The 72,089-nt window shown below is 48.9% G+C and overlaps 2 protein-coding genes across 7 annotated transcripts in view; both read right to left on the bottom strand.

The window, feature by feature from the left end:
* Positions 1-11,411: 11,411 nt before the first annotated feature.
* LOC142497977 (uncharacterized) lies at positions 11,412-37,190 on the bottom strand. Its single transcript, XM_075606470.1, has 2 exons — positions 36,711-37,190; positions 11,412-13,003 (listed from the first exon to the last, which is right to left on the bottom strand). The coding sequence occupies exon 2, from the start codon at positions 12,894-12,896 to the stop codon at positions 11,556-11,558; it is 1,341 nt and encodes a 446-aa protein (XP_075462585.1). The 5' UTR covers positions 12,897-13,003; positions 36,711-37,190; the 3' UTR covers positions 11,412-11,555.
* A 22,462-nt stretch (positions 37,191-59,652) lies between these two features.
* The window catches only part of LOC142497974 (uncharacterized), a 364,739-nt gene continuing 352,302 nt past the window's right edge, over positions 59,653-72,089 (bottom strand). For 5 of the 6 annotated variants that reach the window (XM_075606462.1, XM_075606461.1, XM_075606463.1 and 2 more), the window contains one exon: positions 59,653-61,913. In XM_075606462.1, coding sequence (XP_075462577.1) covers positions 59,878-61,521 — 1,644 coding nt within the window. In that variant the 5' untranslated portion in view covers positions 61,522-61,913 and the 3' untranslated portion in view covers positions 59,653-59,877. The remainder of the gene's footprint in view (positions 61,914-72,089) is intronic. The other variant, XM_075606464.1, reaches the window with a different exon arrangement.

The following is a 72,089-nucleotide window of genomic DNA, read 5'->3' on the forward strand; positions in this document are numbered from 1 at the left end:
CCTGGACGCGCGTGCAGGGGGCGCACGCTCCCGAAGACGCGTGACCGCGCGTCTATGACGCGCGGCACGCCGAGGGGCGGCCACTAGCAAGCCAGGAAATCTCCCGGCTTGCGGTACCGGCCACACTTTAATAAAGTGTGTCGGTAGTGTAATCATTCAATGTGTCTGGAGCGATGACCTAACTCTTTTACATGTTTGTTCACTGATATACCCACTATCCCCTGTCCTCCGATCAAATTATCAGAAATCTGTTGTTTACATTCAGGACGCTCCGTTCTTACAGACCTACGATTGGTCGGACGGGCCGTCGCGTCATCAAGGGGAGGATACAATACCTCCCCCGCAATCACAGAGTGAAATACAGCTGGTTTTCTCCAAGGCTTATGTGCCTCAGACCAGCTAGAGGGGAGTGACGCCTCCTATGCTTCCGATTGGCTGTTATTACACAGCGTCATGGGACAGGACAGGGAATTGTGGGTATTTAAGCATACGATCTCTTTGAGTGATTCTTCTCTTTGATAAAGCGTGGGATACCACGTGAAATGCGTTAGAGTGTCCTTTTGGCTGTTTTTACTATGCCCTAAATAAATTTTTGCACCTAGGAATTGTAGTTTGCAGTTTGTGGTTTTAAAAATCTTCTACAGCAGCAGCAGATGCACCGCCGTTTTTCCTGCATTTCGCACTTGTAACAGGACAGCTCCCTCGGAGGAGTGCAGCGATTGTACGGAGGCGAGTTCCGTCCAGCGTACTTCGGTCGTTCGGGCCCGGGTTTATCCGGGAGGTCTTCCTTTTTCTCATTACCTCCTTTACTCTTGGGGCTGGTGGGTACTTTAGCTTTCTGTGGAGAATGAAGCATTAGATGCGCCTCATGTTCCTTGACTTGTTGTAACAGCTTGGTGAATGAGGGGGGGCCCCCTCGAGTGAGGTTATCGCGAATCATGTTTGCAATAGGGTGGTTAGGGCTGGATCCCCGCAGGTATTGCTTACGAAGGTATTCATCCATTTGCGAGGCCATCACATACTTATGGTGAAGCAAGGGTACTAACGCTATTTGCACCCGGTGAATGTAGGCAGACAAGTCTTCTCCATCCTTTCGGTTGATGGCGTAATATTTGGCCCACAGGGCTCCATCATCCTCGGTTACACCATAGGCCTCTGTTAAGAATTCGACCATCATCCGAGAGGTCAGGTCAGGATACTGTTCTCGATGAATACTTTCCAGAGTGGATGCTGGGGGTCACAAGCATTCCATGATGCGTTGACGTTTCACTGCGTCTGTACATGACCATTCTTCCATCACACATCGGGTGTGCTCCTTCCATGGGTCTATCCCATCTTCCCCCGTCGGGACAGGGAGGGTCCCGGAGAAGGCCTTTAACTTCCGGTAATTTTGAGCGTGAGTGGCCAGAGTGAGGGCTTCTACTAACGGTGGTAAACTGGGTGGTGCGGTTAGCTGGCCTACTTTGTCATTGAGCTTCTGAAGCATCTCCCTACATAGTCCAGCTTCTTTGGATATGCTGGACCCTTGATAACTGAATTCCGATTGACAGCTACCCGCTTCACTAGCCGAATAGGGAGCGGAAGTGGGAATAGGGCAGTCATCACCAAGTCCCTCCAGAGGGGGGTCTCGAAGTGGGTAGACAAAGGGGCTTCCCCCGGGTGGGGTGTTGGGAAGCTGCAGGTATGGGGGGAACGGTGGGCTCGAGGACCACCAAATCTTGGCAACAATCAACTAGCAAGGTGTTCCACTTAGAGTCTTGGTCTATGAGAACGTCTACCAGACGGGCTTTGGCAAAACCGGGTAGTTGTCGTAAGGCTGTTTGCAATGTTTCTAAGGGTAAGGCCATAGGAACTTGGCTCACGGCCACCACGCGGCGGGCGGGCGTTTGCATTTGTCACGCCCAATCGCGCACTCTCTGACGCAAAGGGAGAGCCATGGTAGGCATGGTGTGGTGTGTGTGTTAATGGGCACCCCAGGTCTAAGCTCTCAGCAGCGCCTCCAAATGTAACCCATGTTCCCCCCCACTGGTCGCAGATCGGACCCCTAGGGTGTAGTGAGGGCTGGTTACATGCATGTTGGTGGTGCATACCTATGAGGAACAGGAGGGCCTGAGTCTCCCACGTTGGTATTAGGGATAAAAGGGACAGGCTTCTGGGGTATATGCCTCCATCTTCTCTAGCAACGGTGCAGCGCCTCCATCTCTGGTGAGCCCTATAGGGGTAGGATGAAATCCTCCCAGAGAAGCCTCGGTTTCAGGGCGAGAGATTTCAGTCTCACACAAGTCTCTTTGGTAAAAACAGCAATGTCTCTTTATTGTCCAAGCTCACAGCAGATCAGTAGCAGCACACAGCACACAGCAGATCACTTCAGTAGTGTATAGGGCTTTCCTCCTCTCTCTCCTTTCCCTCCAGAAATGCACCCTCAGGATGGGCTGTCTGGAGCCCCAGTACTCCAAACCTCCACCCCAAGGTATAGGCCCTCAGGGTGAGGCTGACTCTCCCCTCATCCCCTGTAGGGTGAGGGTCATTGGTCCACTGCACTATAGTGCTATTAGCTCTACTCAATATGGCTGAGTATCTCCTTTCCTGTCTCCTTCAAACTCCCAGACCATACTCTCTCTGCTCCAGCACTAGACTAACTTTAACACACAGGAGCAGCCCACTAAATAGAGACAGCCCTGCCCATCATGATGTCAGCAGGCCCCTCCCCTGTGTCTCTGCCTTCCACACAGTCAGGGTGTCTACCTCCATCCATCAGGCCAGGGCTTGAAGCGGGGGAAACCCATGATAACTACTGGCGGCCTGCCCTTAGCAGGACTTACAACAGTAGGAGAAAGATATATAGCCCCAAAATCTTACCAGGGCTACATATGTCTCAGGCAATCACAGGCTGTAACACACAACAAATATACAGGGTCCAGGACAACATCACAGGCAGACTCACACAAGCACACAATCACACACTCACACAATGACAGGACAACATCACAGGCAGACACACACACTCACACAGGCACAGGACATCAGGACAACATCACAGACAGACTCACACAAGCACACAAGCACACAGGCACAGGACAACATCACAGACAGACACACACAATCACACAATCACACAGGCACAGGACAACATCACAGGACAACATCACAGGCAGACTCACACAATCACATAGGCATAGGGCACCAGGACAATATGACAGACAGGCCCGCCGCACACACAATCACACACAGGAGGCACAGGGCAGGTGCACAATGTATCCCAGGCAGAGAGGAGCTGGTGCTGCTGCCTGGATAATGAATGGAGGATCCATCTGCCTCCTCCCTGCAGCCCTTCACTTCCACATCAGCCTCTGTGTGAGCAGCTGCAGCAGCGGGGGGCCGACTGCATGGAGCTCAGCCACGCAGGGGACAAGGGGAACTGCAGCTTTAAATACCCCCGTCCGTCCCCGCTGCACCCTCCCCCTCCCCCGGTCCAAAAGTTAATTTTTCCCCACTTCCACCCGCACGCCGTATAGACGCGATCACTGCCTTTAGGCAGTCTGATTGCTCAGCGTGCGGACGCGTCTGCGCAGTCGTCCATATCATGGACGCAGCCATATAGTGCGCATGCGGGCATTTCATTTGTATAGGGCAAGCGGTGGCGCTCGTGGCTAGGGGGCGTGGCTATGATGTCACAGATTAGGTCGCGCTGTGATTTGTTCATAGCGACACGTGGCGCGGCAACAGCGCGAAAATACAATTTTCTTGTATTTTCTCTGGTCTGACGCGTCACCGCTCACAGCCGCGCACGCATCTCAAGTATACAAACATCTGGCTTACACGGAAGCGCACGCACTATATTTCAGCCCTAACATGCACCCAATGAATGCAGAGAGTACTATAATTGTCAATACTGAAATAGTCCAGCATTCCCTAAATGGAAAAATTGAAATCACTAGTATGCAACCAATAAGTAAATTTTAATGAAAACACAAATGAATCAAAAAACATGCAACGTCACAAATATAGAACATGAACATATGGGTATAATCACATATAACGTTTGTGAAGGAAGGAAATACAAGGGAGACAAATTGTAAAAAAATGGGGATTGTGTATGTGTCGGGGTGGGGGCAAAACAGCACAAAAAAGGGGGGTAAGTGGGTATGTAGGGGGAGTGCAGGGGGGCAATGTTTCGGGAATTAACCCTTTGTCAGGCCCGTTCCCCTATGTCCCAGAAGGACAAAGGGTACTTCCCTAGCCCCTAAACCCACAAGCACCTGTAAATGCCCAAAGTACTATAATTGTGCTGTGTAATGACATGTTAGGTCGTGCCTATAGTGCCGTCGTTGGCGACGGCGACACAGCGAAAGTTATGTTTTGCCGGGCGGCCGGGTGCGGGATTCCGGCAGTTTGATTTGTTCAAGGGCCGTCACGTGACGCGACGGCCCTTGAAAAATCACATTTTGCTGGCTTCAGGTTTTCGCGACGGGGACGTCGCTCGTCGCGTGCACTTCAAGCGCACGCAGCGGCAGCAATGTATTTGTTTTCGGGCGACGTCGCGTGGCCATCACTATAAGCGCGGCCTAATGACTATATCTGTAACAGTAAATGCATGTTTTTATATATTTTAATATACTTTGCATATTTTTTATTTAGTTTTGTATATAGTTATATATTTTTTATTTAGTTGTAGTTAATATCACTGTCCCCCCACTTCTCTCCCTCATCCACCTTCACTCCCCCATCTCCCCTCCATCCACCTATCCCCTCCACTCCCCCCACTTCTCTCCCCATCCGCCCCTCCATCCATCTATCCTCCATCCACCCACTTCCCCCCTTTTACTCCCTTCACCCTCTTCTCCCTCCCTAACCTCTCTCTTCTACCTCCCTAACCTCTCTCTTCTACCTCTCTCTTCTCCCTTCCTAACCTCTCTCTCTTCCCCCCCTCACCTCTCTTCTCCCTCCCTAACCTCTCTCTTCTCCCTCCCTAACCTCTCTCTCTTCTCCCTCCCTAACCCCTCTCTCTTCTCCCTCCCTAACCTCTCTCTTCTACCTTCCTAACCTCTCTCTCTTCTACCTCCCTAACCTCTCTCTTCTCCCTCCCTAACCTCTCTCTCTTCTCCCTCCCTAACCTCTCTCTCTCCCTCCTAACCTCTCTCTTCCCCCTCCCTCACCTCTCTCTCTCTTCTCCCTCCCTAACCTCTCTCTCTTCTCACTCCCTAACCTCTCTCTGTTCTCCCTCCCTTACCTCTCTTCTCCCTCCCTAACCTCTCACTTCCCCCTCCTCACCTCTCTCTCTTCTCCCCCTCATCTCTCTCTCTTCTCCCCCTCATCTCTCTCTTCTCCCCCTCATCTCTCCCTCTTCTCCTTTCCCTCTCTCTCTTCTCCCCCTCACCTCTCTCTCTTATCCCCCTCACCTCTCTCTCTTATCCCCCTCACTTCTCTCTTATCCCCCCTCACCTCTCTCTTCCCCCTCACCCCTCTCTTCCTCCCTCACCTCTCTCTCTTCCCACCCCCACCTCTCTCTCTTCCACCTCCTCACCTCTCTCTTCCCCCCCTCACCTCTCTCTCTCCCCCTTCACCTCTCTCTTCCTCCCTCACCTCTCTCTTCCCCCCTCACCTCTCTCTTCCCCCCTCACCTCTCTCTCCCCCCTCACCTCTCTCACCCCCCTCACCTCTCTCTCTTCCCCCTCACCTCTCTCTTCCCCCCTCACCTATCCCTCTTCCCCCCCTCACCTATCCCTCTTCCCCCCTCACCTCTCTCTCTTCCCCCCCTCACCTCTCTCTCTCTTCCCCCCTACCTCTCTCTTCCCCCCCTACCTCTCTCTCTCTTCCCCCTGACCTCTCTCTCTATTCCCCCTCACCTCTCTTTCCCCCCCTCATCTTCCTCTCCCCCCCTCACCTCTCTCTCTCTTCCCCCTCACCTCTCTCTTCCCCCCTCACCTCTCTCTCCCTCCCCCCCCTCACCTCTCTCTCTCTCTTCCCACCCCTCAACTCTCTCTCTCTTCCCCCCCTCACCTCTCTCTTTCTCTTCCACCCCCCTCACCTCTCTTTCTCTCTTCCCCCACCTCACCTCTCTCTCTCTTCCCCCCACCTCACCTCTCTCTCTTCCCCCCACCTCACCTCTCTCTCTCTCTCTTTCCCCCCCTCAACCTCACCTCTCTCTCTTCCCCCTCCCCCTCACCTCTCTCTTCCTTCCACCCCCCTCACCTCTCTCTCTTCCCCCACCTCACCTCTCTCTTCCCCCCACCTCACCTCTCTCTCTCTCTTTCCCCCCCTCAACTCTCTCTCTTTCCCCCCCACCTCTCTCCCCCCCTCACCTCTCTCTCTTCCCCCTCACCTCTCTCACCTCTCCCCCCCCACCTCTCTCCCCCTTCTCTCTCCCCCCCCTCACCTCCCTTCCCCCCTCACCTACGTCTCTTCCCCCCCTCACCACTCTCTCTTCCCCCCCCTACCTCTCTCTCCCACCCTACCTCTCTCTCCCCCCCTCACCTCTCTCTTTCCCCCCCTCACCTCTCTCTCTCCCCCCCTCACCTCTCTCTCCCCCCCCCTTACCTCTCTTCCCCCCTACCTCTCTCTTCCCCCCTCACCTCTCTCTTCCCCCCCTCACCTCTCTCTCTCTTTCCCCCCTCACCTCTCTCTCTTCCCCCCCCTCACCTCTCTCTTCCCCCCCTCACCTCTCTCTCAACCCCCCTCACCTCTCTCTCTTCCCCCCCTCACCTCTCTCTTCCCCCCCTCACCTCTCTTCCCCCTCACCTCTCTCTCTTCCCCCCTACCTCTCTCTTCCCCCTCACCTCTTTCTTCCCCCCTCACCTCTCTCTCTTCTCCCCCCCCTCACCTCTCTCTTCCCCCGTAACCTCTCTCTTCCCCCCCTCACCTCTCTCTCTCTTCCCCCCCTCACCCTCTCTCTTCTTCCCACCCCACCTCTCTCTCACCCCCCTCACATCTCTCTCTCTTCCCCCCACCTCACCTCTCTCTTCTCCCTTCCTAACCTCTCTCTCTTCCCCCCCTCACCTCTTCTCCCTCCCAACCTCTCTCTTCTCCCTCCCTAACCTCTCTCTTCTACCTTCCTAACCTCTCTCTCTTCAACCTCCCTAACCCTCTCTCTCTCCCTCCCTAACCTCTCTCTCTTCTCCCTCCCTAACCCTCTCTACTCCCTCCCTAACCTCTCTCTTCTCCCTCCCTAACCTCTCTCTTCTCCCTCCTAACATCTCTTTTCCCCCTCCCTCACCTCTCTCTCTCTTCTCCCTCCTTAACCTCTCTCTCTCTTCTCACTCCCTAACCTCTCTCTCTTCTCCCTCCCTAACCTCTCTCTTCCCCCTCCTCACCTCTCTCTCTTCTCCCCCCTCATCTCTCTCTTCTCCACCTCATCTCTCTCTCTTCTCCCCCTCATTTCTCTCTTCTCCCCCTCATCTCTCTCTCTCTCCCTTCCCTCTCCTCTTATCCCCCTCACCCTCTCTCTCTATCCCCCTCACCTCTCTCTCTTCCACCTCCTCACCTCTCTCTCTTCCCCCTCCCCTCTCTCTCCTCCCCCCTCACCCTCTCTCTTCCCCCTCTCACCTCTCTCTTCCCCCTCACCTGTCTCTTCCCCCCTCACCTCTCCCTCTCCTCCCCCCCTCACCTATCCCTCTTCCCCCCTCACCTCTCTCTTCCCCCCTACCTCTCTCTCGTCCCCCTCACCTCTCTTTTGTCCCCTCATCTCTCTCTCCCCCCCTCACCTCTCTCTCTCCCCCCCCTCACCACTCTCTCTTCCCCCCCTCACCTCTCTCTCTCTTCCCCCCCCCACCTCTCTCTCTTCCCACCCCTTCACCTCTCTCTCTCTCTCTTCCCCCCCTCAACTCTCTCTCTTCCCCCCCCTCACCTCTCTCTTTCTCTTCCATCCCCTCACCTCTCTCTCTCTCTTCCCCCACCTCACCTCTCTCTCTTCCCCCCACCTCACCTCTCTCTCTCTTCCCCCCCCTCAACTCTCTCTCTTTCCCCCTCCCCTCACCTCTCTCACCTCTCTCCCCCCCCTCACCTCTCTCTCTTCCCCCCCTCACCTCTCTCCCCCCCTCACCTCTCCCCCCCTCTCTATCCCCCTCCCCTCTCTCTCTTCCCCCTCACCTGTCTCTTCCCCCCCTCACCACTCTCTCTCCCCCCCTACCTCTCTCTCCCCCCCCACCTCTCTCTCCCCCCTAACTCTCTCTCTCCCCCCTACCTCTCTCTTCCCCCCCTCACCTCTCTCTCTCCCCCCTTACCTCTCTTCCCCCCCTACCTCTCTCTCTTTCCCCCCTCACCTCTCTCTCTTCCCCCACTCACCTCTCTCTCTTCCCCCTCACCTCTCTCTTCCCCCCCCTCACCTCTCTCTCTTCCCCCCCTCACCTCTCTTCCCCCACCTCTCTCTCTCTTTCCCCCCCTCATCTCTCTCTCTTCCCCCCCTACCTCTCTCTCCCCCTCACCTCCCCCCCACCTCTCACCTCTCTCTTCCCCCCTCACCTATATCTCTTCCCCCCCTCACCACTCTCTCTTCCCCCCTACCTCTCCCTCTCCCCCCTCCCTACCTCTCTTCCCCCCTCACCTCTCTCCCCCCCCTTATCTCTCTTCCACCCCTACCTCTCTTCCCCCCCTACCTCTCTCTCCCCCTCACCTCCCCTCCACCTCTCACCTCTCTCTTCCCCCCTCACCTATGTCTCTTCCCCCCCTCACCACTCTCTCTTCCCCCCCTACCTCTCCCTCTCCCCCCCTCCCTACCTCTCTTCCCCCCTCACCTCTCTCCCCCCCCTTATCTCTCTTCCACCCCTACCTCTCTTCCCCCCCCTACCTCTCTCTTCCCCTCACCTCTCTCTCCCCCCCTCACCTCTCTCTCTTCCCCCCTTCACCTCTCTCTTCCCCCCCCTCATCTCTCTCTTCCCCCTCACCTCTCTCTCTTCCCCCCTCACCTCTCTCTTCCCCCCCTCTCCTCTCTCTTCCCCCTCACCCTCTTTCTTCCCCCCCTCACCTCTCTCTTCTCCCCCCCTCACCTCTCTCTTCCCCCCCTAACCTCTCTCTTCCCCCCCCTCACCTCTTTCCCCCCTCACCTCTCTTCCCCCCCTTACCTCTCTCTCTCTTCCCCCCCTCACCTCTCTCTTCCCCCCTCACTTCTCTTCTTCCCCACCCTCAACTCTCTCTTCTCCCCCCCCTCACCTCTCTTCCCACCCCCACCTCTCTTCCCCCCTTCCTCTCTCTCTCTCTCCCCCCTCCTCACCTCCCTCTCTTCCCCCCCTCATAGCTGGTGACGTTCATTCACCCTGTCACATTCCTCCCCTGTTAGTGTGTGGCTGGACTTGGCAAAAGGAACTCGACTAAGCTGTCTTCTCTGCCCCACGGACTTGGCAAACGGAAAACTACTACACAGCTCTCTCTACCCAAAGACCTTTGGCTTACGGACACAACTACTCTTGATTCTACTACCCGGGACCCGGCAAGTACCCTACTAACCTTCTTCTTTGGCCCATACAGTACCCCGGCTTTGCTGAAATACCACACTCCGGGCACACCTCCGCTGCTGTGGGTGTGTGAAGTTCTCCTTTCCCACCTCAGTACCGGGGTCTTGTCAGGTTTGTGGGCAGCACGAGTGTGACAGCTACTCCCAGACCACCATCCATTATGAGTATTATAACAGATGACTCTACTATCAATGTGCCTAGCTCTAGTGAGGAGAGAATTGTACACTGGTGGGACCCAATGTTCCAGGGATATATGCCCGACATGAATAGAACTAGATTTCAGCTGATACAACCTGATGCAGTAGATCAATGGTGGGAGGAGGGAAAGTTTACGCCTGAGAAAAAAGCAGAGATTATCCGTGAGTGTAGCAGAGATATCAGCTTGGGAATTATATCATTTTCAGGCTTGGAGGTGGTAAAGTATGATGCCATACCCACAGAGCCACTATTTGGGGAATTACCAGGGCAAGCCTGTGGGCAGAATCTTATAAAATAATAGTAGAGCTGATCATATAGTGGTATACAGAGCTATAGGAAATCTCATGGGTATGACTATCCTTAGGAACCCCTAATGCGAGAAGCTGAGGCTTACAGAGAGGATTGGCTCAGGGACACTGTTCTAGACTACCTGTTTGCTCACTGCAGTGCCTATCTAAGAAGAGTATGGAAGGTAGGCCGGAATGTCTACCTGGATAGAGTATAATACATTTCAGAGAGGGGCCAAAAGTGCTGCTATTCGGTCACAGTACTGGATAGTGTAGGACGGATGTGTGTAAGCCCAAATCCTACACTTTATTACAAAATATTCAGAACATGAGAAGGGCTACACAGAGTATGGGTTCTCCAGTGAAGGGAGGGTCATGTTATTGTTACTGTTATGTATGTTCTGTTTTCACAAATTTATTGAAGGTGCATAAATTGTGTGTCTCATGCAGGGATGTGAGGGTTTCACCATGGGGAGCATGTAGCCCTGTGCCCGGATTATGTGTTTTCCTGGCCCTAACATGCAAGCCCTGGTACCAGTGCAGGCAGTGTTAGGGTTAAATCCCTTGTCTTCAGTTAATAATGTGAGCTCCTGTTACCTACATATAATTGATAATTGTTTGCAGGTGTAGCCTGAAACCATTGGAGCCTAATACTGAGGTACTGCCCACCTACCGTGGCGAAGACCTGGGACCCTCCCCTGGTAACAAAAAGGGTCTGCAATCCAAATTCTAGGAAGTTCCTCTGTGAATGCCTGCTCCTTAGGGAGTAGGTGAGGATTCCCCTAGCCCAATAAGGGGGTAGGGGTTGAGAAGGTTTAGCTCATGGACCTCAAGTCCATGGGTGTCTAGTCAGGGACACAGATGCAGCAGGTTGCGAGGGAATATGTGTTATACTGTGAAGTACTTCTCCTGCGTGAGAAGGGATCAACAGGACTGGCCTGCATCAATATATAAGTGAACTGTTGCTCTGTCTGGTCTCTGTGACTGAAGAGTTCCTGCAGGGGCTACTCCTTTCTCTGATAGGGCCCTGGAGGATGAAGGCGCTGCACCTGAGAACATCTAAAAGCCTGTCCTATGCTACCCCCCACTACAACGTGGAGCCCTCAGTCCTTCTGTACGATCAGAGGTGAGCTAATAGCACCAGCAACACTATGTAACTGCTAGCTCTCCCTTAGGGGGGGAGGGGAGAAGGGTTAAATATGCAAATGATGGCTTTTTCAACCTCCCTTTTTCTTTTTGTATCCCCCACCCTCCCTACTCATATAATTGTCGAAAGCTTGAATAAAAATACAAGTTACAAAAAAAAAAACGGTCAGTGGCGAAGGGTTGGTCTGCGGCCAAACACCAGCAGCAAATTGGTCACTGCGAAACTATTCCGATTCGAAGCTAAGTGAAACTACAGACCGCTTCAGCATAAAGGGGAATGCAAATTTTATTATAACCAACAGCATGGAAATATAAAACAATAACATTTCCCTACACTAAGAATGATATAAATAACCTGCATTTAAAAAGTTATAACTTTTTTTGTGCACCATAAAGTAAAGTCACGTTGCATTGTGAGTCAGCGTAACACAGACACACGTGTGCACTTATATGTGAGCGTCTTAGTTGCTGGTTATCCCTAAACAGGCCTGGCTTTAGAGATAGGTCTCTCCCCTGTGTGTGTCCTCTTGTGTGTGTTCAGGCTGGATAACTGACTAAATCCCTTCCCACATTCCCCACATACATGCGGTCTCTCCCCTGTGTGTGTCCTCTTGTGTGTGTTCAGGCTGGATAAGTGACTAAATCCCTTCCCACATTCCCCACATACATGCGGTCTCTCCCCTGTGTGCGTCCTCTTATGTACGTTCAGGTTGTACAATACACTAAATCCCTTCCCACATTCCCCACATACATGCGGTCTCTCCCCTGTGTGTGTCCTCTTGTGTGTGTTCAGGCTGGATAAGTCACTAAATCCCTTCCCACATTCCCCACATACATACGGTCTCTCCCCTGTGTGTGTTCTCTTGTGTGTGTTCAGGCTGGATAAGTGACTAAATCCCTTCCCACATTCCCCACATACATGCGGTCTCTCCCCTGTGTGTGTTCTCTTGTGTGTGTCCAGGCTGGATAACCGACTAAATCCCTTCCCACATTCCCCACATACATGCAGTCTCTCCCCTGTGTGTGTCCTCTTGTGTGTGTTCAGGCTGGATAACCGACTAAATCCCTTCCCACATTCCCCACATACATGCGGTCTCTCCCCTGTGTGCGTCCTCTTATGTATGTTCAGGTTGTACAACACACTAAAATCCTTCCCGCATTCACTACATACATGCGGTCTCTCCCCTGTGTGTGTCCTCTTGTGTGTGTCCAGCCTGGATAACACACTAAATCCCTTTCTACATTCCCCACATACATGTGGTCTCTCACATGTGTGTGTCCTCTTGTGTTTGTTCAGGCTGGATAACCGATTAAATTCCTTCCCACATTCCCCACATACATGCGGTCTCTCCCCTGTGTGAGTCCTCTTGTGCGTGTTCAGGCTTGATAACGCACTGAATCCCTTCCCACATTCCCCACATACATGCGGTCTCTCCCCTGTGTGCTTCCTCATATGTATGTTCAGGTGTGATAACTCCTTAAATCCCTTCCCACATTCTCCACATCCATGCGGTCTCTCACCTGTGTGTGTCCTCCTGTGTTTGTTCAGGTTGGCTAACTCACTAAATCCCTTCCCACAATCCCCACATACATGCCATCTCTTCCCTGTGTGTGTCCTCTTGTGTAGGTTCTGGTCTGATAACCAAGTCAGACTCTTCCCACTTTCTCCAAGATCTTTTCCGGTGGCACCTTCTAATATACCTTGTTTTGAATAAGCAGCAGTTACATTGTTTATTAATTGCATTGACTGGTTGAAAGTTTCATTTTCTGTCATATTCATTGGAATGTTGCAAGATTGTTCTGTCCTCATCTTTTCCATATTCTCATTTGGGTGTTTGAACTTCAGATGTGTGAGGAGGTAATCCTGACTGCTAAAAGCAACCTTGCAGTCTTGGCATGGGTGGATTATTGGTGCTTGGCTTTGTACTAGACGAGACAAAAAAGTCACTGTTACACAAACTGTCTTACAGAAGGCCATGCAGGAGAGGTAAGTTGGAATATCACAAACAGTTCAGGATGAAAGTAAACTGTAGATGTACATTGTACAAAGGAAGGGTTTAGCACAACATGTGCAGCATTAGGGCCGGGAGAGCAGATGTACAGAATCATACATTTAAAGTGCCTCAAAATATTTAAAGATTTAAAAAGAAATCTCACGTGCTGGAAAAGACCAATTAAAGTGGCAGAAATCTTGTCATATCATGTCAAATCCTTTGTACATAAAAAAAGGTTGGGGGGGGGGGAGAGAAACAATCAGTGTTGTGTAATGAGTTGGATACAATAAAACCTTTTATAGGTAATTAATAAAAAATAATGAAAACAGGAGTGGTGTTAATAGATCCATGGCCAATTCCAGTGAACAACACATTACTTATAAACATATACTCTAACATAATATAGCAGTGAATCAATTGCTGACCCTGATGCAAAACATATACTGATGTTCAACGGAGTCTCTTGGAGGTAATCTCCTATTCAGCAGAACAGCGGTGCACAAAGTGGGGGGTGCGCCCGCCAGGGTGGGCTTGAGATTCGCTGCAGGGGGCACTGGGTTTAGAGGCCGCCACACGCTTTCCGACTTACCTTGATTTAGACGCTCCTGGGGATGCGTCACCATGGCAACGCGGCGTTAAATGACGTCACATTGTCATGACACCAGGACATCTGAATCAATGTAAGGGGGAGTGGGGTGGGGGGGCGCGAGGAGAGGGGGAAAGCCAGCAGGGGGGTGCAGGGAAAAATATTGCGCCCCCCTGCAGTAGAATATATAGACCTGGTAATATATACCTATAAGGGCTACGGACTCCCTTTATTATAGTTAATACTGAAACTGCAGGATGTTCAATGCAAACCCGGAGCACTAAATCTCTTAAAGGGGATAAACCAAAAAGAGATACAGACAAAAAGTTGATCTAAAAAAAACTGCATAAAAAACATATAAAGCGTGTCCACATTCTAAGTAGTGTTTAGCTGTGAGGTCACCAATGACCAGTTTTGAGCTATAGTTCATTAATATAAAAAAAATAGTCTCAATACAGAGTGCTTCAAAAGGTATAAAGTTGGCTCCTTGGATAGGGGACATAATATAGGAACATAGGAGCCTGTATCAGCTGGATGTTTAAGGGGTTTACATAACAGGATGTGTGTCCTATAGCTGCTGCGCCTTATTCTGGTAGTGGCAGTGAGTATTACTGCCCGATGTTAAAGTCAGATCAGTGCTATAAACACAGCTGAGGACGGGCATATCAGGTACATATTGACACCTGAAAGCAAGGCTATAGATACCGCAGCAATTTATAGCCTTAATATGTATCCAACTTCCCTCACATAAACAATTGTGTCACTTACCAGCGAGACATTGTAGCATTTTGCTATTAAGTATCAGAGCGGTGTAATTAAGCCCATACCTGGTACTGTATGTTGGTTAACAACAGTGGCTGTGAGGATTCGCAGACCGTCTCCTCACCTCTTGGTCCAAGGGGGAGGAAGGGAGCGGTACTATCAGGAACACACCGAAAATATAAAAAGATAAACAAAATAATGGTGCAGTAAATTCAAACAATGTGGGAAATAGTTGAATCTTGGCTCGGTTACAATTCCTACTTACAACAAGTAGAATGAATATAAGCAGTGGTCTGACTCTGTCAGTATAGGTAAGGTTAGATCTTCAGCAGAGAAGAAGATTCTGGATAGGTGACTTCATACAGGGTTCATTGAAGTGATGTAAACCCAGATTCACGGAGAGTGTTGAGATCATATAGAAAGGAAACGAACCATAGTGTAGATCACAAAACACAATTTATCCAATCAAGCAAGGTAAGAAATGTACTTACAATAAGTACATAAAGTATGTACACGTAACAGTATCGTGAGACAGTAGAGGGCTCTTATTCATAAGAAGCTAGCTGGACTTTCTCCCTTGACTCCCACCTCACCGCCGATGGATGGCGTCTGACGTCACTTCCGGTAAACGGGTGATGACATCCGGTAGGGAGCGGGGAAGATGGATCTCAGCAAATCGGCAGAAAATTCGGCAGGCACCTCACACGTCTTCACTCATGGAGCAACTGCAGCAGACTGACGACAAGGCTCAACACGTTTCGCTGTTCATAGACAGCTTCCTCAGGAGAGAATACTAACCCTTAAGATTGTTCAGTATTATATACTATGGTTGATTGAAATCAATTAACAGACTGGCCGTCTGTAACAATTAAAAAATTAACCCACAGGTTGCCAAAAGCTTGGCACATCACTCTGCTGTCCAAAAAAAAGCCTATACATAACATAACATAACACTGTAACACTTTATTAATAAATAACTAACACTCAAAAGATATAATAATTAAAAATGACTATATGATCAACACTCTCCGTGAATCTGGGTTTACATCACTTCAAAGAACCCTGTCTGAAGTCACCTCCTATCCAGAATCTTCTCCTCTGCTGAAGATCTAACCTTACCTATACTGACAGAGTCAGACCACTGCTTATATTCATTCTACTTGTTGTAAGTAGGAATTCTAACCGAGCCAAGATTCAACTATTTCCCACATTGTTTGAATTTACTGCACCATTATTTTGTTTATCTTTTTATATTATCGGTGTGTTCCTGATTGTACCGCTCCCTTCCCCCCCCCTTGGACCAAGACTGTTTCTGTAAGGAATCCTTACAAATTCCTTGGAAGGTTGAGAAGTATCTTTGGTTATACACCTTTTCACTGTGTGTTAATTTTTTGCACTTTAATTGAATTGAGGGTGTTGTATAGCGCCGATACAAATCACTTGGGTTCACTTGTGTTATCTGTAATTGGTTTGGTGGCTGCTTTTTTCACTCCATTTATTTTTATTTTTATCTCTATTATCTAGTTATAATGGATATAACATCACCTTATATTTTTGCTAAAAGACAATCAAGAAGATTACAATTTAATTATCACGATATACAGTAGACACATCACACATACCTGTTTCACATGATTTATTAGAAGAAGAATTTCACAAGTTAGATAGATTACTCATTAAAGACACAAGGAAATGGTTAGATTTGAGATTTTTGAACAAATATATAAATTGCAATAGAATACCAAGAGGTCTGAGATTTTCCAAGAATCCCTCATCTAATTTGGATGATGAGGAAGTTGTGAAAAATTGGTATGAAACCATAGATAAACGTTCATTTGATCTAATGCTGTCTTTAATTAATCAACATAAGAAAAACATAAAAATTATAGATGAGGAAGTTAAGATTATAGAAGAAAAATTAGCCCATCTAGAAGATACTGCAGAATTTAAAATAAAAGATAGGGAGCTGAAAAAGAAAATAGATAAATTAGAGAATGATTTGTACATTAATAAGACGAACAAATTCCTGAGAGATGAGGAGGATAATCAAAGAGGAGAACAAAGGGATTGGAAGAAAAAGAAAAGTAACTTTCATACTGAAAGAAAATATGAAAATGATCATAATAAGACAGATTTTAAATCCGATAAGTCAAATTATTTTAATACCTCATATCGTAAAGATAATAATACTACACAATCCAGTTATAAACCCTATATACCCCTAAGAGATATGAAAGATCCCAAATACTCTGAACCTCAGAAGACAATAGATAGCAAATATTCATACAGTAAGACTAATGTTGAAAAGAAACCTGTATTAGACAGATCAAATTAAAGATCAGGAATATTCCAGAGAGAGAGACCGAGAAAGGGAATACAGACTCGAAATTGAGAGACGAAGAGAGAGAGAGAGAGAGAGACAGAGAGAGAGAGAGAGAGACAGAGAGAGAGAGAAATCAGAATTCAAGAACAAAAAGTGTGTGCCCTATTAATGGTTACTTCCTGGTTCCGCCCTGGCTGGCTATTCAAGGCCCTGCCTTTATATACCTTGCTGCTGCCTTCAATCTTTGCTGAGCATAGTCTAGTGTGATGCCGTGCCTTGCTGCATTCCAGTTCCTGTTACCTTGCCTTGCTGATTAACCTCTTGTTGCCTGACCTTGCTTGTCTCTTGGATTCCGCACCTCTCCTCTCCTGATCCGGCTAAGAACGACCATTCTCTTGTCTCCAGTCCTGACCTTGGCTAAGTACTCCAACGATCCGATACTCTCCTATCCTGAACCTGGCTACATACCCCGACGATCCGCTACTCTCCAATCCCGAACTTGGCTACGCATCCTGATGATCCGCAACTCTCCGCTCCAGACCTGGCAAGTACTTATGCTATTCTCCAATCTATAACACTGACCTGGCTTGAACGACTACTCTACATCCTAGGCGCGCCCGCGTGGCTCAGCGTTAACCAATTCCATACCTCAGCACCACGATCGCGCTTCGTTTGTGGTGAGCTACGCATTACAATATGCTCAGCCACACAAACGTCGACCCACGGAGGTAGGAAGAGTCCTGCGCACACACGCAAGCTACCTGACTACCTTAGAGGAAAAAATTGTGGGTAGCGAGCAAACCATGCTCTCCCTTCAGGAGGATTTTCGCACTCTCTTTCTCGTACCCTACAGGAACCGCATTCCCCTCTTGTGCCTGCTGTTGCTGATCTTCCCACTAATCCAGCTTTGCCTTTCTCCCAAGAACCTCGTCTACCTGCCCCCAACCGTTAAGGGGGTGACCCTCATGAATGCCGGGGTTTTTTGAATCAATGCTTTATACAATTTGAAATGAATCCTTCACGCTTCACTGCGCCCCGCGCCAAGGTGGCGTATATTGTGTCTCTCCTTATAGATGACGCTCTTGCCTGGGCCTCTCCCATCTGGGAGTGAAGATCCGACCTCACATAGGTTATCGGAGCCTTTGCCCGAGAGTTCCGGAGAGTGTTTGATACACCCAGTCGTAAGGTATGTGCTTCCTCTGCACCTTTTCATGTTTCTCAACGCAATCGTCCAGTCGCCAAATACGCTCTCGAGTTTAGAACTATAGCTGCAGAAACTGACTGGAATGACAAGGCTTTGGCCGCGGCCTTTTGGCAAGGATTATCGGAAGCCCTGAAGGATGAACTGGCAGCCTATGACCGTCCCACCGATTTGGAGGAGCTTATTGCCGTCTATATTAAGGTGGATCGTCGCCTCCTGGAGAGACGATCAGAGAAGGCTCATCATCGTACCATCCCATCTCGGATCAATCCCGGTCAGGTGAGCCAAGGTGAGGTTTCTTCCCTTGATACGTCCAAGCCTATACAATTAGGGGGTACTAGCCTTTCCAAATCAGAGAAATTACGACGCAAGAATGCCAGCCTATGTTTTTACTGCTGTGTTTCTGGACATTTTGCATATTTCTGTCCCCAAAAGTCGGGAAACGCAAAGTTCCCATGAGACCCGTGGGAGTCTCATTGGGAACGCTTTTTTTCTCCCCTATTTCTACTGACAACCCTTCTCGCATTCTTGTACCCATTACTCTATGGGGAGGGCTTTCAAGTATCTACGCTTGCTTTCCTCGATTCAGGTTCCGGAGGAAACTTCATAGATCAAGCTTTTGCAGAACGTCATCTGGTCCCGACCAGGCCCAGAAAGAAGCCCATCGCTCTTGAAGCCATTGATGGAAGACATCTGCAGCCGGCGTTCATCTCCTTGGTCACAAGGTACACACACCTGGAAAAGATCCAATTCAATGTTATCCATACTCCTTCCATCAGCGTGATTCTCGGGCTACCGATACACAACCCTCGTGTACATTGGCTCAATAAGGAACCCCTTCAATGGAGCACATTTTGCCAAAAAGAACTGCATCCTGGAAGCAAGTAGCATCGGGGGTACCACTGTGTCCAAGGAGAAGGTACAATCGCCAGAAGAGTACGCTGAGTTTCGGGACGTCTTCGATAAGGTCAGATCGGAGATTCTTCCCCCTCACCCCCTGTTCGATTGTCCCATCGATCTGCTTCCAAGTACCCCACCTCCTAGAGGGACTTCCTATCCATTGTCTATGCAGGAAACCAAGGCAATGAAAGAATATATTGCAGAGAACTTACAGAAGGGGTTTATACGTAAGTCCACCTCTCCTGAGGGCGCAGGGTGTGTCTTTGTGAAGAAGGATGGGACCGTACACCCTTGCATAGATTACCGGTCCCTCAACAAGATCACCGTCAAAAACCGCTATCCCTTACCCCTCATTTCTGAACTGTTTGATCGATTACAAGGAGCTAGTATCTTTTCTAAATTGGATTTACGAGGTGCCTATAATCTTGTAGCAGGTTCCGTCAGGGTGATGAATGGAAGACTGCTTTCAACACCAGAGATGGACATTATGAGTATTTGTTCATGCCTTTTGGTCTGTGCAATGCCCCAGCCGTGTTGCAGGATTTCGTAAATGAAGTTTTCAGAGACCTCCTTTACTCTTTTGTAATCGTTTATCTTGATGACATTCTAATTTTCTCTAAATCCAGACAGGAATACATCTCTCACGTGAAACAAGAGCTTCTCCGCTTAAACAAGAACAAACTTTTTGCCAAACTGGAGAAATTTAATTTTCATCAAACATCTACCATTTTCCTAGGGTACATCATCTCCGATACCGGCCTCACCATGGATCCCGCCAAGGTCAAAAATGTCCTGGATTGGCTACAACCTACCACCCTTAAAGCAGTACAATGCTTCCTTGGATTCTCAAACTATTACCGTAGGTTTATCCAAAATTTCTCTTCCCTAGTGACTCCACTTACGGAATTAACCAAGAAAGGAGCGGACCCTGCATCTTGGCCCACTGCTGCTCTCCAGTCTTTCGTCCGTCTCAAAAATTCCTTTGTGTACGCCCCTATTCTTTTTCATCCTGTCCCCAAACTTCCTTTTACCCTTGAGGTCGACGCCTCTGATGTGGGCGTAGGTGCTGTTCTGTCCCAAAGGAAGAATTCCCTGTCCAAATTGCATCCTTGTGCATTTTGTTCAGAAAAAAAATTCTCCGGCCCAATGCAACTACTATGTCGGGAACCGGAACTCTTAGCCATGAAACTTGCTCACAAAGAATGGAGACATCTGCTTGAGGGTACTGAAGATCCGATAACCATCCTCACGGATCATAAGAACTTGCTTTACATTGAAGGCGCATGACACCTGGGAGCCCGTCAAGCCAGATGATCGCTATTTTCTCTAGATTTCATTTTATAATTTCCTATCTTCCCGAATCCAAAAATATCAAAGCTGACGCCCTATCTCGACAATTTTCCCTGGACGATAAGACTGAGGATCAGCAAAAACCCATTTTACCGCCCAAATGTATTCTCTCGGCCACATCATTTGGAGCGCTCAAAGACATTGTCCGTCAACAAAGTAACATCCCTCCTGGCATCTCGCCTCCGCAGGACCGTCTCTTCACTTCGTCCCTGCACTATAAGAAGATCCTTGAATGGAGTCATTTGTCCAAATCTGCAGGCCATCCCGGCACCAAAAGGACTCTGGACCTCATCCCTTGCACCTTTTGGTGGCCAGGAAGGCAAAAGAACATAACATTTTTTTGTAGCTGCGTGCCCTACGTGTGCCAGGACTAAAATGCCCAGGATACCTCCTGCAGGTCTCCTTCAACCTCTACCTGTTCCAGATCGGCCATGGACACATTTGTCCATGGATTTCATTGTGGATTTGCCTAGTTCCAAGGGTATGGACACAATTCTTGTAGTAGTGGACCGATTTTCGAAGCAAGCCCATTTCATAACCCTCAAGGGTCTGCCCAATTTTCCCAGATTAGCCGACATCTTCATCAGGGAGATCTTTCGGTTACATGGAGTATCCTTGGTAATTGTTTCAGATAGAGGCTCGCAATGTATTTCTCGTTTCTGGCGCTCGTTTTGTCTCCAGCTAGGTATCACCCTCCATTTCTCGTCGGGATACCACCCACAGACTGATGGTCAAACGGAGAGGACCAATCAGTCCCTTGAACAGTATTTACGTTGCTTTACCTCGGACTCCCAAGATGTCTGGGCTGAACTCTTACCCTGGGCAGAATTCGCCTACAGCAACGCACGAAGCAGTTCAACCCTTGAGTCTCCTTTCGTCATTAATTACGGATTCAACCCATCTACTCTTCCTCTTGTTTTACCTTCCTCAGGGGTATCAGCAGCTGATGACAGAATAAAAACTTTACAAAACTTGTGGAAAAAGATCCAGGTCAACATCAGGCAAGCAGTCAATAGGCAAAAGAATCAGGCAGATCACCACCGCAGACCTGCTCTGGACCTTTAACCTGGCAACAAGGTCTGGTTGTTATCCAGGAACATCAGGCTGAAAGTCCCCTCTATGAAGTTCGCACCCAGATTTCTTGGACCCTTTGCTATCTCCAAAAGGATCAATACGGTGGCGTATCGCCACGCTCTCCCGCGTTCCATGTGGATCCCTTCCATATTTCATGTTTCACTTCTCAAACCTGTGGTCCAGAATGCCTTTTCAGTTCCGGTGCCTCCCACTTCTCCTCTCATGGTTTAAGGACAACCTGAATACGAGATCCAATCTATTCTTGACTATTAGATCTCCAGGGGGATCACTGCACTATCTGGTGCATTGGAGAAGTTTCGGCCCGGAGGAAAGATCTTGGATTTCAAGTCATTGGGTCCACGCAGCCAAACTGGTTTGCATGTTTCATGCCAAATTCCCTGAGAAACAATTAAGGGGGAGGGGGGTACTGTGAAGATTCGCCATCCTGGCGGTTCCAGACCGTCTGCTCACCTCAACAAACCTTCCGTGACGGACACTCAGGATGCGCAGTCTCATGGTCCCACTACGCACGCGCGGATCTTGTGCGGTCTGATTCCCGTCCGCGGATTCTGTCTCCACCTCCCGCTCTGGTGATGGACAGGACTGGCGTGGGAGTGACGCGCGCCTCGGGCTCTGCCCCGACCTCCGTGACAGTCGGCGTGCGATTGATCCCGCCCCCTTTTGCTCTAAGGACATCCAGAACCGGCGTGGGAGTGACGCGCGCTCCAGGCTCCGCCCCTGACCTCCGTGACGCGTGCAGGTCGGTGCGCGATCGGTTCCGCCCCCATCCCTGATTAGGCTGCATCATAGGGCACACCTCTATGCACCAGCAGCCTATCGATGGTTACTTCCTGGTTCCACCCTGGCTGGCTATTGGAGGCCCTGCCTTCATTCTTTGCTGAGCATAGTCTTGTGTGATGCCATGCCTTGCTGCATTCCAGTTCCTGTGACCTTGCCTTGCTGATTAACCTCTTGTTGCCTGACCTTGCTTGTCTCTTGGATTCAGCACCTCTCCTCTCCTGATCCGTCTACGAACGACCATTCTCCTGTCTCCAATCCTGACCTTGGCTAAGTACTCCAACGATCCGATACTCTCCCATCCTGAACCTGGCTACGTCCCCTGATGATCCGCTACTCTCCAATTCCGAACTTGGCTACGCACTCCGACGATCTGCAACTCTTCACTTCAATCTATAACCCTGACCTGGCTTGAACAACTACTCTACATCCTAGGCGCGCCCGCGTGGCTGTGGGTCGGCGTTAACCAATTCCCTACCTCAGCACCGTGTTCGCGCTTCGTTTGTGGTGAGCTACACGTTGCAGTGGCAGTGTAAAGCGATTGTGACCGATTCCTGAGTTCGAACTACACGGCGAAGCTGGCACAGCGTAGTTACTGGGACATATACTTAGGTTGTTAACACTTAAGGTCCTGGTGAGGTGCTATATGTCAAAAATGTGTAGCCCTAGTGTTCCTAGTATAGGGTACAGTGTGTATATTACTCACATTAGGCACTTCTATATAGTGTCACAAGGTTTGCCTATGAGATGAGAGAAGCAATACTCCTAGTCTCAGGTTTCTCAGGGAGTCCCCACCTGAAGAAGCGAGTAGACCTCGCGAAACACGCGTCGATGAAGTAGAGCGTCACGATCAGTGACGTCATTGGAGTTGCGACATCAGCTACTGGGAATACGGCTTTTATACTAGCTTTCTCTATCTCTGACCCGCCGTGGCAGAGCTTGTGGATATGGTTGCCTTGATAGAGTTTTCCAATACAGCATGATTTACTCCTGAGCCAGCCCTTACACACACTCTTTATTGTAATGTATGTCTTTATTTATATAGCGCCATAAATGTACATAGCGCTTCACAGTAGTAATACATATCATATAAATAACAAATAATATAAATAACAGATCATGGGAATAAGTGCTTCAGACATAAAAGTAACATGAAGGAAGAGGAGTCCCTGCCCCGAGGAGCTTACAATCTAATTGTTAGGTAGGGAGAACGTACAGAGACAGTAGGAGGGAATTCTAGTAAGTGCGTCTGCAGGGGGCCAAGCTTTATGTATCATGTGTCCATGATTATCCAGTGCTATTCATATGCTTCTTTAAGCAAGTGTGTCTTAAGGTGGGTCTTAAAGGTGGATAGAGAGGGTGCTAGTCGGGTATTGAGGGGAAGGGCATTCCAGAGGTGAGGGGCAGAAAGTGAGAAAGGTTTAAGGCGGGAGAGAGCTTTAGATACAAAGGGGGTAGAAAGAAGACTTCCTTGAGAAGAACGCAAGAGTCGGGATGTTGCATAGCGAGAGATTAGGGCTGAGATGTAAGGAGGGGCAGAAGAATGTAAAGCTTTAAAAGTGAGGAGGAGAATTGAGTGTGAGATACGGGATTTGATCGTAAGCCAGGAGAGGGATTTCAGGAGGGTAGATGCGGAGACAGATTTAGGAAAGAGTAGAGTGATTCTGGCAACAGCGTTTAGGATAGATTGTACGGGAGACAGATGAGAGGCAGGAAGGCCGGACAGCAGGAGGTTACAGTAATCGAGACGTGAGAGAATGAGGGCCTGAGTCAGAGTTTTAGCAGTCGAGTAACATAGGAAAGGGCGTATCTTTGTGATATTGCGGAGGAAAAAGCGACAAGTTTTAGAAACGTTTTGAATATGAGAGGAGAATGAGAGAGAGGAATCAAGTGTAAACCTTAGGCAGCGTGCTTGGGCTACTGGGTGAATGATCGTATTTCCAATAGCAATGTGGAAGGAGGTAGTAGGGCCAGGTTTGGGAGGAAATATAAGGAGCTCTGTTTTTGCCATGTTAAGTTTCAGTCGGCGGATGGTCATCCAGGATGGTATTCCAGAGAGGCATTCAGAAACTTTGGTCTGTATAGCAGGTGTAAGGTCAGGGGTTGAAAGGTAAATTTGTGTGTCGTCAGCATAGAGGTGATATTTAAACCCAAAAGATGTGATTAGGTCACCTAGAGAGAGTGTGTAAAGAGAAAAGAGAAGGGGTCCCAGAACAGAGCCCTGGGGTACCCCCACAGAGAGATCAATAGAGGAGGAGGAGGTGTTAGCAGAAGAGACAATGAAAGTACGATGGGAGAGGTAAGAGGAGATCGAGGATAGAGCTTTATTCCGAATACCAAGAGTATGGAGAATGTGAAGGAGAAGAGGGTGTCCACGGTGTCGAATGCTGCAGAGAGGTCGAGTAATATGAGCAGAGTGTAATGACCTCTGTCTTTGGCAGCATGGAGGTCGTCAGTTATTTTAGTGAGGGCTGTTTCAGTAGAGTGAGCAGTGCGGAAGCCAGATTGTAGAGGGTCTAGAAGAGAATAGGTGTTGAGAAAATGGAGCAATCGAGAGAATACAAGACGTTCAAGGAGTTTGGAGGCAAAAGGCAGGAGGGAGACAGGTCGATAGTTAGAAGGACAGGTAGGGTCAAGCTTGCTGTTTTTGAGTAATGGTATAACGGTTGCATGCTTGAAGGAGGATGGAAAGATACCAGAGTAGAGGGAAGAGTTAAAGATCTGTGTTATGCCGGAGTAGCCCGCAGACCAGACCTGTCCCTAGAACTGAGGTGGCAGGTATGAATACACACACCGACAGAGCAAGGGACGTGTCCAGGTTGTGGTATTAGATGGTGCCAGGCCAGATAGGGTGTATTGCGAGAATACTTGCCGGTACCGTTTTCCCAGAAGAATGGTCGTTGCCGTTGCCGAGATCAGGGGTAGGAGACGTATGGAAGGATCGAGATGAGTGCTGTGGTTGAAGGGAGCCAGAAGGTACGTAAACAGGAACAATCTGAAGTCGAGAGCCAAAGGGGGTAGTCTGCCAAGCCGCGTCAAAACCGAGAGAATCAAAGAACAAGCACTGTGAAACACCCATACAAAACTATGACGAGCGAGGAAGCACAGAACAGAGAGGGTATATAAAGCTGGAACAGCCAACCAGGAGAGGGGGCGTGCCTGGAGGAGCCCAGGGAGCTTCATAGCATTGGCTGCTGTTCTTAGAGCTCAGGTGACACTCAGCAAGAGCCAGATTGTAACCGTGCGGTGTTTGGGGGCGGAGCCTGAGTAGGGATAAGTTCAAGGGCTTTTGTGTGTGCACTGTAAGTCCGACGTGTGCATGAAGGGAAGCAACGTGGGGTGCATGCAGGGCGGCGATTCCGCGCCGACGGCTGCGGCGCAAAGCGTGGAGGAAGTACCTCGTGGAGCGTCCCACCATGTCGATGGGTAAGTGATGAAGCTGAAGGGGGCTTGCGTGGTTGTAGTGGAAAGGTCTGAGCAGTATAAGGAGAGAGCCGTGAGCTCCGCCTGAGGCGCTGTGTGCTCACATTCCTAACACTGTGTGAGCATAGGGATTATAGTAGGAGCAAGAGGTTTTAGGAGATGGGAGGGAATGGGATCAAGAGGGCAAGTGGTAGAGGGAGAAGAGATCAGCAGTGACACATCCTCCTCCGAGATAGCGGAAAAAGAGTCAAGAAAGGCAGGAGGAGAGTTGGGAAGCGGTGTGGGATGGGAGGAGGCAATAGATGGGATGTTCTGACGTATGGATTCCACCTTTTCCTTAAAAAAGTCAGCAAAGTCCTGAGGTGAGATGGAGGAAGAAGAGGAGGCAGCTGAGGGTGGTCTGAGTAGAGAGTCAAAGACAGAAAAGAGTCGGCGTGGGTTAGACTTGTGTGTGTTGATTAGTGATCAAAAGTAGGTTTGTTTAGCCTGAGAGAGGGCAGAGTTGAAACAGGACAGCATAAATTTGTAGTGAATGAAGTCTGCGAGCGTATGAGATTTCCTCCAGAGGCGTTCAGAGGAACGAGTGGAGGAACGCAGCATGCGTGTGTGGGAGTTTAGCCAGGGTCTGGGGTTAGAAGGGCGAGGACGGCAGAGAGAGAGTGGGGCATGAAGATCAAGAGAGGAAGATAAGGCAGAGTTGTAGTTCCTGACCAGGTTATCAGGGTCTGAAGAAGAACTGAGAGAGGAGAGGGAGGAGCGTAAAGTGGAATCAAGAGCTGGTAGGTTAATAGAGCGCAGGTTTCTGCAAAAACGAGGGCGAGATGGAGATGGAGAGAAGCGAGAGAGAGAAAATGAGATGAGGTGATGGTCGGAGAGAGGAAAAGGGGAAATGGAGAAGTCGGAGAGAGAGAAGTTTTTAGTGAAAACCAGGTCTAGGTAGTGTCCATCCTTGTGGGTGCTGGCTTCAGTCCACTGTTGAAGGCCAAAAGAAGAGGTTAGAGAAAGAAAGCGGGAAGCCCAAGGGAGAGAGGGGTCATCAATGTGGCAATTGAAGTCCCCAAGGAGAAGAACAGGGGAGTCTGAGGAGAGAAAGAAAGAGAGCCAGGATTCAAAGTGAGAGAGAAAGGCAGAAGGGGGATGAGTAGAGGAAGGTGGGCGATAGATGACCGCCACATGGACCGGGAGAGGCGAGAAGATCTGGACTGTGTGAGCCTCGAAGGAGAGAAAAGCAAGAGAGGGGGGAATAGAAACTGTTCTGTAACGGCAGAGAGAGGAGAGCAGGAGCCCCACGCCTCCACCCCTGCCACCAGGGCGTGGAGTGTGGGAGAAGGAAAGGCCACCATAGGAGAGGGCAGCTTCCAGAGCAGAGTCAGACTGAGTGAGCCAGGTCTCAGTTATAGCAAAGAGAAGCAGGGAGTGAGAGAGAAAGAAGTCATGCACAAAGAGGAACTTGTTAGAGAGGGAGCGAGCATTCCAAAGGGCACAGGAGAAAGGGAGAGAGGAGGATCTATAGTGTGTGTTCATTGCCTGTTATATTTTAATCACCATCATTTTAGCTATTGTTTGAACATTAAAAGTTACATTTTAATTGAACAATTCTACACCCCATTTAGTCAGTTATTACACAGCAACAGGGGTATTGAGTGCTAATAATTTGGGTTTCTTTCTCTTTGTGCTCTATTCAATAGTGGGGAAACTACTTGAAGGTTTAATACGGGATAATATTCAGGAATATCTAATGGAAACAAAATTATTAGTAATAGTCAGCATGGATTTATGAAGGATAGATCATGCCAAACTAACCTTATTTGTTTCTTTGAGGTGGTAAGTAGGAATTTAGACCAGGGTAATGCAGTTGACGTGGTCTACTTAGATTTTGCAAAGGCTTTTGATACGGTTTCACCAAGAGGTTGGTGTACAAAATAAAGCAAATTGGACTCAGCAATAATATATGCACCTGGATTGAAAACTGGTTAAAGGACAGACAACAGCCAGGGTTAAGATGCATAGCCAGTAACCCCACCCACATACAGCTGTTTCAACCTTAATGGATTGAAAACTGGTTAAAGGCCAGACAGAGGGTTGTCATAAATAGAACTTTTTCAGGTTGGGCTAAAGTCGTGAGTGGAGTACCTCAGGGATCGGAACTGGGACCCCTGCTTTTTAACTTGTTTATTAATGACCTCGAGGTTGGCATCGAGAACAAAGTCTCCATCTTTGCTGATGATACTAAATTGTGTAAGGTAATAGAATCAGAGCAGAATGTAATTTCACTTCAGAAGGACTAGGAGAGACTGGAAACTTGGGCAGGTAAATGGCAAATGAGGTTTAATAGATACATGTAAGGTTATGCATTTGGGAAGCAAGAATAAACAGGCAACTTACAAATTAAATGGGGATAAATTGGGGGAATCCTTGATGGAGAAGGATTTAGGAGTGCTTGTAGACAGCAGGCTTAGCAATAGTGCCCAAAGTCATGCAGTAGCTGCAAAGGCAAACAAGATCTTATTTTGCATTAAATGGGCAATGGATGGAAGGGAAGTAAACATAATTATGCCCCTTTACAAAGCATTAGTAAGACCACACCTTGAATATGGAGTACAATTTGGGGCACTGCTCCTTAGAAAGACTAGAGAGTGCAGAGAAGAGCTACCAAATGAATAAAGGGGATGGACAATCTAACTTATGAGGAGAGGCTAGCTAAATTAGATTTACATTAGAAAAGAGGCATCTAAGAGGGGATATGATAACTATATACAAATATATTAGGGGACAATACAAGGAGCTTTCAAAAGAACTATTCATCCCACGGGCAGTACAAAGGACTCGGGCCATCCCTTAAGGTTGGAGGAAAGGAGATTTCACCAGCAACAAAGGAAATGGTTCTTTACAGTAAGGGCAGTTAAAATGTGGAATTCATTACCCATGGAGACTGTGAAGGCAGATACAATAGATTTGTTAAAAAAAAGATTGGACATCTTTTTAGAAAGGAAAGGTATACAGGGATATACCAAAAAAGTATACATGGTAAGGATGTTGATCCGGGGATTAATCCAATTGCCAATTCTTGGAGTCAGGAAGGAATTTATTTTTCCCCTTATGAGATATCATTGGATGATATGACACTGGGGTTTCTTGTTTGCCTTCCTCTGGATCAATAAGTAAGCATAGATATAGGTTAATGTATCTTTTGTCTAAATTTAGCATGGGTTGAAGTTGATGGACGTACGTCTTTTATCAACCTCATTTACTATGTAACACACACACACACACACACACTATGCTCTCCATGCACATACACTCTACGCTCCTCACACCCACACCCTCTGTACACACCCTCACATGGGACAGGCTAAAATGCTTAATGTGGATAAATGTGCCAAGACATACACCAATTGCCTTCAAACTTTGCACAGTACATGCTTTGCACTCCCCCAAGCTATCCTGAAAATGTCATGGCTTTTCATAACATGCACTGCAAATTATGTACATTAAGCACATTCTGAAAGTGTAAAATGCTTAATTTAAATTAAAGTGTCAAAACATAACCCCATTAACTTAAAACTTGGCACATGATGCGCTGTATACTGCCCACAACTTTCCTGAACATTTCAAGGTGTTTGCTAACACACATTGCAAATTATTTACGTTAAGCACTTTAAGAAGGGCAAAATACTTAATATGGACGTGGATTAATGTGCCAAAACATAATCCAATTGCCTTCAAACTTGGCAGAAGACATACTTTACACTGCCTGCAACTATCCTGAACATTCCTTGGCTTTTGCTGACATACACTGCAAATTATTCACGTTAAGCACTTTCTGAAGGACAACAGTCTAAAACGCTTAATGTGAAAAACGCTTAATGTGGATTAATGTTTTAATAGACATACACCAATTGTCTTTAAATTTGGCAACGTACATGATTTGCATTCCACCCCTCCCCCCCCCAAATTGTCCTGCAAATTTCTTGACTTTTGATAATATGCACGGCAAATTATGTACGTTAAGCACTTTATGGAAGTGGAAAATGCTAAATGTGAATTAAAGTGTCACAACATAAACCGATTAACTTCCAACATGGCACATGATATGCTGTACACTCCCCACAACTATCCTGAGAATTCCATGGCTTTTGCTAACATACACTGCAAATTATTCACGTTAAGGCACTTTTTGGAAGAGGAAAATGCATAATGTGAAAGTGCTTAACGTGTCTAAACAAAAGCCAAGCGCATTGAAACCTGAGTGAAGAGGGTCCCTTCCAGAGGGGATGCCTTGAGGTGGCCATTTACCCACAACTTAAGGTTCGTCCTAATATAGGGAGTTACCGTACCTGCCACACCTGGATACAGTGGTCCAATCCCTGAATTGCATGAGGTAGGCCAGCGACTGGGCCAGTTCCATTTACCATGATGTCCTGTGAGGTACCCCGAGCCTGGGGTATGACACTTCTGGGGCATGGGTGCAGTTAGCTGCAAAGCTGTCCATGTTCTGGGGGGGTCACAGGCCAGGATAAGTGAAGAGTATTATCCGTGGCCTGAGGTTGGGAGAGTATGTGCAGTCGTTTGGGTGACCTAGAACCCTGCCCTCAGAGGTTTCAAGGGGGCCCTGCTTAGGAGTGCCATCTCTGGGAAAGTGTTGATGTATTTTGATCTAAAAAGATTGTAAATAAAGATTGTTGTATCCCCATTGAATACTGGTGAGGAGTATAGCTTTTACCCTAACGGGGTGGAGGCACTGTTATGAGTTGAATCATTGTTAGAGATGGGGATGGTATTTCTGCCATGATATGACTCCCACAGAGGTGAAAAGCCAGTGCTGAGAACAACCAGGCAAATCTTTAGCTGCTCCATGTTTGCCTCACAGGTGGCAAACAGTACCTACAAGGTGCTAGGTAAGTGCCAAGGTGGGTACTTACAGGTCAACACCCGAGAACATGGAGATTTGGGGTAATTTAATCCATTTCAGGAATAATCAGGTTATTGTTAACCTTTTCCAGGGAGATCTGGAGTAATGTTATCCAACTCGGAGATTTCGGGTCAATATCAGGATCAGTGAGATTAACGCCAATCACGGAGACTCCTTAAAGTACAGGGAGACTACGGGTGACTGAGGTTATGCTATATCAGCATCCCCTAAGGCAGGGGTGAGCAAACTTTTTATGCCGAGCCCCCCTTTTCATCCATGAAATTTCTCGGGCCCCCCCTGCCTGATGTAATCAAAATCACATGACGTCAGTGCATGTGCAGTGCATGACGTCAGTGCGAACCAGCTTTGTAACGCCCCCGCCACGCGTCTACAAAAAAAGTATTTATAGCACAAATTACATAACTTAAAAATAAATATTATAATATTTGTCTAATAGCGTTCCCATTTCTGCTGTATTATTAATCTCTCTCTTCCCGCCACATTAGAACACCTCAGGACCTCTCTAACCTCTTCCAGTCTCTCCCTGTATTTCTCACTCCCCCTCCAGTCCCTCTCTATTCCTCCCCTCAGTGTCTCCCCCTCCCCCCCACTCTCTTTCCCTCCCCCCAGTGTGTGTCTCTTTCTCCCTCCCCCCATTGTCTCTCACTCTCTCCCCTCTTCCAGTCTCACACTCCTCTTCCAGTCTCTCCAACTCCCTGTATTTCACACTCCCCCTCCAGTCCCTCTCTATCCCTCCCCTCAGTGTCTCCCCCCACTCTCTTTCCCTCCCCCTGTGTGTCTCTCTCTCTTTCTCCCTCCCCCTAGTGTCTCCCTCCCTCCATTGTCTCTCACTCTCGTTCCAGCCATTGCCTCTCCCTCCCCCCAGTGTCTCTCTTGCACTCTCCAACCAGCTATTGTTTCTCCCTCCACCCGGTGTCTCTCTCACACTCTCCCTCCAGCCATTGTGTGTCTCTCTCCCTCCTGCCAGTGTCTCTCTCATCCCCATCCCCATGTAGCTCTTTCACCCCCCCTCCCCATGTCACACTCACTCTCACCCCCCTCCCCATCTCACTCTCACCCCCCTCATGTCACTCACACCCTCCACATGCCTCAGTCTCACACTCACTCCCCCATGTCCCAGTCTCACACTCACTACCCCATGTCCCAGTCTCACTCTCCCACCCCCCCATGTCCCAGTCTCACTCCCCCCCCATGTCCCAGTCTCACCCCCCCCCCATGTCCCAGTCTCACTCCCCCCACATGTCCCAGTCCCCCCCCACATGTCCCAGTCCCCCCCCCCATGTCCCAGTCTCACTCCCGCCCCATGTCCCAGTCTCACTCCCGCCCCATGTCCTAGTCTCACTCCCCCCCATGTCCCAGTCTCACTCCCCCCCCCATGTCCCAGTCTCACTCCCCCCCCCCATGTCCCAGTCTCACTCCCCCCCCCATGTCCCAGTCTCACTCCCCACCCATGTCCCAGTCTCACTCCCCCCCCATGTCCCAGTCTCACTCCCCCCCCCATGTCCCAGTCTCACTCCCCCCCCCCATGTCCCAGTCTCACTCCCCCCCCATGTCCCAGTCTCACTCCCCCCCCCATGTCCCTGTCTCACTCCCCCCCATGTCCCAGTCTCACTTCCCCCCATGTGCCAGTCTCACTCCCCCCCCATGTGCCAGTCTCACTCCCCCCCCATGTGCCAGTCTCACTCCCCCCCATGTGCCAGTCTCACTCCCCCCCCATGTGCCAGACTCACTCCCCCATGTCCCAGTCTCACTCCCCCCCATGTCCCAGTCTCACTCCCCCCCATGTCCCAGTCTCACTCCCCCCATGTGCCAGTCTCACTCCCCCATGTCCCAGTCTCACTCCCCCCCATGTCCCAGTCTCACTCCCCCCCATGTCCCAGTCTCACCCCCCCCATGTCCCAGTCTCACCCCCCCCATGTCCCAGTCTCACTCCCCCATGTCCCAGTCTCACTCACCCCATGTCCCAGTCTCACTCCCCCATGTGCCAGTCTCACTCACCCCCTCTCCCCATGTCGCTGATGCAGGAAGCAACGAGATGCTGCTGTGTACTGTAGCACAGCGCAGCACAGCGCCACCTAATGGTCAAAAGAAAAATTGCAGCTGCAGACGGCTTTTTTCCCTCTGCTCCTGGCAAAAACTCCTTAAAGTACAGGGAGACTACGGGTGACTGAGGTTATGCTATATCAGCATCCTCCAATGTGTTGAGGCAGGGAGTGACACTGTTCATGGAGGGCACTGTATAGAATGTGGCCTAGGACAGGTTTCTGCCACTACCCGGCTTAAGTATCGTCTGCCAATACTGTTAGGGACATCCTGGCAGCTTGGAATTAGATGAGAGTGCATAAAGTGAGAGTTGTCCAGCCCAACTGACTTTGGGTTCTCTGGTGATACTCTGGATGAGCTAGAAGTGAATGTATGAGGTCAGAGTTGTCCAGCCCAAATTACATGGGGTCCCTGGTGATACTCTGAACGATGATTGAGGTGTGTGTGAAGGTTGAGAATGAGGGATTGTATGTTGAGAGTACCCCCTTTAAGGTACCCTGTTTTGGAGGTTGGTGGTCACTCACAAGGATACCTCTAATGGGTTGGCCTGAGTGTAACTACTGATTTTCCCCTATCCACATCCCCCTTACAACAGCTTTCATAATAAATACCTCCAATTCAGGGAGACTGAAAGGAGGGACATGCACTCATATGTTGCATTCATTCCCCATACATCCAAACACACAGCTCTGGGTCCCTGGTTTAGGGGGGGGGAGAAGAGTTAAATAACCATCACTCAAATAACTCCACTTACACAGGGAATGTGGGAAATGGTTAGTTCATTAAACAAAATTATGTACATATAGCCCTCGTGCTTAACGGGTATAATTAGCAGTATGTGTTCGCTAATGCCATGAAATGTTCAGGATAGTTGTGGGCAGTATACAGCACATCATGTGCCAAAGTTTAAGTTAATTGGGTTATGTTTTGACACTTTAATTCACATTAGGCACTTTTTCCACTTCCATAAAGTGCTTAACGCACATAACTTCCCGTGCGTGTTAAGAAAACCCATGACATCTGCAGGATAGCTTGGGGGAGTGCAAAGCGTGCACTGTGCAAAGTTTGCAGGCAATTGGTGTATGTCTTGGCACATGAATCCACATTAAGCTTTTTTCACATTAAGGGCCTCATGCTATAAAGTTTGATAAAAATGATCGCCAGGGCATTAAAATTGCAGTGTTTTGGAGCGTTGTTATCACGGTATTCAGCAAGCCGTCATTACCGATCATAACAAAATTCCCAAAACTAGCGATTTGCTGTCAGCGATAGGAAGGACAGTGAAAAACAAAAATAAACTATGCGCTACTATCTAACTCCTACTTATAAATAAATGAAGTGCAGTGACTAAACCATACATGTACTGGATAAACCACAATACCAAGTGAATAAGTGATTAAATAAATTATATCATAACCGTGTGGTAGATAAGGGCGTCTGCTGCTATAAACATTGGGGGTGGCTCAGCACCCCACACACTCTAAGAAATGGAAACAAAAAGAAAACAGCGCACAACGCCAAATAGTGAAGCAGGTAATAAATGTGTATTACAATATGTGAGGGGTATAAAATCTGCGTACATCAATTTGGAAAATCATAAGCATTTAGTGTGTATCACACTCAGTTACCACTCCATGGTTGTAGACAGGGGAGTCTGGTACTCAGCTTTCTCTACAGGAACCTCTGTGATGATATTCCTTAACAGCAGTCTGGCTCCACTGCAGGTTCAGGTACTCAGTGGAACCGAGTCTCAAGCGTCAATATGCCTCTTTCAGGGTTTTTTTCCCCCTTTTACAGTCCTTCGTTTCTCCTATGGAGATATCACCTTTTAGACAGCTGCTGCAGTAGCCGGGCAGTTCAGAGCCGGTGGAGAGGCTCAACAAACACTTCCGCAATTGTGTGCGCCTGCACAGCGTGCCACGATGCCGCTAGCTCACGTGATATGGCGGAGTGACGTCACAATTCCCGTGGCAATAGTGAAGGAGCAGGAGAAAAGTCCCTTAGAGTCTCTGAAGCGGCGCAAAAGTCGCTCGGTCAGCGCAATGACTCAAAAAATATATCATGGATTTAGTGCAGATCCAGGGAACAATAAAACAATATAGTGGCATAGGTTACATACATCCAACGCGTTTCGTACATCTAAGTACTTCTTCAGGGAATAATTTTTGGCCATTACCCAGAGGTTTAAATACCTCTCAGAGATGTCTCATTGGCCAGACTATTAAAGTTAGACCAATCATCTGAGCCATGGTCAAAGTGATGGGGAAGATATACTATTACTTTTAAAACAACAACTTTATTGACAAAATTTAAAAACACAAATAGACAGTTAGCTCACCTATATTCTAGCCTACCATAAATATAACATAAATATATAAAAAATATAAAAAAACCATGCTGGAATAAAAAGAACCACAATATTAGTTTATCAGAATTATAAAATATTAAAATAGACATCCATTAATCCTTTAAATATATATAATATTTAGCTAAGAGTAATAAAGGATAATATAATAAGGAGAAGAAGCAGAGTAAGGAGAGTAATAGCATGTCCTGAGGGTCCACTGCGGATATGGGTTATTGGTTATAATTTAATACAGTGCCCAGATATCCACATCCTCATTAAGCCCCCTGGGGGACATGGTATCTAATTTATGTATCCAATAAGTCTCCTTAGAGGATAATGTTTTAACTCTATCCCCCCCTCTTCTATTTACTGGAATGAACTGAATCCCCTTAAAAGTAAGACTAGAAGGGTCCTTACCATGGTGTATTAAAAAGTGTCTCGTAACACTATGTTTCTCAAACCCAATTCTAATGTTCCTGACATGTTCCTGGATACGGATTTTAAGGCACCGTTTAGTTCTGCCGACATATTGGTATCCACATGCACATTCCAACAAGTATACAATGTGTGTAGAAGTACATAAAATAAAGTCATCAATACTAAAAACCTCTTGTGTGTTATTGGATTTAATGAGCAGCACACCACACCGAGCAGCAGTTGCGGAGGGCACCTGCTCCGATCCCCCCCCCGATCAGATTTCCCTCCCCCTGTGTGTGTCTGAGAGAGAGTGTGCGTGTCTGAGAGAGAGTGTGCGTGTCTGAGAGTGTGCGTGTCTGAGAGAGTGTGCGTGTCTGAGAGAGTGTGCGCGTCTGAGAGAGAGTGTGCGCGTCTGAGAGAGTGTGCACGTCTGAGAGTGTGCGCGTCTGAGAGAGTGTGCGCATCTGAGAGAGAGTGTGCGCGTCAGAGTGCGCGTCTGAGAGAGAGTGCGCGTCTGAGAGAGAGAGTGCGCGTCTGAGAGAGTGTGTGTCTGACAGTCTGAGAGTGGGTCTGACAGTCTGAGTGAGTGTGTCTGACAGTCTGAGAGTGGGTCTGACAGTCTGAGTGAGAGTGGGTCTGAGAGTGAGTGAGAGTGGGTCTGAGAGTGAGTGAGAGTGGGTCTGAGTCTGTGAGTGGGTCCGAGTCTGTGAGTGGGTCTGAGTCTGTGAGCCTGAGCGAGAGAGTGGGTCTGAGAGCCTGAGCGAGAGAGTGGGTCTGAGAGCCTGAGCGAGAGAGTGGGTCTGAGAGTCTGAGCGAGAGAGTGGGTCTGAGTCTGATTTCCCTACCCCCTGCCCGATTTCTGTGCGTGTGTGTGCGCGCGTGTGCATGCGTGTGCACAGACACCAACCCACAGTCAGTCATAGTCACCCACCACCCAAGAGTCAGTCAGTCACCCAAAGAGAAGCAGTTCCAGCCATCACATTAGTGGTGAGTTCATTAAATGTTTGACCAAATACAGCAGGCTAATTTTTAAGTTGATAATTTTGGATGGCCCTCGAATGATTTTATAAATATCAAAATGGCCATTGGCAGAAAAAAGGTTCCCCACCCCTAATCTAAGGGTTTCTATAGATGTCTTAACTGTAGAGCCTGCCGCTGTAAGGCTCATTCTATACTGTGTGCGGACGTGCACGCACAGGCCGCACGCTTTTTGTGTATATGCTGTTCGCGAGTGAGGTACTGTATGTGTGTATGTATATGTACTGTATGTATATGTGTGTGTGTGTGTGTGTGTGTGTGTGTGTGTATGTTTTGAAATAAATACTTTAATAAATGTTTTAATAACATTGTACACACACACACACACACACACACACACACACACACACACACACACACACACACACACACACACACACACACACACACACTGACACACACACACGCAAGACAAATGATTTAAGGCAGTAGATAAAAACTCACTGAATGATCCTGTGAGCAGCAAAAAGCAGGGAGACTTTGCATGCTCCTGTGAGGGGGAGATACATGTGCAGGCAGTCTCTGCAGAGACATCAGGCTGAATATAACCCTCAGTTTCAGTCCATCTGAACAGAGGTGGAAAAGTGTGATGGATTGGATAAAATGCCTATTTCTTCATCTGAAATGTGTACCTTGCTATGATTCCTTACTCAAAATGGCTACCACAGCTACCCCTCCCATCATGTATGGAAGATGGCACCCAGGAATTCTACTCAAATGCTGATATGTTCAAAAACTACAAAAACAAGACCATAAATCATAACAACAAGACCATACAAGGACTGAGACCTAACAAAGAATCATTGAGCTGTCTAGCTCTTTTGCATACAAACCCCCTCCCCTACAGCCCCTGTATTTGAACGCAGGCTGTGTAGGAATAAAGTCAGACATTATCATACTGAACGTGGTGTCAGCGTGATTTTTTCTCAGTGCATGCACTATATATATATATATATATATATATATATATATATATATATATATATATATATATATATATATATAGGGAAAATAATCTGGACGAGGACAGATACTCTGAAGACGGTTTTGGTCTGATCCAAATTATCCAATTCAAAAGCAGGAATAGATCCACAGCAACTTGGAAAGTAAGGAGAAGCTTTCATATGGAGAAATCTCTCTCCAGGCCGACACAGACGCCCCCAAATATCAGCAAAAGCAGGTGAGAGCTGGGAGAAAGTCAGAGCTCACCAAGATGGCTTCCAAGCACATGGAGGGGCAGCATGCAGAATCAGAGGTGTGTCAGGAGGCAGAGACTCCCGGGGATTATGGGAGTTATAGAATAAATAAACTGTTCGGTGCTTCCCCCAACTGTAAAAAACAGTGCAACAGCACCACCTCGTGGTGAAAAGTGCTAATAGCACAAACAGAGCAGGCAATATGCACTCGTGTATATAAACAGAAAAATATATGTAACGGGTATTCCACCCCACCCAATCGCATATATAGTGTGGGTGAGTAGAACATGTAGTGTTACCGGTGTGGTGCGTATACCTGTAGGCTCACAGGAGGTCTGAGCCTCCGCTAATGAGAGCCTGGGGTGAATCCTCTGGAACGGATCTTCTTTCAGCGCCTCCACCTATGTAGGATTCAATGGAAGTGTAGAATGACCCCAACATAGGAACCCACTCAGAAACCACATACACCAGTATTATGGATAACAGGTTTACTGAATGAACAAACATTTTACTAACACACATATAAGACATTACACAACATCATAACCTTATGCAATACTGGAGCACCTTCTGCCCAATGTCTGGTGTTCCCACCCAGTGTCCTGTAACCCCCACCCAATGTCCCGTACTCCTACGGAGATCGTGGGTGACTGCGCAGTCACTAAATTAATAGGCCTGTTGGTGCACATATAATACAGAGGTACCTTCCGAGCACTCCGATGCTCGGGCCTGCAACACTCTTCTCAAAGGGTCAGACGTGCGATGCATCCGTCTGATCCTATCCAGGTACTTCTCCCGGAACCCCAACGAGGGTCCCACCGCTTCACGGGAACACAACCGAATCACGGCAACACCAACCGCATCACGGGAACAGCAACCGCCGCTATCCCTATCTATCCCTAAAGTGACAGGAACCCTAACCTAGGGCCTGTCCCTGATGAACCGCAACCTGGGGTGGCTTGGGGAAAACTCCTAGGGCCTGCGGAGTAATAACCTGCCCCTCTCCCCTAGCTACCCAAGTCCTATCTGTAACTCACTAACTACTCCTAACTCCTAACACTAACACGCCTGCAGCCGACACACAGCTCTCACAATCAGCCTGCAGACAGTAACACACGCTGCACACACACTGCACTCATTACATGCAGCGTCACATGCAACACTCAACACAGCAACCTGGAACCCGCAGCAATAACCCACTGCACGCACTCTATGCCTATTTGCCAGTGCGCACAGCACTACCCGCTGTGGCACTGCCAAACCTGCACCTTACACACACTAAGGGTGACCTCCCTATCTAGGGCCGTCCCTTATAAATTACCCACTAACCTGGTGGGGAGTTGGGGCCTACCTGGAGGGTGTGGGTACCTATCTGGATGCAGGAGCTGCACTCACTCCCTGCACCCTTCCTTCCCCTTCAGCTCCGCTGCTCCAACTAACTCACGCAGCTCTCTGCCCGCGAAATGTATCCAATTCCCCTCAGACTCTTGGCCCTCATTGGCCACACTGTCCCACCTGGTGTGCCTGGCCCTAAGCCTCATGGGAATTGTAGTCCCGAGGCCCTTACTATAACATTGGGGCCGCGTGCGCTCCTCCCCTCTGCCTACACTAACTCCTAATGGCCGCCGCAACCCTTCCTGAGCTGTCCCTACTCTCGCGCGACTCTCCTGCGCTTTCCCTGCCCTCACGCAACTGTTCCCTGGCTCTAGGGTTCTCCCTGCGCATGCGCGACTATCTCGGGCCGCCGGGGACTCACTGCGCATGCGCGACCCGGCGCAACATGGCGGCGCCCTATCCGCCCGGCTCCGGGAGCGCCGGGAGCCCTGAGATGCGCGTGCGGCCTTGGCAACCGGCCGCACGCGTCCCCGGCAACCCCTGAGCCGGGACCTGACCGCCCTCTCCCCTGCCATCGCCGAACGGAGCCGCCATTACACGCGGCGGCCCCCGCGTTCGGCAGTCAGGTGAGGGGGGTGCGGGCGTGCTGGGGAGACCTGGCTACATATATATAGCCCTCTTTCCCCTTTATGAGAAGAGTCTACTGGTGCTGGCATTACCTGTTGGCTCACAGAGACCTGAGCCTCCACCACTGGGAGTCTGGGGTATACCTGAGATTCTAGATGACTGCGCCTCCACCTGCACGGGATCCCAACTGATCGGCATAACCCCCGTGCAGGAACAAATAGTAATACCACACAAAATATAACAATAACCTTTATGACCTTTACTAATACATGTAGCCATGCATAATAATGACTGCAGACATCTTCCCTGTTGGCAGTAAGTCCTGGTAAGTACAGGCCTGCCAACAGTAGTTATGGAGGTTTTCCCTCACACCCTGGTGAGGTGCCCTGTGTATGGAAGGGAGTGGCTGTATGCTCTGAGTCCCTGGATAGTGACATCAGAGATGCGCCTGCCCCCTGAGGTATAAAGAGCACAACACTGTCAGTTAAGTGAGGGTTGACCAGCAGTTGTGTGAAGCAGCTGGTAAAATGTATGCTCCTGCATAAGGGATTGGAGGAATACTTTTGTGACCCTAGTGCAGTAACTAGCGGTGACAGAGTGACCAATCAAGTCTGTCTAAGCCACACTGTGTCCAGGGACCTGGCACAGGGGTGATTTCCCTAGGAGAAAGGGAATCCCACTTCAATACGGGAGGGCGTACCTGGCAAAGGGACAGCACGACGAGATGTGCGACTAGAGCCGGCAGCTGCATGGGGCAGTCTGCTACATCCCAAACCACAATAAAGATGCCATGTTCAAAGATACCCCCACTGTGTGAGAGTGTGAGATTACTCTACAGTGGCAGTCACCACCGAGAAGGAGTTCCTCACCAGGACCATCTCCCTGCGGAAGCATAGATCCTGATGAGGTGGAGGCGCTGCACATGAAGTAAGTTAGACTCGTACCCACTACCTCAGCTACCTGTCCTGATGACATCCCCTAATACCATCAAGTGGGAGACTCAGGAGTCCTGTTGCTCGCAGGTGCACCACCACACACGACCTTGTAATGGGGACCGGTTAGACCACACGGGCCAATGTGAGATTGGGTGGGTCAGACAAGGGGGGTCCAGCCGTTACATACACAATAACATAGATACTCTGTACCCCACAGTAAGATATATATTCCGCACTTGATATCACAGTGAGTGTCCCAAAGTACCATGGGTGCCAGGCACCAATTCCCTGATGTCCGTGTCCCAATGTCAAGGCCCACCCAAATGTGCTGGAGATAGTGCTATCCCGTGGAGTGTTAGTACACTGGTTAGATACCTGCCTGGCGCTCCTGCATCCGGGTATAGAAGAATAGCAAAATGGGATCCGTCTGATCCAACGTTGTCGTCCGCCGCCACGTAGGGGGAATTCCGTCGTGTATAATATCACCGTCAGAATAATCTCAGTGTCCTGTTGTGAGTTCTGGTCCCAGAACCCACCTTGCAGGTCTGCGCAGCGTGGCAGCTGTGTCCTTGACTACCAAATGGCTTATGGGGAAGAGTCCCTACCTAAGGGCCTGTCCCTAAAGCAGCCACAAGCTTTACAAGTGAGTCAGAGCCTAGCTGGGGCCTAGGGGAATATCAGGCCTAATGCAGAGGGTCACAGACCCCTGCACCCACAACCTTCCCTAATCTTGTTCCAGCACCAACTGACTTGTCCTCTCCAGCGCGCAAAATGTATCAATCCTGCAGCAGTGAGTCCTCTCAGCCCTATTGGCTCTGTGTCATCAGGTGTAGCAAGCCCCTATGCATTATGGGGCTTGTAGTCCCCACGGAGCTTATTCTCTATCAGCACCGCGTGCGCCTAACTCACTGCGCATACGCAACTTGAGTAATGGCCGCCGCAACTTTCTTGAGCATGCGAGAACTGCCGTGCGTGCGCACACACCATCAACATGGCGGCACCCTACGGAGGGAGCCGCCAAAGCCTCCGGTGAGCCGTTCGCCGTACTCTACTCCCACTGCCACCCGCCTGGAGTTCCTGAAGTCGTACGCACACACACCAGCCCCCGCAACCGGCCGCAACTCTCCCAACCGCAGCAGAGGTAACTGCAGGGAGGGGGATAAATACAGCCCAGAGGGGACCTGGATAGAAGTCCTTAGTGACGAAACGCGTAGGGCGTTTCCCAAAGAGGCGAGTTTGTGGCTGACATTACTGCACGAACGGAGAGAGTACCTTGGAGCTGTTGCTATTTTGCTTTGGACTGCTGTTGCTTCCGGTTTTGCAGTTGCCTGCTGGTGAGCAGTGAGAGCTGTGGGAGGTGTATCTGGAGGGAGTCTCTGACCGTGTTGCTGATTATTATATCATCTGGCTGCGGTGGCTCCAGTGCACCTTGCTGAACCAACGGATACACCAGAGGTGGCACCAACGGGACAGGCTGATACATTCCCTTCGCAGCTTCAAGGCGATTGAGTATATCTCATAAATGCTATTATTTTTACTCTGTTTGTGATTGTTCTTTTTATATTTTACAATCCCATAAATACTGTTTTATATTTTATCACACTAGGAGTGCGCCTGTTTTTTCTTCTTGTCTTCTGCAAATATCCTTGGGATTTGGTGATCCTTATATACGGGCAGCAAAACTCCAGTGGACTAAGTACATTTTTTGAAATTTCAACTGACATCTGGTTTTTATTTTTTTATGTTTCATTTTTTTTATTTTTGCTATAGATTTCAGTTGTTTTTATCACAAATTCGCCCTTTTGGGGATCCTTTGGTCAATAGCCTTGTTAACTCTATCTGATTTACACAGCTGATTTATCCTTATCAAGCTTCCTAAGGCGCTACTCCAATTTGTTTGTTTTATATATATGTAACCCTTGTTCCCCCCCCCCCTAGACTCATCTGTGGTATCTAGGGTGCGTGAGGGCAGATTACATGCATAGTGGTGGTGCATACCTGCGTAGAACAGGAGGGCCTGAGCTTCCCGCGGTGTTATGGGGGAGACAGGACCAGGCTTCTGGGGTATTGGCCTCCATGGTATCTTAGTGGTGGTGCAGCGCCTCCATCTTCTATAGCTCCCAGGGATATGGGGAAGAACCACCCTGGCCCAGGGGTGAGTGCTCCAAATCACACAGCCTTTGGTAAAAGCCACAGGGTCTTTATTGTACTCACAACTTATTAGAGCAGCACACAGCAGCAATAGTATACAGCAAGCATGTCAAACTCAAAGGCTAACCCGGGCCAAATAAACAAGGTTTAAGTTTAGGTGGGCCGCAAAAAAACAAAAACTTCAATTTTCATAGAAACGTAGGTTTATTTCGAAAAGTACAGTATAAAAAAAAAAAGAACAAGAACAACGATTAAATTAATGTTTTCTTCCTGACACTTGGCATCTCTGACTCTCTCTCTCTCTCTCTCTCTCAGACTCTCTCTCTCTCTCTGACACTCTCTCTCTCTCTCTCTGACACTCTCTCTCTCTCTCTGACACTCTCTCTCTCTGACACTCTCTCTCTCTGACACTCTCTCTCTCTGACACTCTCTCTCTCTCTGACACTCTCTCTCAGAACAGAGAGCACACAGGAACTGCAACTAAGTTTGGTCAGCCCCGCCCCTCATGACATCAACAGAACCTCCCCTCTGCATCAAGCCTACAGCAGAGTCAGGCTTGTATCTATCAATCAGGCAGGGCTTACAAGGGGGGAAAACCCATGATTACTACTGGGGCCTGTCATTAACAGGACTTACCACAGTAGTAGGAAGATGTTATAGCCCATGCTGTTTACAGGTGGCTACACACATATGTAGCCTGGAGCTCCCGTGGCTCCTGGAGACCCCCCTCCCCTTGAGCAGCTCGGTCGCGGGTGCCGACAGACCCGACGGCTGCTTCCAAGGGTGGGGGCTGGAGCAGGGAGCAGCGCGGCTTCTCCTGCCTGCGGCCGGTTGCCGGGGACGCGATCGGGCGGTTGCTAAGGCCGCGATCGCGTCTCTAAGGTCCCGGCGGCCGGCCAAGCAGGGCGCCGCCATTGAGGATACTGTTGCGCATGCGCAGGGATGCGTAGGCGCAGGGACAGCCCCCGAGACAGGGATAGCTCGCGCGAGAGCAGGGAGAGCTGAGGGAAGGTCGAGGCAGCCCGGGAAAGCTTGCGCAAGCGCAGTGAAGGTAGGGAAAAGCCCGCGAACCCCTAGCCTACCAGGGAAGGCTCTGAGCTGGGACTACATATCCCCAGAGCCTTTGCGAGCCCCATGTGACCCCAGGGAGCCAATAGGGCTTAGGAGACCCCTGAGAAAAGAGATACATTTGGCGGGCTTGCAGCACGTTAGATCAGTCAGAGACCGGAGCAGCCCAGGGAAGGAGGTAGGGTACAGGAGTCAGGGACTCCCTGTACTAGGCCAGCACCCCCAGGGCTCGAGATAGCTCAGCTCCCCAGTAAGGTGAGTGTTGCCAGGGGCAGCCCTCGGGTTAGGGACCCTGCCACTTACATTAGTGGGAGCTGGGAAAGGAAGGTTACGCAGAGTTGGAGTCAGGGAGCTGTAGGGAAGTAAGGTGCGGGGAGCGAGAGCAGCTCCTGCACCCCATAGGTACCCACACCCCAGGTAGGCCCCAACTCCCCACTAGGTTAGTGGGTAATTGCTGAGGGAGGCCCCAGATAGGGACGCTGCCCTTAGTGTAGTGCTGCATTGTCAGAGTCACGGCTGTCAGTGCTGTGAGGTCTGACAGGCAGGCACCTTGTTGCGCAGCACGTTGGCTGCAGTCAAAAGTGAGCTACAGCTTGCTGCGGTAGGCGCTGGGACTAGTCAGAGAGTAGTGGGTCTGGAGAAGGGCTATAGCTGTTCTAGTCACCTTGAGGTAGCGCTAGGGGTAGGATGCCTGAAGGGATAAACTGGTAACTGAGAGCAGGAATTCTGGAGAGGATCTGCACTAGGCTAGCCAACAGTAGGTAGACGCCCAAGTACTGCATGGAAGAGTACTCTAGTCCATTCCAGATCACTTACCGAAGGGACTTGGGTAGTTGGGGGAGTGGGACAGGTCATTACCCCTGCAGGCCCTAGGAGTTCCCCAAGCCACTACAGGTTGCTGTACTACAGGGACAGGCCCTAGGTTAGGGTTCCTGTCACGTTAGTACCATTTATACAGACAGGGACACAGCAGACGCTGTGGTTCCTGTGAAGCGGTTCGGACCCACGTTGGGGTCCGCACGTACAAGGAGTTCGGTTGGATCAGACGGATTCATCATACGTCTGACCCTTTGAGAAGTTTGTTGCTGACCCGAGCACCGGAGTGCTCGGCAGGTATTATACCATCACATGTGCACCAACAGGCCTAGAGGTTCTTAGTGACTGCGCAGTCACCCATTGACTATCTCTGTAGGAGTACGGGACATTGGGTGGGGTTCTTGGGACACTGGGTGGGATCACCTAGTGTTTGGGAATCGTCCTGCGAGACGTCACTGTTAGTGTCTCACCGTGAGAGAGACACAGGTTATCATTATTAGTCGTTAGTAAAGTCCTTCGTTATATAAAGCACTGTGTATGGTATTATTGATTGTCCTGCGAGGAACCACTCCCCCTCTGGTGGGAGCCATCGCAGGTGGAGGCGCTGTACCGAGAAGATGTTGTAAGTGATCACCCCTAGTATAATTACCCCAGGTTCCCCGTGGCGGAAGCTCAGCCCTCCTGTGAGCCAACAGGTAATGCACCACACCTGAGTAACAATATATGTTTCCTGCACTCACACAGTAGAATCTGCGATTGGGTGGGGGAATACCCGTTACACATATATATATATATATATATATATACAGTGTTCGACAAACCTATACATTTGCGCGCCCCGGGCGAGTGGATTTAACATTGTGGCGAGCTCCTATTGGCCCAAGCAGCACACGTTTGGTACTAGGTGGCGAGTAGATTTTTTTTGTTCGGCGAGTAGATTTTTTGGTGATTTGTCGACCACTGTATATATATATATGTAACGGGTATTCCCCCCCCCCAATCGTAGATCTGATATGGGTGCAAGGAACATACGGTGTTACCATAGGGGTGGTGCATTACCTGTTGGCTCACAGGAGGGCTGAGCTTCCGCCACGGGGAACCTGGGACATAACACAATACTAACGGTGATCACTTACACGATGCAGCGCCTCCACCTGCGATGGCTCACGCCAAAGGGGGAGTGGTTCCTCGCAGGACAATCACTATCAATCACATACACAGTGGGTATAATAACTAATGGCTTTACTAACATGCATAACAACTCATCACATTCATAATGACATGTGTCCCTCTCACGAGGAGACACTTACTGCGACGTCTCGCAGGACGCTCCCCAACACTAGGTGATCCCACCCAGTGTCCAAAGAACCCCACCCAATGTCCCGCACTCTTACAGAGGGAACGTGGGTGACTGCGCAGTCACTAATTACATTAAGGGCCCGGTGGTGCACTTAAGAATGTGTGATACCTGCCGAGCACTCCGGTGCTCGGGTCAGCAACTCTTCACAAAGGGTCAGACGTGTGATGAATCCGTCTGATCCTCCAACCGAACTCCTGGCACGCGCGGACCGCCAGGGGCGATCCTATTCTGACGAAAGTCTCTGTGGACCCCAACGTGGGTCCGAACTCCGTCGCTGGAACCACAGCATCCGCTGAGTCCCTAACTACCCTAGGCACTAACGTGACAGGTACCCTAACCTAGGGCCTGTCCCTGTCGCACCACAACTGGGGAGTGAGAGCCTATCTGGGGCCTAAGGGTCAATAGCCTGCCTACTCCCCTAACGGTGCCCAGTCCTGACTCCCACTAACAACTGACTAACCTGAGTGACAGGGTCCCTTACTCTAGGGCAGTCCCTGGCAACACTCACTATCATGGGATAACTTATACTTATCTTGGGCCAAGGGGGTGCTGGCCTAGTACAGGGGTCCCTCTCTACTGTACCCTACCTCCTTCCCTTGTCTGCCTCCTTGCTCTGACTTCCTTCTCTGACTCACGTAGCTGCCAGCCCGCCAAATGTATCCACTTCTTCTGGCAGTTCTGCAGCCCTATTGGCCCCTATGAGGCACCTGGTGCCTCCCTCGCTAGGCACTATGGGAATTGTAGTCCCGGGGCACCTATAATAACATTGGGGCCGCGTGCACGCCTTCCCTCTGCCTACACAACCCCTTAATGGCCGCCGCAGCATTTCTATCCCTGTCCCTACTCTCGCGCGACTCTTTCCTGCCCTCGCGCGATCATCTGCGCATGCGCGACTATCCCTGGCCTCCGGGGACTCACTGCGCATGCGCGAACCGGCGCAACATGGCGGCACCCTATGCAAGAGCCGTCGGAGATCTCCTGCACTCCGGCGAGCTCCCTCCTCGGCCCCCACCCTCCGGAGTGGCCGTCGGGTCTGCCGCTGGCCTCTGGCAGTACCCGACAGCGCTCGTGGCCACGGAGGCTCCCTGGGAGGTCGAAGGGGGAAAAAGGTGACCAGGCTACATATATATATAAAATAGAATATATGCATACCTATTTGGAAGATTCTGGGAAATAAATTGGCTACTGCTTCTGTGTGGTGCTGAAACCTACCTGTGGTGTCAGGAGAAGCTGAGCTGCGCGATATATGTGCAATGGGGCAGGCTTTTGGGTAGTTCTTTGGTTACTCACTCATGGTACAGCTCCTCCAGCCATGACAGGATCCTAGGGGTACGATATCAGCTCCTATAATTGCAGTCTGTCTACCTCCTGCCCAGTAACTGACACCCAGGCAGAGGCATGGTGCACAAGCATCTGTATTTTTTCTCTTATCTTACTCTTCCTCACAGCATAGTATTCTGCAGTCCAGGACTTCTGGATGGTGTGTGCCCAGTCTCAGGGGGCATTCTATCTGGATGGTCTCTAGTCCATAGAGACAATAGGGGAGCCCCTGCTACTGCCACAATAGTGGTAATGGTGAGCGGTGCTGTTGGTTGATGAAGGATACAAAACTAAGAGAGAAAGAACCCAACTGTAGCACTCGAGCTCACCCTCCGGTGATAAATGTAGTAATTAAAACGTAATCTTTATTATTAGCAACCAAATAAAATAAAGGGTGTTAAAATTACAAACTGAAGGTATGTGCTGGATCCAAATGCTGACAGCCGTACAGGCTCAGGATCCTAAAGTATGAGTGTGCCAATAGAAATGCTACTAGCACACTAAATCACAGTCCTCGTAAAGAATCTGTGTAGGTGTGGATACGTACCGGGAATTATCATAAACAAGATAAATACGCTGTAAATCACTAAAACACGTAACCTAATAAAGAAGGGTGATTGGATTTACAGTAGCCGGTGGGTGATTATGGTGTCACATTAATAATATATAGATATACCACAATACAACCGGCAAGGAAGGGTGTGATCAGAGTAGGCTAGGTGCTATCTGTATATCTGTGGAAAATGGTATAGGTGAGTCTAAACCATTGTAGTTGCTGGCTTGACCTGAGGTAACCTACAGTTGGGTTCTTTCTCTCTTAGTTTTGGTATCTAGGCCAGCCGGCCTGGAGTGGCATGCTTGCCCCGCAATGGGGAAGACTCAGCCTTGTCCTCTCTCCTCCATCTCCAACTTCAACTCCTACCTCTCTCTCTGGAGGGTAGAGCTAGACTGAATTTAGATCCTCCCCAGAAGAATCTAGAAGGGGCGGGCTCATGGACTGTACCCACCTACAAGGGGGCTGTACACAGGTCATGAGTCACCACCTCTCTTCCTTCAGCTTCCAGGAAAGAAAAAGGGGGGTCACAGGCCCATAGATTAACCTGCTACTGCCTGGATCTTAATAGGACTTGCATAGCAGATACACTATGTGGCGAAAGACAGGTACTATGGGACATACCATGTTACAGATGTAAACCAAGTGAAACCAAAAGCAATGCTACTAAGTTTGGATTTGGAAAAGGCTTTCGGTAGGATAAGGTGGGATTTTTTTGTATAGCACACTGGAAGCATTTTAATTTTCGGGGGCGTTCTTGCAAGCAGTACGGGCTCTTTATCAGACCCCAACAGCCAAGGTTGAAACTACCAGGAGGGGACAGGAACTAAGTAATAATTAAGAATGGGACAAGACAGGGGTGCCCCCTATCACCATTGTTGTTTGTAGTAACAATTGAACCTTTGGCTGCTACCATTAGAGGGTCCCATAATATACAAGGGGTCAATATAGCAGATGAGTGTTATAAATTATCACTGTTTGCGGATGATATTACGTTGACATCTCTTCCAAATCTACAACACACCATTAGTGAGTTTGGGTTTTTATCCGGTTATAAGGTAAATACAGGGAAATCAGAAGCTTTAAACCTAACCCTACCAGACACGGAGGTTGAGATCCTTAAGCTAAACTTTAATTATAAATGGAGGAAAACACATCTAAAATATGTAGGTATATACCTTACCAAACATACTGGACACCTAACAAGCTCCTATTGAACCCCTTGTTCAGCTGGTCTTAGCTGATTGGAGGGTGGCAACCTCCTACCTAATTGAAGCTTACCCCCTCCCACATTTAAATGGTTAAAAGCTCACTCCATAGCATCTCCCACTCTCAGGGGAACTTGCTTGCTTGCAGTATGATTGTGACAAATCTAATACAGAGTGCTTTCCTGGTAATGTACAGGTTAGTAAAAGCTTCAATCAGACTTAGAACTTTGCAACTAATATTGACAGATTTATTATAAATCATTCTTCCTGGTATTGCACAGGTTATTAAGAATTTATATTAATGTTAGGGACCCTTGAGATGTGGTCTGCCGTGCAGTGGCTCAGGGGCTTACAACAATTTGGCCAAAATGTTAAACTAAAAGACCATTTTATTTAATAGATATTTATACATATATATTTAGGCACTGAACCGTGTATGAGTTTCACTGGATGTGCACTGAGCTCTGTCTGTGTTTTATGTTCTGTCTCTGGTTTTAAATATATACCTTACCAGTTATTATTTCTCACTATACAAATATAATTACCCGGAATTATTTACCCATGGTGCGCTTTGTGCTCTCTCTTTCTTATAAATTGTCCACCCGTGGTTTGATTCTTCGGTGGACACCAGTGGAGGAGGGGAATACCTCTACGCATAGGAGCTGCAAGAGGGGAGAATTGATCAACTAAAAGATCTCTAAGGAAGCAAGAGCGCGGATCAAAAACTCTATATCTCAAAATTAAAAAAGATTTACAAATTTGGAACCCCAATTTATTTCATGGATAGGGCAGATAACAGCCATTCAAATATTCTCCCCAGGCTACTGTTCCACTTTCAGACACTCCCTGTTCATATCATGCGTAGGGATCTAAAAGAAATCCAGAATCGGATCATGCAGTTTATCTGGAGAAATAAACAGCCCAGGTTAGCTAGGTCGATTATGCTGTAAACAAGGGAAGGGGGTGGTTTGGCGGTTTCCAACGTGTTTAAATAGTATATGCCTTCCATTTGGAACAAATGGTCTATTGGCTCTCCCCCAGGGAGCGACAAAACAAATTTCACATATATTGACGGCAGCCCGGTGTGCCGTGGCAGTGGCATGGAAAAAACCACTTCCACCCTCCAGGAGGGAGGTTATTAGGAGGATAGAGGATGTACAACTAATGGAGAAGCTTACCTCATTTTTAAATCATACAACAAGGAAGTTTCACAGGCTGTGAGAACCATGGGATATAAGGGGATAGGAGAGATAAGTAAGAAGAGATGATGCCCTGAACGCTGGGAGGAAAAAGAGGAGGGAGAGGTTTCAGTCCCCAGGAAATATCTGGATGGGTCAAAAGAGGAAGTTAAATTAGAAATTCTCTGTCAAACAAAGTTATACTGTACCAATGAATATGTATTGTTAATGTCTCAAAATCTATGTGTAGCCCTGTGCCCGAACTATGTGTTTTCCTGGCCCTAATATGTCAGCCCTGGTACCAGTGCAGGCAGTGTTAGGGTTAAATCCCTTATCTTTAGACAGTAATGTGAGCTCCTGTTAGCTACATATAATTGTAACGGATTTTCTGGCCTGGCCTGACCCACCCAATCTCACATTGGCCCCTGTGGTCTAACCAGTCCCCACTACAGTGTAGTGTCTGGTGGTGCACCTGTTGGCAACAGGACTCCTGAGTCTCCCGCATGATGGTGTGTGGGGATTGCCCGCCCAGACAGGCAGCTGAGGTAGTGTACTTGAGTCCTACCTAGATCCAGTGCAGCGCCTCCACCTCATCAGGATCCCAGCGTCCGCTTGTGGATGGTCCTGGTGAGGAACTCCTCTGTGGTGCACCCCTCTGTGTAATCACTCCACACTTACACACGAGGGTATATTTTAACAGGAGCATCTTTATTGATGTACGGCGGGCCAGCTGCCCCTCACAGTGGGTGTTCTTAGCCTCCCATGTTCACCGCACCTCCCTTTGAAAGGTATGTCTTCCCTTAATTGGTGGATTCCCTATCTCCCCTTTAGGGAGATATCCCCTGTGCCAGATCCCTGGTCACAGTATCATGAACTGTCCTTTCAAGTCTCAGCACAGACTTGTTTCTTTAACCTTTCCTCCAACACCTCCAATACACACAGACCATACTCTAACCACACTAATCTAACTTTTGAGCAGTGCTGTGCCTTATGTATCCTCTGGGGGCTGGCACAACTCTGACATCACTAACCATGGATTCAGAGCATGTGACCACTCCCATCCATACATAGGGCACCTCACCAGGGTGTGAGGGCAAACCTCCATGATTACTGCTGGCATGCCCATAACTTACCAGGCCTTACTGTCAGCAGGAGAGATGACTGTTAGCCATTTTACAACATGGCTACATAATTGATAATGGTTTGCAGGTATAGCCTGAAACCATTGGAGCCTAGACACAAAGGGGGGTGAGCCTAATACTGAGGTACTGCCCACCTACCGGGGCTAAGACCTGGGAGCCTCCCCTGGTAACAAAAAGGGTCTGCAATCCAAATTCTAGTAAGTTCCTCTGTGAATGCCTGCTCCTTAGGGAGTAGTGGAGGAATCCCACGCTCCCCAGTTTGCACACCGCTACCTTAGGGAGTAGGTGAGGATTCACCTTGCCCTATAAGGGGGCAGGGGTTGAGAAGGCTAACCTCATGGACCTCAAGTCCATGGGTGTCTAGTCAGGGACACAGACGCAGCATGTTGCGAAGGAACATGTTTAATACTGTGAAGTACCTCTCCTGTGTGAGAAGGGATCAACAGGACTGGCCTGCATCAATAAATAAGTGAACTGTTGCTCTGTCTGGTCTCTGTTACTGAAGAAGAGTTCCTGCAGGGGCTACTCCTATCTCTGATAGGGCCTGGTACACACAATCGAGGAACCACAGGGGGTTAATGTCTGCTAGAGAGGGGAAGGAATCAGTAGATCATACAGCTGTAACTCAGCAATAGCGTATATCCTCGATTGTAAGACGCACTTTTGTACCCATTTTCACGTGGCTGAAATAGGACTGCGTCTTACAATCAATGTACTGAAAAAAACAAAAGAAGAAAAAGACAGCTAGGGGGCGCTGCTGGAGATGCCGGCCGGGTTTTCTGTGTGCAGCAAATAACATGGCTGCGATCATGGCCCCCTCCCCCTCCTCCTGCAATAATTTAGAGAATCAAAAAATAGCGATCCTCCTGGGAGATGAAACCACAGCAGAACTGGCTGCACACTATATCAGCACCTGCCACAGGCTGAGAGACGTCCACTAACCCCCACATCCCTGTGTGAAACTGTTACCCATATACCGTGCAATCATTATAAACTACCCCCTAGTATTCGTGTAATTATTGTCCCCCACCCCCTATTATTCACGCTTTGGCAATACTGAAATGTTCTTTCGTCATGCCAATAAAGCTAATTTGATTTGATTTGACTCCCAGGGATTATGGAAGTTATAGAAGAAATAAACTGTTCAGCGCTTCCCCCAAATGTAAAAAAAAACAGTGCAACAGCACCACCTCGTGGTGAAAAGTGCTAATAGCACCTCTGACACCAGAATTGAAGGAAACCTTTTCCCTGCCTAGGCTTCTGTGACTTGATAGACACATCTGCACCCTGCAGCAGACTTCCCGGAAAGCTTTGGCACGCACTGACAATGTTATCTCCGATTTTGATAGAACGTACGGATCCGGGAAATGAAAGAACCAACACACAGACAGTGTTTCAATCCTTCCACCTCAGTTTATTAAGCATAGGGTTAAGATTTTTATACAGGGAAACAGAGGGGTTTGGTTAGAGGCGTAACATAGGTGTAACCTGGGTGTGGCTTGGGTTAGAGGCGTGATTTAGGGGCAGGACATATTAGTGGCATGATTTTGGGACGTGATTCTCCCAATACAGGCACTGTCTGAATACATAGCTTATTCATTGTCTGTTATCAAAAGAAACCTTGAGACTCTAGCAACTAAGTTATACGAATTTGCCTCTTTCAGAGAACCAGTCTATTGTATGTAGCTCCAGTAAGAAATTTTAGTGGGCGGCTCCTGTGTGTGAGAGAGAGCTGCAGAGAGAGCTGGAGGAGTTCAGGAGAATGTGTGAACAGTGGAGTGTGCCAGAGTGAAGTTTTACTCTGAGAGTGAAGAAAGAGATTGCATGGTCTGGGAGTTTCAAGGAGACAGGAGAGAATACACTCAGCCATACTGAGTAGAGCTGATAGCACTAAAGTGCTGTGGACCAATGTCCATCACCCTGCAGAGGGGGTGAAGTGGGAGATCTAGCCTCACCCAGAGGGCCTACCCTTGGGTGGAGGCAGGGGTATTGAAGCCCCAAACAGACCATCCTGCAGGGGTGCAGCCTGGAGGAGAGGAGTGGAGGAGTAGACCTGTTACAATTGGAAGCACTGCTGCATATGAACTGCTGCAGTGCATGAACTGCTGTGTGCTACTGCTGTGTGCTGCATCACTGTTACAAGGTCAATAAAGACATTGCTGCTTTTACATAAGGACTGTGTGAGATCTGGATCATTCGCCCTGGGACCAGGGCTTCTCTGTAAGGGTCCTACCCCACATCCCTGGGGCTTATAGAGATGGAGGCGCTGCACCGTTGCTAAAAAGATGGAGGCATATACCCCAGAAGCCTGGCCCTGTTGTCCCCAATACCAACGCGGGAGACTCAGGCCTTCCTGTTCCAAGCAGGTATGCACCACCATATACTTGTAGCCAGCCCTCACTACACCCTAGAGTTACAATCTGCGACCAGGGGGGGGGGGGGGGGGCATGGGCTACATGTATATTGACTAAAACAGCAGGAAACTGACAATACAAAAAGTATCTTAGCATATATCCTGAGCAGGGAGAAAGGAAATGTATTTTGGCAGAACCTGAATACATTAGAAATTATATCTCAGCAAAAGGCTGACTACAGAATCTTAACTGGTTATGAACAGACAAAATGGATGGCTTAACACTAGTGCAGATTCTGGCCTGACCTACTGGTCCTAACAGGTAATAAAAATAATATTCATATTTTTTTTTTTTTATATAACTTTCTTTTATTGGTTTTTCAAGGGTATTACATACAGGTATCATATTAGTACCATTTAATAATTTGTTAGACAGACAACAGCGAGACAGACGTGGGAGGGGTAGACGAGACAGGATTGGGGTAGTGGGGAGGGGAGGGATACTGGGGGGACGGGGGGGGGAAAGGGGAGGTGGAATAGAGGAGGTAACTGTATTCTTGTTCTTTACTGGTCTTACGTTGTCACTGTAGGCTCAGATCTATCTGTGACTGTACTGCTCTGACTTGGTGTTAGGGGGGGGGGGGCGTGTAGGTTGCCTTGACCTGCTTTAGGCTTAGTTTTGGCGTCATGCCTCCTGCGTTTTTTGTCCGTCCTTGAAGGAGAACCCATCTGTTTCTATCAAAGCCAGACGGAGGCATTGCTCATCCCTGGGATATCTGTCTGTGCCAACCATAGCGACCAGACTTTTTGGAAATTTGAGCCAGTGTCGTTGACCAGACTTGTCAACTTCTCCATCTGGCAAGCAAACCAAATTCTGTTCCGAATTTTATCTATTGATGTAATTGCATTCTGGTTCCACAGTGCTGCGGTCTCGCACCTCATCGCTGTGGCAAAATGTTCTTTTAATTTGTTTCCTGATCTAGAGACCTCATTTGTGGGCTTACCTAACAGGAACACCCATGGGTCTAGTTGAATTTTGAGGCCTAAAAATATCCTCTGTAGCCAATCTCTGATTTGTGTCCAGACAGGTATGAGTCGTGGACAAGACCACAACATGTGTACCAGATCTCCCCGTTCCCCGCACTGTCTGGGACAGAGCGGGGAAGCTCCCGCGATGAATTTTGCCAATCTAACTGGGGTGAGATACCACCTCATTAATACCTTATATGAGTTCTCCTTCAATGTCGTATAAATCGAGCTACTGGCCGCAGCTTTAAAGATTGCTGTCCAGTCATCGTCTTCTATTGGTCCTGTCAGGTCAGTCTCCCATTGTGCCATGAACCTGGTTTTATGTGAGCTGTCAATGTCCACCCTTACCACCTCTCTGTAAAGAGCAGATATGAGTCCCCGTGTATCGGTTCCCCGATCACAGAGCTTCTCAAAATTGGTTAGCGGCGGTCTATTCGGGTGTTTGGTATAGAATGCCCGGACCTGGAGGTATCTAAGAAATTCTGTGTTGGGTATGTCCGTTTCTGACTGAATTAGATCAAATGGTTTAATCGTGTCGCGCCCCTCCAGGTCTTTTAGTCTTCGCAACCCCAATCTCTGCCAACGTACGAAGTTCTGATCAATCAGCCCTGGAGCAAAGTCTGGATTTCCGTACAGGGGAGTCATCAGAGTATGCTTTGAGGTTAATGAGTGATTATTTTTAGCCGTATCCCAGACCGAGAGCGAGTTAAGCACCGAGGTCAGCGGATCTCTGAGATCTTTTAATCTAGATTTAGGATACTAAATTAGGTCCTTTTTTTTGGGACGTGATTCTCCCAATACAGGCACTGTCTGAATACATAGCTTATTCATTGTCTTATCAAAAGAAACCTTGAGTCTCTAGCAACTAAGTTATACGATTTTGCCTCTTTCAGAGAACCAGTATATTGTATATTGACTAAAACAGCAGGAAACTGACAATACAAAAAGTATCTTAGCATATATCCTGAGCAGGGAGAAAGGAAATGTATTTTGGCAGAAACTGAATACATTAGAAATTATATCTCAGCAAAAGGCCGACTACAGAATCTTAACTGGTTATGAACAGACAAAATGGATGGCTTAACACAAGTGCAGATTCTGGCCTGATCTACTGGTCCTAACAGGTAATAAAAATAATATTCATATTTTATACTTATCTGCATTCTTTCAATGGTTTAAAAAAAGAAGAAGTGCCAATTTTTAAAGTATAGAGTCAGGCACTTGCTCACAAAATTAAATAGCAATTTGTACATTCAACTGGGAGAATGATGCTAAAATGATGGATAAGTATTAATAAAAAAATATATAAATTAAAAAAAAAAAATATATATATATATATATATATATATATATATATATATATATATACACACCATAATACTGAGTTAAGTTATGGTGAGTAAAAAAAGTGACAAAAACCCTCCACAGGAAAGCAAATATGCAAATACAACTGTATGCTCATCTGCATGTCTTAGGCAGGTCTGCAACTCCGCCTTTCCCCATTATCACCCAGCATACAGCACTTCCACTGCAGCAAGGGATTCTGGGAAATGACATGCAAATGAGCACACAGTGTCACTTTTTGCCTCAAAAACCATTTTTAACATGGTTCCTCAAAGCTGTGACCATGCAGCAATCTTAAGCCTATAGGGAACCATGTTAAGAAACCTTGATGCGACAGCATTTGCACAAGGCCGTGTAAGTGTTTATGGTATTATACACTTTAATATCCCCACGTCAATTGTTTCAGGGACTAACATACCTGAACCCAATTTGTTATTCCTTTTTACCCCTCAACCTGTGCTCCCCCTTTTTCCTTTTGTATTCAAACAGTCTTTGCTTGCAAAGGATTCTCGACAAAGTATTAAAAATTAACATTTTATTTATGATTGTGTTAATTTGTCCAATTACATTTGAGCCCCTGAAATAAGGGGACTGTGTATGAAAATGGTTGCAATTCCTAAACGTTTCATACGATATTTTTGTTCAACCCCTTGAATTAAAGCTGAAAGTCTGCACTTCTATTGCATTTCGGTTGTTTCATTTCATATCCATTGTGGTGGCGTACAGAGCCAAAATTATGAAAATTGTGTCAGTGTCCAATTATTTCCGGACCTAACTGTATACACTGTGTGGTATAGGTTGCCGATATGTGTGTTCAGTAAAACCGGTTATTACTTACTTGTGGTGTGATTATTGTTAGTATTGGGCCTTGTGCGTGGATCATCTCACAGGTGGAGGCTCTGCACCAAGGTGGACATGTGACACCCCAGGCTCGCAGTGGGGGAGGCTCAGACCTTCTGGTTGCCTGACAGGTTGCGGCAGCACTGGTGGTTCCTTTAGTACGGGGTAAAGGGGCTGTAATTATAACACATAGGGAGGGGAGTGGGGCAGCTAACATCCCCTTACCTCGGGTTTATTTCCCTATCTGCTTCTGCTCTGTCTATATAAACTGTACCTTTCCTTTTCCCGCCCAAACGCCCTAGCCACGCCCTCCCTCTGGCCTGCCCAATCACAGCACTCTGCCCACCTGCCCAGCTAAATCAGTGGACACCCGTCCCACATCTGCCTGGTAACCCAAAGCTCACTTACCCGCCAAAACAGAACTAGCCCCAGAGCTGAGGGGCTTCCAGTCCAATGCCCCCCACAGTCCCGTGCCACCCCCATGCCCGTGCACCCTCAGCTAAATGCTTTTCATTCTGGGTTAGAGTTACAAATACAAGATAAAGTTGAGTGTGTGTCTCCTGGACTCTGACCATACATTTTGGCCTCAGATTCCCATATGAACACCTCCCTCAGCCTGGCAATGTGCTTGTGGGGAGGTAACACCAGCGCATGTGTAACAGGGATCTCTGCGATAGCGGTGTGCAAGTGTAACCATCAGTGGGAAAGTTCCTTGTGTGAGGGACCTTATATCCTAAGCCCCCTAACCTAAAAACCCTACTTTAAACCCTTACCCTAAAACCCTTACATTAACCCACTGCCATAGACCAGGGGTGAGCAAACTTTTTATGCCGAGCCCCCTTTTTATCCATGAAATTTCTTGCCCCCCACCTGCCTGATGTAATCAAAATCACATGAAAAAGAAAAAAAAACCTTTATTAAACGGTATGCAATGTAAATACTAATATGTCTAAATACTTACATATTTCAACAGCTCGCACTTCAAAATTAGGCTGCGTCCACGCTGCCGCTGAGAGCGGTGACATCACCAACTCTCCAAGCATGAGCACAGGGTGTCCTGCATCATTTTGCAAGCACGGGCGTGGGGTGATTGGATTGGGAGGGGGTGTGTGTGTGCGTGCGCATTGACTGCTGAGCGCGCTTCAAAGTACATTTTGTTTGTCTCCCCAAGTGCCAAGCTTGGGAGAGCGGATATGTGCAGAAACGCAATCCTTTTTTTGGGGGGGGAGGGGGGCATTCATCCACCTCTTAGCTACCTCCCTTCCCCCCTTCATTTTCCCTTCCCTTTTTCCTTCTCCCATTCGCCTTCTCCTTGCTGTCCCCAGTGTCACACACTCCTACCTACAGTATTATGTATTATTATTTTTTTCCGTTTTCAATGTTGTGTTCTCACTTTTCCCCCATTATTTTTGTACATTCATAGTATGATTGATACAGTGGCAGCCGACCCTTTAACTTGCAGGGGATCGCAGCGAAGCAGGTTGCCAGCGGAGAGCAGGACCACAGCGCTATTGTAGGGCAGACACCGTAAGGAGGGGCGTTTGACATCACAGCGCTGGTGCGTGCTCCTCCCCCGTACCTCCGAAGCCCCCGTGCGTGCACACACCATCACGTGGCCGCCACCTGCACTATCCTGTTCAGCCGCCCATGCACAGCTTCTTCGGCTGCCCGTCCGCGTACAGCTTTTTGCCCTCCTGCGCACACCAGGTTTTGCCGCCTGAGCTCCCTCCCCCCCCCCCCCCAGGGGCGCGCACACCAGTTTGCGCAATGCTGCATTGAATCACAACACCCACACATACTCAATCACAACTCACACACTCACACTCATCACACACTGCACGCACACACTCTCTCACCCTGCACACACTCTCACACTTTTACCTGGGGGGGTAGTACTCTGCATGCTCCGGTCCCCCTTGTGGGGAAAACAGACAGGAGGAGGAGGGTCTGTCTGTGTGCAGGGAAGGCCCCGCAGAGAGCAGAGAAGCAGCAAGGCCCCACTGAGAGCAGAGAAGCAGCAAGGCCCCGCCCCCACAGCAGAGAGCAGAGAAGCAGCAAGGCCCCGCCCTCACAACAGAGAGCAGAGAAGCAGCAAGGCCCCGCCCCCACAGCAGAGAGCAGAGAAGCAGTAAGTCCCCGCCCCCACAGCAGAGAGCAGAGAAGTAGCAAGGCCCCGCCCCCACAGCAGAGAGCAGAGACGCAGCAAGTCCCCGCCCCCACAGCAGAGCAGAGACACAGCAATGCCCCGCCCCCACAGCAGAGAGCAGAGAAGCAGCAAGGCCCCGCCCCCAGAGCAGAGAAGCAGCAAGGCCCGCAACAAACAGAGAGCAGAAAAGCAGCAAGGCCCCGCCCCCACAGCAGAGAGCAGAGAAGCAGCAAGGCCCCGCTCCCACAGCAGAGAGCAGAGAAGCAGCAAGGCTCCGCCCCATAGCAGAGCAGAGAAGCAGTAAGTCCCCGCCCCCACAGCAGAGAAGCAGCAAGTCCCCGCCCCTACAGCAGAGAGCAGAGACGCAGCAAGTCCCCGCCCCCACAGCAGAGAGCAGAGACACAGCAAGGCCCCACCCCCACAGCAGAGAGCAGAGAAGCAGCAAGGCCCCACCCCCAGAGCAGAGAAGCAGCAAGGCCCCGCAACAAACATCGAGCAGAAAAGCAGCAAGGCTCCGCCCCCACAGCAGATAGCAGAGAAGCAGCAAGGCCCCGCCCCCACAGCAGAGAGCAGAGAAGCAGCAAGCTCCCACCCCCACAGCAGAGAGCAGAGAAGCAGCAAGGTCCCACCCCCACAGCAGAGAAGCAGCAAGGCCCCGCCCGAAAAGCAGAGAAGCAGCATGGCCCCGCCCCCACAGCAGAGAGCAGAGAAGCAGCAAGGCCCCGCCCCCACAGCAGAGAGCAGAGAAGCAGCACGGAGCTTGTTCAACCAGACCGCTTCTGCATAATCCCACATTTTATTAGAACCAACAGCATGGAAATATAAAACAAGATAATTTTCCTTTAAATATAAGAATGATACAAATAACCTGTTATAACTTAAAAGTTATAACTTTATCCTTTTAAAATGCTCGTTTTATGCACCATAAAGTCACTTTGCATTGTGATTCAGCGTAACACAGATACTGTACACGTGTGCACTTATGTGAGCGTCTTATTAACTGGTTATCCCTAAACATGCCTGGCTTTAGACATAGGTCTCTCCCTTGTGTGTGTCCTCTTGTGCTTGATCAGGCTGGATAAGGCACTAAATCCCTTCCCACATTCCCCACATACATGTGGTCTCTCACCTGTGTGTGTCTTCTTGTGTGTGTTCAGGTTGGATAACTGACTAAATCCCTTCCCACATTCCCCACATACATACGGTCTCTCCCCTGTGTGTGTCCTCTTGTGTGTGTTCAGGCTGTCTAACCGACTAAATCCCTTCCCACATTCCCCACATACATGCAGTCTCTCCCCTGTGTGTGTCCTCTTGTGCATGTTCAGGTGGGATAAGGCACTAAATCCTTTCCCACATTCCGCACATTCATGCGGTCTCTCCCCTGTGTGTGTCCTCTTGTGCATGTTCAGGTGGGATAACTGGGTGTATCCCTTCCCACATTCTCCACATACATGCGGTCTCTCCCCTGTGTGTGTCCTCTTGTGCTTGATCAGGCTGGATAAGGCACTAAATCCCTTCCCACATTCCCCACATACATGCGGTCTCTCCCCTGTGTGTGTCCTCCTGTGTGTGTAAAGGCTGAATAACCGACTAAATCCCTTCCCACATTCCCCACATACATGCGGTCTCTCCCCTGTGTGTGTCTTCTTGTGTGTGTTCAGGCTGGATAAGGCTCTAAATCGCTTCCCACATTCCTCACATTCATGCGGTCTCTCCCCTGTGTGTGTCCTCTTGTGCATGTTCAGGTGGGATAACTGGGTGTATCCCTTCCCACATTCTCCACATTCATGCGGTCTCTCCCCTGTGTGTGTCCTCTTGTGCATGTTCAGGTGGGATAACTGGGTGTATCCCTTCCCACATTCCCCACATACATGCGGTCTCTCCCCTGTGTGTGTCCTCCTGTGTGTGTAAAGGCTGAATAGCTGACTAAATCCCTTCCCACATTCCCCACATACATGCGGTCTCTCCCCTGTGTGTGTCCTCTTGTGTGTGTAAAGGCTGAATAACCGACTAAATCCCTTCCCACATTCCCCACATTCATGCGGTCTCTCCCCTGTGTGTGTCCTCTTGTGCATGTTCAGGTGGGATAACTGTTTGTATCCCTTCCCACATTCTCCACATTCATGCGGTCTCTCCCCTGTGTGTGTCCTCTTGTGCGTGTTCAGGCTGGATAAGGTACTAAATCCCTTCCCACATTCCTCACATTCATGCGGTCTCTCCCCTGTGTGTGTCATCTTGTGTGTGTTCAGGTGGGATAAGGCACTAAATCCCTTCTCACATTCCCCACATACATGCGGTCTCTCCCCTGTGTGCGTCATCTTGTGTGTGTCCAGGCTGGATAAGTGACTAAATCCCTTCCCACATTCCCCACATATATACGGTCTCTCCCCTGTGTGCGTCCTCTTGTGTGTGTTCAGGTGGGATAAGGCACAAAATCCCTTCCCACATTCCCCACATACATGCGGTCTCTCCCCTGTGTGTGTCATCTTGTGTCTGTTCAGGCTGGATAAGGTACTAAATCCCTTCCCACATTCCCCACATACATGCGGTCTCTCCCCTGTGTGTGTCATCTTGTGTCTGTTCAGGCTGGATAACACACTAAATCCCTTCCCACATTCCCCACATACATGCAGTCTCTCCCCTGCGTGTGTCATCTTGTGTGTGTCCAGGCTGGATAAGTCACTAAATCCCTTCCCACATTCCCAACATACATGCGGTCTCTCCCTTGTTTGGGTCCTCTTGTGTAGGTTCTGGTCTGATAACCAAGTCAGATTCTTCCCACTTGATCCAAGATCTTTTCCTGTGGCACCTTCTTATTCAAAAGAATATATATTAGAAGCAGTTACATTGTTTAATAATTGCCTTGACTGGTTGAAAGTTTCATTTTCTGTCATATTTATTGGAATGTTGCAAGATTGTTCTGTCCTCGTCTTTTCCATATACTCATTTGGGTGTTTGAACTTCAGATGTTTGAGGAGGTAATCCTGACTGCTAAAAGCAACCTTGCAGTCTTGGCATGGGTGGAATATCGGTGCTATCGGAACTACTGTAGACAAGAGACAAAAAAGTCACAGTTACACAAACTGTCTTACAGAAGGTGATGCACGAGAGGTAAGTTGGAATATCACAAACAGTTCAGGATGAAAGTAAACTGTAGATGTACATTGTACAAAAGAAGGGTTTAGCACAACATGTGCCGCATTAGGGCTGAGAGAGCAGATGTAGTGGATCATACATTTAAGGTAAATCTAAAGATTTAAAGATTTTTTTTAAAATCTCACTTGCTGGAAAACACCAATTAAAATGGCAGAAATCTTGTCAAATCCATTGATACATTAAAAAAAAAAAGGGGGGGGGGGGGTGGAAAGAATCCTTTGGGATTGACCATGGATCTATTAACACCACTCCTGTTTTCATTGGTAATTTTTATAAATAACCAATTAAAGGTTTTATTGTACCTAACTCATTACACAACACTGTGAGTGCATTCGAAAGGGATTCTTCCCCCCCCCCTTTTTTTTAAATGTTATACGCTTATTATACCTATTGCACCTCAGTTTATATCTATACTTACTAGGCTGATGCAGGAGTACCTACACCCCCACCTCCCCCCCTCCATCTTTTACACCCGCACCTCTCCTCCTCTATTACCATTGCAACAAGACGCCATGTGACGTCGGTTGTGCTCGAAGCAGGGCGGCAGAACGTAGGTGGCCGTTCTGCGCCCCTAGGACACCACCTAGGTTCGCCTAATGGACAGGCCGGCCCTGGGGGCGATACAAACAAAAACGATGCACAATTGTGGAATTTGATAAAAAAAAGGAATGCGATTCCCTCCCATTAAGGTGACGCCCCAGCACCCAAGAAATGGCATTCAGCACATGGTACATCCACCAACTCCCTTCATTACCTTAGCAGTTAGCCACTGAGGTAATGAAGGGGGGGTTATTAATGTATTTTAATATTGTTAATGTGTTTATTTATTACTGGTGTAGCCCTGGTTTTGGGCTATTATTCTGTCCTCTTCCTGCGCAGTAATCCCTGGTAAGGGCAGGTTTGCCAGGAGTAATCATGGGTTTTCCCCACACCCATGCTGTGCAGTGAGACAGTGAAGATAGTGTCATCAGGCTCTGTGTCCAATCACAGTGACACAGGGGTGGTGCCTATAACTACTTATTGCATAGAATTTCCTGAATTTAGTAGTTCCTCTCCCCCTTGAGAGAGGATAGTCTACCCCAGTGAGCTGCCAGGGCTCTGGCGGACTTTGCGGCCCTCCCTCTGGGAGAGGTGGGAGGCTATTCCTTCTACTCCACCAGGGAGTAAGAGAACAGCTAGGACAGCTTCTAGGGCCCTGACTAGGAGTGATTGTCCAGGGACTTCCTTCGGGTGACAACCCACTGATGTGCGGCTGAGTGACCTGGCTGCAAGATGGGCAGTCTAGAAATGTGTGGGAGGATGGTGCTCAAATATAAGTGTAGATCATGCAGTATATAAAAGTTGATATGAAGATGGTTAACTGGAACCAATCATGGTATATAACAGTCCATAAGAATATACATTCCATCCATAGTGATAATCAATGGTTTTATGTCTAAAATGTATCATTTTGTTTTAAACGTGTACATATTTTGTTAATGTTTAAAACCACATTTGTCTAATAGGGATATTGGGCATTCGCCTAGAAGGGGGCGCGGAGGTAGGGGACGTGGGTAATGGCAGTAGTTGCCCCGGGGAGGGTGGTTAGGCTTTCCATGGGAGGTTTGGTGTGGTGGTCAGAGGGTTAATTACCTTAGCGGCTAGCATGGCAATTTCTTTACTGGCCACTTCAATAAATTTTCTGCCATCTCGAACGGTTTGGCAAGACCCCATGGAATGGTTTGTCCTTTGTGTTATCACGTTTTTTTTTAAAGGATGTGACAGCATAAAGGGAGGGAAGCACGCCAATCAGGAAGGCTTTGCTTCTCTCCCTTTAAAATGACGTCACCAGAAAAAAAATGGCTGGCAGATATATACCACTTTTTTTTCTAAATCCTACTGCAAATCCCATCTTGCCACCCAGAGCCGCCAACAGAAATCTGGGTGCCCAGGACAAATGCAAGGAGCAACCCCCGCCCCAACCCCCCCTCCCCCCGTTTGACAAATCCGGTTCCCTGCACGCCCCGGGCGACTGGATTTGACATCGTGGCGACCTCCTATTGACCCAAGCAGCGCACGTGGTTTGTTTTTTAAATAATCCCTGCTCGCACTGGAAAATAATAATAATAAATAAATCCTATTTGATTGGTGTGCACACTGACAAATTGTTTTTTTTGGCACGCATCCAGGCGCTATATGAGCTCGCATGGAAGTGGCCTTCCTTTTCAAGCTTCATCCTTCGTGAGCACGTAAGTACTCTCCCATACCCCCGCGCAGCTCTCCCTTGTCTCTCCCCCCCCCCACGACGGCTCTCAGTTGTCATCTCCCCCCCCCCCACGCAGCTCACCGTTGTCGCCCCCCCCCCCGCAGCAGACACAGTCAGTCAGACACAGACAGTCAGACGCAGACAGTCAGACGCAGACAGTCAGACGCAGACAGTCAGTCGCAGCCAGTCAGTCAGCCAGGCAGACACAGCCAGTCAGTCAGCCAGGCAGACACAGCCAGTCAGTCAGTCAGCCAGACAAAGCCAGTCAGTCAGTCAGCCAGACACAGCCAGTCAGTCAGTCAGACACAGCCAGTCAGACACAGCCAGTCAGTAAGTCAGTCAGACACAGCCAGTCAGTAAGTCAGTCAGACACAGCCAGTCAGTAAGTCAGTCAGACACAGCCAGTCAGTAAGTCAGTCAGACACAGCCAGTCAGTAAGTCAGTCAGACACAGCAAGTCAGTAAGTCAGTCAGACACAGCCAGTCAGACACAGCCAGTCAGTAAGTCAGTCAGACACAGCCAGTCAGTAAGTCAGTCAGACACAGCCAGTCAGTAAGTCAGTCAGACACAGCCAGTCAGTAAGTCAGTCAGACACAGCCAGTCAGTCAGACACAGCCAGTCAGTCAGACACAGCCAGTCAGTCAGACACAGCCAGTCAGTCAGACACAGCCAGTCAGTCAGTCAGACACAGCCAGTCAGTCACTCAGACACAGCCAGTCAGTCAGTCAGACACTGCCAGTTAGTCAGTCAGACACAGCCAGTTAGTCAGTCAGACACAGCCAGTCAGTCAGTCAGACACAGCCAGTCAGACACAGTCAGTCAGACACAGCCAGTCAGTCAGACACAGCCAGTCAGTCAGACACAGCCAGTCAGTCAGTCAGACACAGCCAGTCAGCCAGTCAGACACAGCCAGTCAGACACAGCCAGTCAGACACAGCCAGTCAGACACAGCCAGTCAGTCAGACACAGCCAGTCAGACACAGCCAGTCAGAAACAGCCAGTCAGACACAGCCAGTCAGACACAGCCAGTCAGACACAGCCAGTCAGACACAGCCAGTCAGACACAGCCAGTCAATCAGACACAGCCAGTCAGTCAGACACAGCCAGTCAGTCAGACACAGCCAGTCAGTCAGACACAGCCAGTCAGTCAGACACAGCCAGTCAGTCAGACACAGCCAGTCAGTCAGACACAGCCAGTCAGTCAGACACAGCCAGTCAGTCAGACACAGTAAGTCAGTCAGACACAGCCAGTCAGTAAGTCAGTCAGACACAGCCAGTCAGTAAGTCAGTCAGACACAGCCAGTCAGTAAGTCAGTCAGACACAGCCAGTCAGTAAGTCAGTCAGACACAGCCAGTCAGTAAGTCAGTCAGACACAGCCAGTCAGTAAGTTAGTCAGACACAGCCAGTCAGTAAGTCAGTCAGACACAGCCAGTCAGTAAGTCAGTCAGACACAGCCAGTCAGTAAGTCAGTCAGACACAGCCAGTCAGTAAGTCAGTCAGACACAGCCAGTCAGTAAGTCAGTCAGACACAGCCAGTCAGTAAGTCAGTCAGACACAGCCAGTCAGTAAGTCAGTCAGACACAGCCAGTCAGTAAGTCAGTCAGACACAGCCAGTCAGTAAGTCAGTCAGACACAGCCAGTCAGTCAGACACAGCCAGTCAGTCAGACACAGCCAGTCAGTCAGACACAGCCAGTCAGTCAGACACAGCCAGTCAGACACAGCCAGTCAGTCAGTCAGACACAGCCAGTCAGTCAGTCACAGCCAGTCAGCCAGTCAGACACAGCCAGTCAGCCAGTCAGACACAGCCAGTCAGTCAGTCAGACACAGCCAGTCAGTCAGACACAGCCAGTCAGTCAGTCAGACACAGCCAGTCAGACACAGCCAGTCAGACAGTCAGACACAGCCAGTCAGTCAGTCAGACACAGCCAGTCAGTCAGACACAGCCAGTCAGCCAGTCAGACACAGCCAGTCAGCCAGTCAGACACAGCCAGTCAGCCAGTCAGACACAGCCAGTCAGACACAGCCAGTCAGCCAGTCAGACACAGCCAGTCAGCCAGGCAGACACAGCCAGTCAGACACAGCCAGTCAGACAGACACAGCCAGTCAGACAGACACAGCCAGTCAGTCAGACACAGCCAGTTAGTCAGGCACAGCCAGTCAGTCAGGCACAGCCAGTCAGTCAGACAAAGCCAGTCAGACACAGCCAGTCAGACAGACACAGTCAGTCAGACAGACACAGCCAGTCAGACAGACACAGCCAGTCAGACACAGCCAGTCAGCCAGTCAGACACAGCCAGTCAGTCAGTCAGACACAGCCAGTCAGTCAGTCAGACACAGCCAGTCAGTCAGACACAGCCAGTCAGTCAGACACAGCCAGTCAGTCAGTCAGACACAGCCAGTCAGTCAGTCAGACACAGACAGTCAGTCAGTCAGACACAGCCAGTCAGTCAGACACAGCCAGTCAGTCAGACACAGCCAGTCAGACAGACACAGCCAGTCAGACACAGCCAGTCAGACACAGCCAGTCAGTCAGACACAGCCAGTCAGTCAGACACAGCCAGTCAGTCAGACACAGCCAGTCAGTCAGACACAGCCAGTCAGTCAGACACAGCCAGTCAGTCAGTCACAGTCAGTCAGTCAGTCAGTCAGTCAGTCAGACACAGCCAGTCAGTCAGACACAGCCGGACACAGCCAGTCAGTCAGTCAGACACAGCCAGTCAGTCAGTCAGACACAGCCAGTCAGTCAGACACAGCCAGTCAGTCAGTCAGACACAGCCAGTCAGCCAGTCAGACACAGCCAGTCAGCCAGTCAGACACAGCCAGTCAGCCAGTCAGACACAGCCAGTCAGCCAGTCAGACACAGCCAGTCAGCCAGTCAGACACAGCCAGTCAGCCAGTCAGACACAGCCAGTCAGTCAGACACAGCCAGTCAGTCAGACACAGCCAGTCAGACACAGCCAGTCAGACACAGCCAGTCAGACACAGCAAGTCAGACAGACACAGACAGTCAGACAGACACAGCCAGTCAGTCAGACACAGCCAGTCAGTCAGACACAGCCAGTCAGTCAGACACAGCCAGTCAGTCAGACACAGCCAGTCAGTCAGACACAGCCAGTCAGTCAGACACAGCCAGTCAGTCAGACACAGCCAGTCAGTCAGACACAGCAAGTCAGTCAGACACAGCCAGTCAGTAAGTCAGTCAGACACAGCCAGTCAGTAAGTCAGTCAGACACAGCCAGTCAGTAAGTCAGTCAGACACAGCCAGTCAGTAAGTCAGTCAGACACAGCCAGTCAGTAAGTGAGTCAGACACAGCCAGTCAGTAAGTGAGTCAGACACAGCCAATCAGTAAGTGAGTCAGACACAGCCAATCAGTAAGTCAGTCAGACACAGCCAGTCAGTAAGTCAGTCAGACACAGCCAGTCAGTAAGTCAGTCAGACACAGCCAGTCAGTAAGTCAGTCAGACACAGCCAGTCAGTAAGTCAGTCAGACACAGCCAATCAGTAAGTCAGTCAGACACAGCCAGTCAGTAAGTCAGTCAGACACAGCCAGTCAGTAAGTCAGTCAGACACAGCCAGTCAGTAAGTCAGTCAGACACAGCCAGTCAGTAAGTCAGTCAGACACAGCCAGTCAGTAAGTCAGTCAGACACAGCCAGTCAGTCAGACACAGCCAGTCAGTAAGTCAGTCAGACACAGCCAGTCAGTAAGTCAGTCAGACACAGCCAGTCAGTAAGTCAGTCAGACACAGCCAGTCAGTAAGTCCGTCAGACACAGCCAGTCAGTAAGTCAGTCAGACACAGCCAGTCAGACACAGCCAGTCAGACACAGCCAGTCAGACAGACACAGCCAGTCAGACAGACACAGCCAGTCAGACACAGCCAGTCAGTCAGACACAGCCAGTCAGTCAGACACAGCCAGTCAGTCAGACACAGCCAGTCAGTCAGACACAGCCAGTCAGTCAGACACAGCCAGTCAGTCAGACACAGCCAGTCAGTCAGACACAGCCAGTCAGTCAGACACAGCCAGTCAGTCAGACACAGCCAGTCAGTCAGACACAGCCAGTCAGTAAGTCAGTCAGACACAGCCAGTCAGTAAGTCAGTCAGACACAGCCAGTCAGTAAGTCAGTCAGACACAGCCAGTCAGTAAGTCAGTCAGACACAGCCAGTCAGTAAGTGAGTCAGACACAGCCAGTCAGTAAGTCAGTCAGACACAGCCAATCAGTAAGTGAGTCAGACACAGCCAATCAGTAAGTGAGTCAGACACAGCCAGTCAGTAAGTGAGTCAGACACAGCCAGTCAGTAAGTCAGTCAGACACAGCCAGTCAGTAAGTCAGTCAGACACAGCCAGTCAGTAAGTCAGTCAGACACAGCCAGTCAGTAAGTCAGTCAGACACAGCCAGTCAGTAAGTCAGTCAGACACAGCCAGTCAGTAAGTCAGTCAGACACAGCCAGTCCGTAAGTCAGTCAGACACAGCCAGTCAGTAAGTCAGTCAGACACAGCCAGTCAGTAAGTCAGTCAGACACAGCCAGTCAGTAAGTCAGTCAGACACAGCCAATCAGTAAGTCAGTCAGACACAGCCAGTCAGTAAGTCAGTCAGACACAGCCAGTCAGTAAGTCAGTCAGACACAGCCAGTCAGTAAGTGAGTCAGACACAGCCAGTCAGTAAGTGAGTCAGACACAGCCAGTCAGTAAGTGAGTCAGACACAGCCAATCAGTAAGTCAGTCAGACACAGCCAGTCAGTAAGTCAGTCAGACACAGCCAGTCAGTAAGTGAGTCAGACACAGCCAATCAGTAAGTGAGTCAGACACAGCCAATCAGTAAGTCAGTCAGACACAGCCAGTCAGTAAGTCAGTCAGACACAGCCAGTCAGTAAGTCAGTCAGACACAGCCAGTCAGTAAGTCAGTCAGACACAGCCAGTCAGTAAGTCAGTCAGACACAGCCAATCAGTAAGTCAGTCAGACACAGCCAGTCAGTAAGTCAGTCAGACACAGCCAGTCAGTAAGTCAGTCAGACACAGCCAGTCAGTAAGTCAGTCAGACACAGCCAGTCAGTAAGTCAGTCAGACACAGCCAGTCAGTAAGTCAGTCAGACACAGCCAGTCAGTCAGACACAGCCAGTCAGTAAGTCAGTCAGACACAGCCAGTCAGTAAGTCAGTCAGACACAGCCAGTCAGTAAGTCAGTCAGACACAGCCAGTCAGTAAGTCAGTCAGACACAGCCAGTCAGTAAGTCAGTCAGACACAGCCAGTCAGACACAGCCAGTCAGACACAGCCAGTCAGACAGACACAGCCAGTCAGACAGACACAGCCAGTCAGTCAGACACAGCCAGTCAGTCAGACACAGCCAGTCAGTCAGACACAGCCAGTCAGTCAGACACAGCCAGTCAGTCAGATACAGCCAGTCAGTCAGACACAGCCAGTCAGTCAGACACAGCCAGTCAGTCAGACACAGCCAGTCAGTCAGACACAGCCAGTCAGTCAGACACAGCCAGTCAGTCAGACACAGCCAGTCAGTAAGTCAGTCAGACACAGCCAGTCAGTAAGTCAGTCAGACACAGCCAGTCAGTAAGTCAGTCAGACACAGCCAGTCAGTAAGTGAGTCAGACACAGCCAGTCAGTAAGTGAGTCAGACACAGCCAATCAGTAAGTGAGTCAGACACAGCCAATCAGTAAGTGAGTCAGACACAGCCAGTCAGTAAGTCAGTCAGACACAGCCAGTCAGTAAGTCAGTCAGACACAGCCAGTCAGTAAGTCAGTCAGACACAGCCAGTCAGTAAGTCAGTCAGACACAGCCAGTCAGTAAGTCAGTCAGACACAGCCAGTCAGTAAGTCAGTCAGACACAGCCAGTCAGTAAGTCAGTCAGACACAGCCAGTCAGTAAGTCAGTCAGACACAGCCAGTCAGTAAGTCAGTCAGACACAGCCAGTCAGTAAGTCAGTCAGACACAGCCAGTCAGTAAGTCAGTCAGACACAGCCAATCAGTAAGTCAGTCAGACACAGCCAGTCAGTAAGTCAGTCAGACACAGCCAGTCAGTAAGTCAGTCAGACACAGCCAGTCAGTAAGTCAGTCAGACACAGCCAGTCAGTAAGTCAGTCAGACACAGCCAGTCAGTAAGTCAGTCAGACACAGCCAGTCAGTAAGTCAGTCAGACACAGCCAGTCAGTAAGTCAGTCAGACACAGCCAGTCAGTCAGACACAGCCAGTCAGTCAGACACAGCCAGTCAGTCAGACACAGCCAGTCAGTAAGTCAGTCAGACACAGCCAGTCAGTCAGACACAGCCAGTCAGTCAGACACAGCCAGTCAGTCAGACAGACACAGCCAGTCAGTCAGACACAGCCAGTCAATCAGACACAGCCAGTCAGTCAGACACAGCCAGTCAGTCAGTCAGACACAGCCAGTCAGTCAGTCAGTCAGACACAGCCTGTCAGTCAGTCAGACACAGCCAGTCAGTCAGTCAGACACGGCCAGTCAGTCAGTCAGACACAGCCAGTCAGTCAGTCAGACACAGCCAGTCAGTCAGTCAGACACAGCCAGTCAGTCAGACACAGCCAGTCAGTCAGTCAGACACAGCCAGTCAGTCAGTCAGACACAGCCAGTCAGTCAGACACAGCCAGTCAGTCAGACACAGCCAGTCAGTCAGTCAGACACAGCCAATCAGTCAGTCAGACACAGCCAGTCAGTCAGTCAGACACAGCCAGTCAGTCAGTCAGACACAGCCAGTCAGTCAGTCAGTCAGACACAGCCAGTCAGTCAGACACAGCCAGTCAGTCAGTCAGACACAGCCAGTCAGTCAGTCAGACACAGCCAGTCAGTCAGTCAGTCAGACACAGCCAGTCAATCAGACACAGCCAGTCAGTCAGACACAGCCAGTCAGTCAGTGAGTCAGACACAGTCACAGTCAGTGTCACACACTAATTGTAGTATTATGTAATACAATAAATTTATGTCAAAAACTAATGTTCTTACTAGGAATTTATTTTATTTATTTTTTAGGGCTAGGGGCGGGGCGAGTAGATTTTGGGGTGATTTGTCTACCACTGTATACACACACACACACACACACACACTATGGTGAGTAAAAAAAAAGTGACAAAAACCCGCCACAGCAAAGCATATAGCAAATGGAAATATAACTGTATGCTCATTTGCATGTCTTAGGCAGGTCTGCAACCCCCCCTTACACCATTATCACCCAGCACACACACTGCAGCAAGGGATTATGGGAAATGACATGCAAATGAGCACACATTGCCACTTTTTGCTTCAAAACCATTTTATACATGGTTCCCTATAGGCTTAAGCTTGCTGCATGGTCACAGCTTTAAGCACAGCCAGGGTTAAGATGCATAGCCAGTAACCCCACCCACATACAGCTGTTTCAACCTTAATGGATTGAAAACTGGTTAAAGGCCAGACAGAGGGTTGTCATAAATGGAACTTTTTCAGGTTGGGCTAAAGTCGTGAGTGGAGTACCTCAAGGATCGGTACTGGGACCCCTGCTTTTTAACTTATTTATTAATGACCTTGAGGTTGGGATCGAGAGCAAAGTCTCCATCTTTGCTGATGATACTAAATTGTGTAAGGTAATAGAATCAGAGCAGGATGTAATTTCTCTTCAGAAGGACTTGGAGAGACTGGAAACGTTGGCAGGTAAATGGCAAATGAGGTTTAATACAGATAAATGTAAGGTTATGCATTTGGGATGCAAGAATAAAAAGGCGACTTACAAATTAAATGGAGATATATTGGGGGAATCCTTGATGGAGAAGGATTTAGGAGTGCTTGTAGACAGCAGGCTTAGCAATAGTGCCCAATG

Source organism: Ascaphus truei, chromosome 6 (genome assembly GCF_040206685.1).
Source record: "Ascaphus truei isolate aAscTru1 chromosome 6, aAscTru1.hap1, whole genome shotgun sequence".
Lineage (NCBI taxonomy): Eukaryota > Metazoa > Chordata > Amphibia > Anura > Ascaphidae > Ascaphus > Ascaphus truei.

Coding starts and splice junctions, on each gene's coding strand:
- LOC142497977 (XM_075606470.1), bottom strand. CDS start 12,896: ATGGAAAAGATGAGGACAGAACAATCTTGCAACATTCCAATGAATATG.